We start from the raw sequence: 72,089 nt of genomic DNA, 5'->3' as shown, positions 1-72,089 counted from the left end.
TTTAAAGAAATGTTTCCATCTCAAAGACCTGAAAATACCAGTTCCTTCCTGCTCCTGTGTATCCTTCCTTGTCTACTGCCACATCTGCCTGAAATAAATCCCCTTATTCCATGAACACTATTCCTACCTAGAGAAAACAGGTTTCTAGCCAGATTATGTTAATCCAGATTCTGTCTAGAACACTGGGAATTTCTGAAATACTGGTCAAAAGAAAGCATAATCCAGTAATGAAATGACCTGGCTTAATTCAAATTTACTTCACTTCCTACACCCTTATTAGTTTTTCTAATTTAATTTTGCTAATTACTATTATTTTTAATCTCAATTAAATTTGCAACCTTTTCCCACCTGAACACCTACCAGATGAAATATGTCATTGAACACCAATGCAGTTACTTCTGCTGGAATGAATTCTGTCACTAAGCTGTTCACAAGAACCATACAATGTGACATTTGTATGCAAATTTAATAAAAAAATGGCCATAACTCAGTCAGGAGCTGAGTACTTGGACAGTGATAATTGCCTAATTAACAATGCTGGCAGAGGAAGATAACATTAAATATGTACAGTATTTTATATGAAAACTGACTAGTTGGTCCTAGACTCACACATATTTCACATTTCTTTTAATAGTTTCCTCTTTGTTAGTAGTATTTATCTGAGGTGGCATTGACATTACAGCTACATTTAAGAGTTCTTATGGAGCAAAAATTTGAGTCTGAATAAGTTACTCATTAGAACTTTTCAACCTTAGTCTGAAGTACTGTGTTATAACTTCATTTTACTTTTGTCAATCTGCAACAGTTGATTCATCTGATTGTTTTAAAATGAGAATACACTGTAAAACTGTTTTTTCTTCCACTTACAATAATTTGGGGATGGAGTGATACAGTGGATAAACATTGTATAGAATGGGATTTGTTCTCTACAGTTATGAACAGAGCTGTCATCCATGTTCAGATGAATGAAGTAATACCATGTGATGGACTTGGTCTTAACAGACACAATGAAATAGATGTGTGATTATAAGACATACATCTATTTGATAAAACACTATTTACACTTCACACAGTTTAAAAAAATCCAAAAAGTTCCTTCTGAACTTTTCAAAGAAGAAAACTTGAGAGGAAATGTGAAAAAGAGAAAACAATTCACAAAAGGAAGTCTGATGAAAAAACAAACACTTTTAATGAAATAAATATTGGTTGTTTTTTTCTTTTTATTTATTTATTTTTTTTAAATGGGAAAACCATTACACAGTCCTACTGCCCTAATCCTACTTAATCATATAATTAAATTTTGATTTTATTGCAGTGGGACTGTACTCTGAAGGAAAAAGTAAAATAAAATAAAATAAGCCAAACTTTTTCTTCAATGTCTGAACAATGCTGAGATTCTCTCTCTCTCTCTCTCTTTTTTTTTTTTTTTTTTTTTCCCCCATGGCAATGCTTTTTCATATCTGCCAATTTGAAGAAGCATTTTTGTGCATCATTACAGATTATAGTTTCTGTACATCGAACCCTTTATGTTTCATATGGCATGCCACCGTCTTATCAAAACTGATGAAGGGCATCAGAGAATCTAAAACCTTCTGCCATTCTCAACTCTTACTCTAAAACTGTTACTTGCAAGTCTGAAGAAAACAATGGTCCCAGTATCCCATTCCTGTTACAGAGGTTCTAGATAAACTAAATATTTTCTAGTGATATCCCATCCTACATATTATAAGGCAGTTGTTATTCCATACACTGAAACGAATTAAAATAAATGAAAAAAAATAGGAAAAAATGCACTTTATTACACAGATTTATGTAGTTATCATTTTAGTGTTTTTATCCTATCTGTTATAACACATATTATGCACTATGCAGTTGTCTTGACGTACACTGGAGTGGGCTCCAATCGTATTATTATCCACTTACGAGTCTGTACAATTTCTTCTAATTCCAATTTCTTTCTCTCCTAAATAAATAAATAAATAGATAAATAAATAAATTGGTATTTCAGATAGTTGATGACTAAAATTTCTCATTAGAGGCATTAGAATATACACACAATGAAGTATCCATATGTATGTAACAGAATGCCTGCTAGTCTAGCGTGCGTATTATTTGATGTTGACTTACTCCTGGTAAAGATGAGCTGTTCTCATTGACTTGACCGTCAATAAGAGTCAGGAATTTATAGCACAGCTGTTTCAGGTTGGCGACGGATAATAGAGGAAACAGAGGAAATAATGAGTTTACTCTTTAAAGAGAAATCGTGATAAAAAAAGGAAAAGGCTTTTAAGGAGACTAAGCAGGCATAGGAAATAGCTGCAAAGTCACTAAGAAAAAAAAAAAAAAAAAAGTTGGCAGTGGATTTGTCCAGTTTAGCATGATAAAAAACATGTTTATGAATATATTCAGTAAGGGGTTGATATAAAAACAAACAAACAAACAAACAAAACCAAAAAACATAATAATAAAAAATCCACGGAACTACTCATGCAGATTGTGTAAGAACAATTTTAAAATAAAGAGAGGGCCAAATGTTTCTCAAGTAATTCAAATAACTTGTTTGTTCCTAATAGTGTGAACTAGAGTTGTTTCTAAAAGATCCAAATCATAAAATCAAGACCAAAAACACTGTGAACTTCCAAGAATGGAGAGAAACTAAAATAAATAAATACAGCAAGTAAGCTTTAACAAAACCCATTTTCAAGGGCAACATTACAGAAAAAGAAATAGAGAAACTAAACACTTTTTTGGTCAAATCAAAATCATAATTAAACTTCATGGGTGAGTTACAGGTAATATTATTTTAAATAAGTAATAGATCAGATAATATAATGCAAACAAGTAATCAGAACACAAAATCAGAAGTTTGAAAAATTCAGTATTTCATCCAGTCCACTCCTCTTTTCAAGGACAGATTAACTACACCTCGTGTCACTCCTGACAGATGTTTTGCTTACATTCTCTTAAAGACATCCAGTACTGGAAAGCCCAGGAAATCCATTCCAATACTTGACTATACTTCATATTACAATATTTTCCATTCTTATCTAACCTAAATCTTTCTTACTGCAATATGCATCCATTCGTTTTTGTCCTATTCATAATGGTCATGGAAAACTGACCTCTTTCTTTCCTCTCTGCAGTAATTTTTTTTGTTTGTTTGTTTTTATAGGTTTGAAATCTATTATCTTATTTCCTGTTGTCTTCCCTTCTTTATGCTAAACAGCAGAAATTCATTCAGTTTTCTCTCATAGATCACATTTTCAAGACCTCTTGATTATTGATTGATTGATTCTCATTGCTCATCACTGCAAGCAATGTACATTCTTTTCTGAAATACTCTTTTTCCTTTGGCAAATAATGACTATTGCCTTGCACTAGGTGTTTTGTTGACCAAGCTTTTGTAATGGTATTGAAGAAGAAATTGTCAAATTTTGATGCTTTTTATTTATTTTATTTTATTTTATTTTATTTTATTTTATTTTATTTTATTTTATTTTATTTTATTTTACTATGTACAGTTGCATAACCTGTCTAGTTCACAGCTACCTGGTCAATCACTAGGCCTAAGATTATTTTCTGCAAAAGTCCTGGCTAATTGTTCTTTGCTTAACTACTATTTGTGATGAGGGTCATTGCATGTAACAGTATTGAATAGGTATTACAAAGATCATTTTTCTAATTCGTTAGAACAATATTGAATTCAGCAGACTTTTTCTATGACTTCTGTAGTACACCATTATTGGTATCAATAAATTACATAAGGTGTTCCTCTATTACATTTAATATATGACTAACCCCAAAACAAGAATAGACCTCTGAAGAATCTCTTACAGTAGATCTTCTATGGAACAGTTCTCCAAAGAGTTTGTATCCACCTTCTTATACTTTTACCTAGTTATATATGAGAATGTCATCTGAAAGTGTCAAAAAGCTTTATTATATTCAAGACATAGCTTGTCTCCTTTTCTCTTTATCCATAAGGCCTGCAACAGGAGGACGTCTGACTGGGTTGACATATCTGGTTCATAACAAATCCCTATTGGCTATTACTCACCTCCTCACTTTGTCCTAAGTATTTCCAAATAGTTTGATTTCTTTGCTCTCCAGCTGATATATAAAGAATCAGATTATTTAAGTACATTAGGAAACTGAAAGAAGCAGCTGTACTACTTCAGCACTTCTGTTGCCTAAAAACGTCTCTTTCAAGACAGCTAACCTTATGTGTGCAGCATATAAATCTCCATTTTGGTTTTAGACCTCAACCAAAACCCTTGTTTTGTTTTGTATTATTCAGCAGTAAGGAAATTATTTGATTTGCATCATAGTTAAAACAGAGAATTATTATTACTATTATTATCTATACTTCATTTAATCTCTCACAAATATGCAATATTATTTTGTAATAAAAGTAGTAACATCATAGTTAAATATTATTTGGTAGCAATACTATTTTATTATTTTCTGGAATTAATAAAATATAGAATTATGAATTGAGAACTGTGTTAATTATATATCAGGATTACTTAACCAACTTCAACCATGTTGTCTAACAACAGTCACATGCATTCAGTCTGGACACATTCTCAAAATAGCTCAGGAAAAATGAAAAAGTGGAGGGCCGGATATGATACAGGGAAATAAAATTTAAAATTCAGGTTAAAGTCAATTTATTTCATAGCCTCATTTGTTCTTTCTCATACTTACCCATAGATGTCCATTCTTTTTGTATAACTTCTAAAATCCTATGTAACTATGGATCATACAATTCCAGCTGTATATTGCTCTGACATTAGGCTAGAAATATTTGTAAGCAAATATAGTACTGAAAAGATAGCTGAGGTATTTGTAAGGATTTGTTTTAATTCTAATTTACTGAAATCCTGTGTAAAAGGTCGTAATCCCTTTAAGAAGTCAGTATTTGCATGTTTTTATTTTATTTTATTTTATTTTATTTTATTTTATTTTATTTTATTTTATTTTTTATTTATTTATTTTATTTTTAATTTATTATTATTAATAATATTATTTAATATTAAATGTTAAATTAAATTAAATAATAATAAATATTCTAATATTAATTTTATAATAATATTATATATTATTATATATTATTATATATTACATTATATATATTATATATTATTTTTATATATATTATATATTATTTTTACATATTTTTATATATTATTATAATAATATTTAATATTATAATATTAAATATTATATGAATATATTATTATTATTATTATTATTATTATTATTATTATTATTATTATTATTATTATTATTATTATTATTATTATTATTACAACCTCAAATCCATCAGTCACAGGAGAATATACTCCTGAAATTTTACAGTGCAGATAGAATGTTGCTGTTTAAAAAAAAAAAAAAAAATCATTTTTCTGTGGTGCTAGTCATTCCAAGTAAGGGGTTGTCTGTAATACGTAGGTAAATGGAATCTTGCCAGGTTCTCTGCAATAAAATATAGCTTTCTAACTATAAGCCTAGTTAGAAAACCCCAAATTAATATGAGTTAGAATAAGAGTTTTGTTGCAACAATTTACAAATTGCTACTCTCATTGGATGTGTTATATTAAAGGATTTCCTGATATTATCTTATAAATCCTTACTCTAAGCTTTGCAGTGTATATAATTCCATAATCCATCTACAGAAGAAAATATAAAATCGAGACAAAGGAAACACTTATATCTGTTAAATCTCTCCCTACCTCTCATTATGACTTGGTTTTCCTATCCATTTTTCCTGTTTGTTTCCTATCCATTTTGAGAGGAAATTTCAAGTAGATAAGCAACTAGCTTGGATCCCAAAATAGCTCTGCTAAAACTTATGAAATAGTATAAAATTTCCATATTTTTTAAAAAAATATGTAATTCCCTCTTTAGAGTTTACTCTGGTAAAATGTGGTCTGGGGTTAAATAGATTAGAGATTATGAAGTACTTCACAACTATGGTAATGGAGATCATAGAAACTGATATATATATATTATATATATAAAATTTAATATATACTTCTACCTTTTAACTAGTTTGGAGTAGCAGAAAAATAAGAAATACAACTCATAATGTTGAGGGTGAATATCTCCATCTTGCAAGCAGTATAGCATATATATTGATTCTTTAAGGGAGGAGAAGAATGGATCATGGAATAGATCCATAAAGAATTATAATGAAATATACACATAGCAGCAGCGTAGTGTGAGTTGTGATCTAGGGCCATGCTTTTAGGACCATGTGACTGTAGGGCCAATTTACAGTTCTATCCAGGTGGCTTGCTGAGTTGAAGTCATTCATGTCCACTCTGCTCTAGCTGCTCTTTAGTGCAGCAACATGCCACCTATAGTTTAAAGTGGCATTTTCATGGGCCTGGTGTAATTCAGATAGAAATGAACAATAAAAAAATAGTCACCTCAAATGTTTCCCCAGATATTAACTATTGCTGCCCTTCTTCCTTCAAGGGTCAATCTTTTCTCCCTCATGACATTCTTTTGCTACTGGGTGGGTAAATCAGCACTTTGCCTATCTGCACCAGTGGATTCTGTTTTAACATTTCGCATCCAGACCATGAAAACCATGATGTCAAGCAATTTTTTTCTGAATTACTCTGCAAACCTACACAAAGAAATGTAATATATATGTATAAATAATGTTATTTTAAGGTCATGTATTTAATGGAGTGTAGGTCCATATTTTTCAAATGTAGAGAATTGAAATTAGAAGAGCACCCTAACAGTCCACTCTGTACTGTAAATTGGAAGCAACTGTAGACATTTCAGAGTCCTACTATGACAGTTTTTCTTTCCATGTAATTTTTCATATAATTAATTTCATAAGATTCTAGAGGACTTTGTAAATTCCAATAACTTACAGAAGGAAAATTTATTCATTATTTAAAGTTATGACGAGTTATAATTTTAAGAGCAAGTGAAGGATCTCTACCCTAAGTAGACTACACCTACTGGTAATCATACCTGCAATATGCACTTCTTTCCAGGTACCACTATTTAAAACTGGGCAAGTCAGCTGCCATTGTGCAGTATGTAACTGTTGGCTGCTGCCTCTCTCCTCCTGCCCTCACACAGCTTCTTCTGCATGTTTCCACTCTTTCCCTGGCTTTAGTGGTCATCCCAACACAGATGTTTTTTCTCTAGATTAGGGATTTAAAACTTTAGGATGTTTTAGGATATACATATATATATATACTTTTTCATCAGAAAGAAGCAATTGTGGCCTAGTTTGAGTTAGGGAAATAGTTTGTTTTCTCAGAACTTTATTCAGAGAAATGATGCTGTTTCACACTGAAAGTTAGAAAGGAGGGATGGTGAGAGGAAATGTTCTTATAAACTGAAATGTACTAAGCTATCCTCTGTTTTGCTGACAGTTCAATGAATTCCCTCTGACATACAATTTCCTCCATTAAATGTTCAAGCCACCTTCATGCCGTTCATAATTTGTTAAATTATGATTCAGGCTCAAAACCAACTATTACTGTAATTCTCTAATTATTCAAATTGTAAAATATATCATTTTCTATTATAGAGAGTACCTTTATCTCTTATTATATAAAGCAGACAGAAAAAAAATAATCTATTTTACTATAGCTAAGAAAAGTATAAAATGCTCAGTAACACTCAGCAAGATGCTAATCAGAATCAGTTACTAATTTGTAATTGATCACTGGAGCCTGAAGCTTCACTAATCAAGCATTACAAGTTAAATAACTTCTCCTTTGCTTTTAATTTATACTGGCCACTTTCTTTAGAGTTAATTAGATTATACATGTGAAAATGATTTGTTGTTAATAACATTGCAGTACTTAATATGTACTAATGAAGAGAACCTGACATTCATGACAAAATACTTTACAACAAAGGCAATATAGTTTATGGCATAGAGTCTACATACATAGTGAGGGTGTTAAAATTGTAATAGAAATTAGTTTTGCTATGTGTCTTTCTGTTTTGCTCTCTTCCTCTGAGGTAAATTGTTAATGAGACTATTACAATTTAAGAATCTGTTGTTAAGCCAGAGTATGACAGCCATGCAAATGGTAGAGGCAAAGTTACCAGTATAATTTTGACTTGCTACAAGGCTTTAAATAGCAACCAGGCTGAGGCACATGTGAGGAGAGATGTAGGTTTAGGCAACCTTAAAAGAAAGTTATCTTACTATTGTCTAGAACTATCTAATAGAGAAGGGGAGAAGGAAGGGGCAGGCAGATGTGTATAGCAATGACAGAGACAAAATCTTCTTGTGGTGTGCAGTGAGAGGAAGTAAAAACTTAGACAATTAGAGACTAGGAAGCACTTCTTCATCGTGAGTTGGATAAATGTCATCACAGGTTTCCTAGAAAGGATCTGGAATCTCCATCCTAGCAGACATTCAAAATGGTGCTGCCCTGAGCAATCTGATCTCACTTGGTCAATCATGCTTTGAGCAGGTTGTTGGGCTACAGATCTCCAGAAGTTCCTTGCAACCTGACTGTTTCTACTGTTCAAGTAAAAGATGACCAGGACTGTGAAGCGCAAGTTATGATTTTGCCCTTTTTGGCAGTTGAGTCTATCTCTGTACAAGCAAAAGGTAACTTAACTTTCAGGCTAGAGAACTAATTGGGCCTTTCAGTGAAGGGATCAGGTACCAGCAGCCTGTAGCAAAGTATTGGGGTCCTGCAGCAATGCATGACCTTCAGAAGCTATCAAGTTGCTTTAGAATAGCCTTTCTGCACTTCCACTAAACTGATGCTTTTCTGTGAACACCCTACTGCAGAGACTCCTGCTCAATTAATCTTGTAGAGAGGAGATGAGTTTTCTAATTCCTTTAATCTATAGCCGTAACCATCACCCCAGGCAAATATGTTGTTTATCCTGCTCTCTTTTCCCTTCTAATTTAGGACTTTAAATAATGGCATAATTGTACAGAATTTTTTTAAGCCTTGACAATGAACTAATACTAGTATTGAGGAAACAATGCACCTATGCAACTGAATTAATTCAGTTTATCTTCCTAGTAGTAGAAAATAAGAATTTCTATCTATAAGGAGGACTATAACAATTCACTGCCAAAGGTATGGTCTGATGACAAAAGTAAATTAGAAGAGTGAAATCAGGAAGGAATAGCATTGAAGACATAGGAACGCACATTGACTCTTTTATTTTTATGTATGCATACATATTTATGCATGTGTGTGTATCTACTATTTACAGAGACAAAAATCTAGAAAAAAATCTGAAAAATTACATATAGAAGAAAATGTAGGTGCACCATGCTGAGAGGCAAAACATAGTGGGCAAAGAAGGGAAAACATGAACACTAAAAAGATTGTCACAGACAACAACAAACCTTAATTCCTAATTCAATATATTCCTTTATCTTCTTTAAAAAAAAAAAAAAAAAAGAAAAAAAAAAAAGAAAGTGTTAAAATTTTAGTTAGGCTAAGTTACTGGCTAAAATTAATGAAATGATAATCAGATTTTAAATTAGAAACTGTTCTCTCAAGAGAAGAAAAGTCCTGTTTGCAATGAATTTAGGTGTTAAGTGGGGAAAAATATTTTACTAGTGTTTGTGCCTTGTCCCCAGAGGACTCAGTAGCAGTCTCACTTTTTATTTACTTTAATGGCAGTAGGAGATGTTAAGTGCTTTGCTGGATTGTATTCTTTCAATATCACATGTACAAAACAAGTAGCTTTGATATAAACAAATTAATTCTAAATTATATAAATATTGAGAAAGTCCTAATATGCTTAAAGAAACCTGAAAATATTATAATGCAATGATACCTATAATCATTTATTAAGCCTAGCCTTTGGATATATATATATTTTAATTTAACAATCCCCTCTCCCCACCCCCCCAGGAGAATAGTTTGAAAAACTCTTTGAGTATTTGACTTCTGAGATTGATGCTTAGTTTTAGTTAATTATGTACCCTGAGGGTTAAGTTTATCAAGAAGTGGTAAATAACTACCACTGGTAGCTATTTCTCATTTAGTAATGTCTCCTGTAATGTTAAGAATTTTAATCAGAACTAATTGATTTGGGATGTCATTGATATATAAAGCTCTACAATTGCAGGATTTTCTTTCCTTTTTTTTTTTTTTTTTTTTTTTTTTTAATAAATATATATATATTTAATCTGGCCTTATAATTTTTGTGTATTTTTATTTTGTATATTTTATTAAGAGATTCCTTAAATTTAATCTGGGAAATGTCTCCTATATGATTTGAGGAGCAAAAAAGATTACCAGAAATCCTTATCAGCAGAGTTCTATCCATCTTTACGTCTTCATGTACAGCAATAGTGCCACTGAAAGGGAACAACTGAGTTTATTAATGTAATCATCCGGATTGCCCCAGTTTAGATAAGAATATCTAAGAATATCTCCTGTTTCTTCTAATGCTCATGCAGCAACACTGTTTCCTTGTGCCTGCCTTCAGACTGTGATTTTTTTTTTCCCTCTAAGCATTTTTCTGTTATCCAGGAGCAGAAACGTATGTTAACCAACCAACAAACAAAAAGTCAGGCTCATCTATATGATTTAGCCTCTTCCATTGGGGAAGCAGAATTAGGAATTTACTCTCCTCTTTGCAAAGCTCTATCCAGACTGGAGTCTGCACCAGCTTTCATAGCACTGCTCTTATTTAGGCAATGGTGAGTGTGACAGTGGTATCCACATAAGCAGTAACTATAGAGATGATATTCAGTAAGATTAAAAGCTTGATGTTAAAATGCCACAACAATACTGCTCAAAGGTTTTACAGTAGATATTTTATTTTCTTAAACATGGCACAAACACAGGATCTATTATAAATATTGACTACAATGTGGTACCTAGAATGGTAACTCTAAGAAAGCCTGCAATAAGAAACTGTAGAATAAGAAAAACAGAATGTGTTTTAATTCCAGTGAGATGATCAGAGCATTGTTGTATTCTCTAAAATATAGACTGGTGGAACAACTCCCTGCAGGGCCTCAAGGAGAGGTACCGGGGTGAGACACCCCAAATGGGGGTGGACCCCCTGCCCTGTTGTCGTCAGGCAGAGGGAGGGGATCTGGGAGTTGAGGAGGAATGGAAAAAGGTCCCTGCTCGACATCGCAGGCAATGCCCTCCCATTCCGGCCCCACCTTCCCAGGTGCCCTTACTCAACAGGTTTGAGGCCCTGGAGATTGAGAGACCGGTGGGTGAGGAAGAGGTAGCAAGTGTACCCAGGAGGATGACTAGGGCGAGGAGGTCGACTCCACGCCTCAGGACTTCCTCCACCAAGAAAGACAGAAGGGTGATTGTTGTGGGAGACTCTCTCCTCAGGGGAACAGAGGGCCCTATTTGTCGGCCTGACCCTACCCGTAGGGAAGTCTGCTGCCTCCCTGGGGCCAGGGTCAGGGACGTTGCCAGGAAGCTTCCCAACCTGGTTCACCCCTCTGACTATTATCCTCTTTTGATAGTCCAGGCAGGTAGTGATGACATTGAAGAGAGAAGCCTGAGGGCTATTAAACGAGACTTTAGGGGACTGGGACGGTTAGTGGATGGAGCGGGAGTGCAGGTGGTGTTTACGTCCATCCCTACAGTGGCAGGGAGGGGTACAGAGAGGACACGAAAAGCCCACCTGTTAAACACGTGGCTCAGGGGCTGGTGCCAAGACAGAAATCTTGTTTTTTTCGACCATGGGGCACTTTACTCGACACCCGGCCTAATGGCCGCAGACGGGTCCCTATCTTTTAGGGGAAAACGGATCCTGGGCCAGGAGCTGGCAGGGCTCATTGAGAGGGCTTTAAACTAGGTAAGAAGGGGGATGGGGCTGAAGCAAGGTTTGTTGGAGCTGTGCCAGGGGGAACAATAGCAAGGCCGGGGGATAAGGCAATGGCCCAGCTGAAGTGCATCTACACCAATGCATGCAGCATGGGTAACAAACAGGAGGAGCTGGAAGCCATCGTGCAGCAGGCAGGCTACGACTTGGTTGCCATCACGGAGACATGGTGGGACCACTCTCATGACTGGAGTGCTGCAATGACTGGCTATAAACTCTTCAGAAGGGACAGGCAGCACAGAAGGGGTGGTGGAGTGGCTCTCTATATTAGAGAGTCTTTTGATGTTGTAGAACTCGAGGCTGGGCATGACAAAGTCGAGTCCCTTTGGGTTAGGATTGGCGGGGCCAACAAGGCTAGCGTCCTGGTCGGGGTGTTACAGACTGCCGAACCAGGACGAGGAGACGGATGAGGAGTTCTACAGGCAGCTGACAGAAGCTGCGAAATCGTCAGCGCTGGTTCTCGTGGGGGACTTCAACTTCCCTGACATACCCTGGAAGCACAACACAGCCCAGAGAAAGCAGTCTAGGAGGTTTCTGGAGAGCGTGGAAGATAGCTTCCTGACACAGCTGGTTAGTGAGCCTACCAGGGGTGGCGCCCCGCTAGACCTTCTCTTCACAAACAGAGAAGGACTGGTGGTGGAGGATGTGCTTGTCGGGAGAAATGGTGTTCTCTATTCTTGGCGAGGCCAGGAAGGGGACCAGTAAAACCACTGTATTGGACTTTCGGAGGGCTGACTTTGTGCTGCTGAGGACACTGGTTGGTAGAGTCCCTTGGGAGGTGGTTCTGAAGGGCAGAGGAGTCCAGGAAGGCTGGGCGCTCTTCAAGAGGGAAATCTTAATGGCGCAGGAATGGTCTGTCCCCACGTGCCCAAAGACGAGCTGGGGGGAAGAAGACCAGCCTGGCTGAACAGGGAGGTGTGGCTTGAGCTTAGAAGAAAAAAGAGGGTTTATAATCTTTGAAAAAGTGGGCAGGCCACTAGGGAGGACTATAAGGATATCGCGAGGCTGTGCAGGGACAAAATTAGAAAAGCCAAAGCTCATCTGGAGCTCAATCTGGCTACTGCCGTTAAAGATAACAAAAAATGTTTTTATAAATACATCAACACAAAAAGGAGGACTGTACTGGGAGGGATTGAGTGCACCCTCAGCAAGTTTGCAGATGACACCAAGTTAGGTGCATGTGTCGACCTGCTCGAGGGTAGGAAGGCTCTGCAGGAGGATCTGGAGAGGCTGGACCGATGGGCCGAGGTCAACTGCATGAAGTTCAACAAGGCCAAGTGCCGGGTCCTGCACCTGGGGCGCAATAACCCCAAACAGAGCTACAGGCTGGGAGATAAGTGGCTGGAGAGCTGCCAGGCAGAGAAGGACCTGGGAGTGATGGTTGATAGTCGGCTGAATATGAGCCAGCAGGGTGCTCAGGTGGCCAAGAAGGCCAACAGCATCCTGGCCTGTATAAGAAACAGTGTGGCCAGCAGGGCTAGGGAGGTGATCGTCCCCCTGTACTCGGCTCTGGTGAGGCCACACCTCGAGTACTGTGTTCAGTTTTGGGCCCCTCGCTACAAGAAAGACATGGAGGTGCTCGAGCGAGTCCAGAGAAGGGCTATGAAGCTGGTGAGGGGCCTGGAGAACAAGTCTTATGAGGAGCGGCTGAGGGAGCTGGGCTTGTTCAGCCTGGACAAAAGGAGGCTCAGGGGTGGCCCTATCGCTCTCTACAGGTACCTGAAGGGAGGCTGTAGCGAGGTGGGGGTTGGTCTGTTCTCCCACGTGCCTGGTGACAGGACGAGGGGGAATGGGCTTAAGTTGCACCAGGGGAGGTTTAGGTTGGATGTTAGGAAGAACTTCTTTACCGAAAGGGTTGTTAGACATTGGAACAGGCTGCCCAGGGAAGTGGTGGAGTCACCATCCCTGGAGGTCTTTAAAAGACGTTTAGATGTAGAGCTTAGGGATATGGTTTAGTGGAAGATTTGTTAGCGTTAGGTCAGAGGTTGGACTCAGTGATCTTGGAGGTCTCTTCCAACCTAGAAATTCTGTGATTCTGTGTGATTCTGTAAAAATGTGCCAGAGTGCCACTTCAGAAGAAAATTAAAAGTAAGAATCCTTGAAAGACGTGTTAAGAAACACTATGCACGTACAAACAGCAACATTAGAGCTATAGAGACCTTAAGAGCTGTGAATGTCGTCATAAATACATGGGAGTGCTTTAGTTCCATTACTGCTGTTCTCCCCATTGATAGTCCACCACAAAGTTGAATCTTTTTTCAGATCATGAAAAAATAACAAAAATAAAATAAAAAAATGAGGGGAGAGAGGGAGAGAGGCTTTCATAAGTAGGAAAAAGGTTGATTGTGCACTTCATACAGAAGCCATTCATGAATAATTAAATACAAGTATTGTCATCAGCATTTACGTATGAAACCTTGACATATTTTGTACAAGTCCATGCTTGAAGAAAGACTGATTAGTATTAAAGAGTTAAGAGTCTTCTTTTCTTTAGAAATTGATAACAAAGAATCCTAGAGCAGAATAAAATTCACCATTGAATGTTGAGGTTTATCCTGAAGAAAACCGGCAATCCCTATCAGTGCCACAGTAGTAACTTTTATTAGATAAAACAATAAGTGTATGAGTGTATTTCAGTGTTGTTAAAAAAGAGCAATTCATAAAAATCAGGCAAGTTTTGACTCTCCAAAAGTCTGTGTAAGCCTCTAGAATGCTTCTCAAAGGATCTTGGTTGCATCCATATTCGATCCCAACAAACGTTCATAAAAATTCAGGATAAACTAAATCATTTTAAGACTGAAAGTAATAATTAATTTTCTTTGTTTATCGGTGCTGCAGGGTCACATAGAGATGAACAACACGTTGGTATAAATTTATCCCCATGGAATTTATAATTTCATGATTACCACATTTCTATGAAGGCTCTCTGTGTTTCTCTATTTTTCACTGTATGGTACATGCATTGCATTATTTTGCTACAAACTCTGTGCTTCTGAACGCTTATTGAACTTACATATTGTGAATATGTGTATATGTTATATTGAATACATACAGAATGAAAATATATATTAAATATATCACACATCAAAATGTAGAGAAGCATGGGGTTTGTAGTGAAAGAGTAAAGTTTGAAGAAACCAGTAGCTGTGGGAGTCAAGCACCACTTTCTCCAATAAATAAATTTCCTCATTACTATATAATAATAGGATTGAAAGAGTTTCCAAATTCTGTGATGGAAAAGTGTAGAAATCTTCATATATGTTTCTGAACAAACAGATACTGTTTTTATTTATTTATTTATTTTTCTGACTTTAAAATCTCAGTTGTAAACAAATGAACCAAAGATAGACCGAGAAGCAACAGTGTTAGAGATATTCCGGCTGATAAAAAGATTTCAATGGGAAGAGAGGGAAGATGCATCTGGAAGTGATGCAGCACAGCACTGGGGACAAAGCAGGGCTAATTTCAAGACAGTATCAAGTTTAGCACTCCAGGGGAGTTCTGAGACTTCAAAAAAAGGGTGATTCCATAATTTCTCTGGGCAAACTGTTCCTGTGAGTGTGTGTTGAACCATTCTGTCTTTGATGTGTTTCTTCCTTATACCCAATTAAATTTTCCCTTTTTGCAGACTGTGACTGTTCCTCCTGTCCTTTTGCTGTGTAGCTCTGCAAATAATCAGGCTCATCTCGTCTATAGCCCCTGTTTAGGTACTGCTAGGTTCACCTCCTCCCTTTTCCTTCTCCAGGCTGTAAAAGCCCAGGTTCTTTAGTTTCCCCTTGACTGTAATCTTTATTTTTATTTTATTTTATTTTATTTTATTTTATTTTACTTTATTTTATTTTATTTCTTTATTCATGTTCTAGTAATGATGAACTTCGAATACACAAGACCCTTACTTTTACCAAGGATAATACAGTGAAATGTAATAAAACTTGATTGCTCCATTTGAAGATGTACAATGAAAGTGTAGATAATGAAAACATTATATAGAGTTCAATTATTTTATTTTGAGTTCTGAGGATGTTATACACCTGTATTTTCCTATGTTTAATAGAATTGAGAGTTTTTAAAAATGAGATGACATCCACCCATTCATTCTGTAAAATGCATACAGGAGTAATTACTTTTAATTTTTGTTTTATGCTTTTCTTCCTTCCATTAGTTTTCTTCAATTCCATAAATTCATAAGGTCAGGTAGTCACTGCAATATTTTGTTTCCTTTTTATTTTAGTCAGCAATAAGCCATATCACTATCGAAATATGTATGGATTTTGTGAATTTTGCTTCTGTAGTTTTTGCTACTTTGGCAGTGTTGGCAGAAGAGCCTGCCCTACTAAATGCTGCACCTGTGCAAGCCATGCTAATACAGTTACACTACAGAAGTTCTGTATTATGGCCAATTTCTGTTGCAGTTGTTATGCTAGGCAATGAACATTTTTTTGGTCAACATTCTCTCATTCCACTAATACACTTCAGATCTGATCTTCAGGGATTAAATATTTGTTGAATTATGTTTATAATCTCCAACTTTTAGTTAAACATAATTTAAAAAATAAAATAATAACCTTTCCTTGTACTCACTTATTTCATAGCCCTGATAGTCCTGAAAATTCTGTTGCTCTGGCCCGGTTTTTCTCCGGTTTGCAAAGCAGGAAAATATTTGCATTTTCAGCAATGGTTTTATCTGTTTGTGACTACCAGCTAGGAGCTGAAGTCATGTTTTGTCTCAGTGAGACATATCTTCCTGAGTCCTAGTCTGAACACTACAGAAGATAGTCTCCAGGCTTGCTAAACAGCTCCTGGGCTTCACTTGCTTCACAAATAGTTCATTACTAGCACCTGTGTCACAGAACATACAGACTCTTATTGACCTTATCCTGAATGTTTTTCTGGTCCTAAAGTCTTATATATCAAAAAGAGTGCATGTTCAAAATAATAGCTTCATCATATTGTAACTGTGTTTCATGGCATTTTTTTCCCCCAAATGAAGCTCATTTTATTCTGTGTTTTTACTTGTAAAGTTTGAACTCCATTGAACTATAGTACTTCTTTTTCCTATGACTTTGATAATGTTGTTTGCACATGACATGGAATCTAGACACTGCTTATCTTTTGGTTTCTCTTTATTCTCTTAAAAGACTAGTTAAAAAACAGAATCATGCAAAACAAGCAATTTCTCAACTGCCCCTGCTTTATCATCATGAAAGATGCCTGAGCTGGGGAACACTATCAATACTCACATATCTTGAAACAGAATAAGTTTTGAATATATAACTGTGTCATTATCGATAAGCTTATGTCCTGGTTTCAGTTAGGATGGAGTTAATTTTCCTCCTAGTAGTTGGTAGGGTGCTGTTTTGGATTAGGATGAGAAGAGTGCTGATAACATGCTGATGTTTTAACTGTTGCAGAGCTGTGCTTACACCAAGCCAAGGACTTTTCAGCTCCTCGCTCTGTCCTGCCAGCAGGCAGGCTAGGGGTGCAGCAAGAACTGGGAGGGGACAGACCCAGGACAGCTGACCCAAACTGGCCAAAGGGGTATTCCATACCATCTGGTGTCATGCTAAGCATAGGGTTGGCTAGCCGCTGTGGAGGGTCCGGCTGCTCGGGGTTGGGCTGGGCATCGGTCAGTGGGTGGTGAGCAATTGCATTGTGCATCACTTGTTTCGTACATATTATTATTATTATTATTATTAGTAGTAGTAGTAGTAGTAGTAGCAGTATTTACATGTCTTAATAAACTGTCTATCTCAACTCATAGGCTTCACTTTCCCATTTCTCTCCCCAATCCCAGAGAGGGAGGGGGGAGGGTAAGTGAATGACTGTGTGGTGTTTAGCTGCCGACTGGGTTAAACCACAACAGCTAATCTTTAAGTTATTACAACAATTAGCAACAAAAGGTGTAAAGCACACATTCTATCAGAGGGATCACTACTGTATTCTGATTTCTGCAGTAGATAGAGTGTTATGCAGATATATTCACATGAAATTTATTGCAGCCAAAGTAACTAAATTTCAACTGAGCTGTTAAATATGAATTCAATATACAATTGCTTAGAACTATAAACATATTCTTGTGTGAGACACAGCACTCACAGTGTCTTCCCAGACCATGTTTAATTTCTCTAAGCTGGAAACCACTTGTTACCTTTAGTAGGAATATCAGTGAAGCAGCACAAAAACAAACAAATAACCCACAAACCTAACATGCCCCCCCCCCCCCCAAAAAAAAAAACCACCCACAAAACAACAAACAAAACAAACAGCAACAATAAACAAAACCCAAATCACCCTAAACTTTTAAGAAAATATTACATTCTCCTTGAGAGATGCTCTTCATCTGAGCCATCTTTTGCAGGAGTGGATTTTTGGTACTTATGTCCCTCTTGGATCATGAGTTATGACTTTAACTGACAGCTTAATTCTCACAGGTGAGAATGTTCCTTCAAGACTTTGAGTTTCTTGATGTCTCTGTTCCCATTTAGTAGTACTGAAAATGGAAATCCTTACTGCTTTCAGTCCCTCTACCATGCAGCAGCCACTGATGGGTGTTGAAAATTGTACTTGCTGCCTTTTATAGATCATTGTTCCTCAAAATAAAGTTGACTTGGGAAATCAATGATTTAAAGAGTACTTTATACAAGTCTCTGAGATTATTATTTTTTTTTTTTTAAAGAAAAAAAAAACACAACACCAAACAACTGCTTTTATATTTGACAAATAGTCTTGTTACTGCTTTTTATTTTTATAGACATAGTTATTATTTATGAGCCCCAGTGATGGAGTGTCACTCAACTGTGTGATGCTATGCGAACACAGAATAAAAGATGGCCCCTTCCTAAAATACTAAGAAAGAAAAAGTTACATTTGACTGTCACTTCAGCCTGGGTGTAAGTACTTGCAAAATAAGCATTTTGTGTTAATGGAGGACTCAGGCAGATATGTCTCACTGAGACAATGGTAAGCATGGCCTCAGTTCCCAGCTGATAGTCATAAACAGATAAAACCATTTGCTGAGCATTGAAATATTCACTTGTTTAGTTCTCTGCTTTTAAGATAGGTAAAGTGACTGTTTTAAGCCTGTTCATGCTATTCTTATTCCACTGAAATACACTGTGCAGTTGTAATGATACATATGAGAGATGGTGAAAAGAATGATGATCTGAGCCTTATTGCTACTGCTTTGGGTATAATATGCATATTCTTATTCCTGCTTCCTCACATGTCCCAGAGTAATATTGAATGGAACAGTCTAAATACTATTTTAGAAACCAAAAGGAAAATTTAGAATTTAGATGTCTAAATCCAGACAAGCAAACCAGAAACCACGTTCTATTAGTTGCAAAATAAGATGCCTGAATTTTGGATGTGGAACTCTGAATTATTTAAAGTGCTTTTATACAGGACAAAAGCTAACAAATTCTGTTCTCAGATTTAAGGCAGAAATGAACCTCACCTGCACTTAAGTCCTAGAGGCATCTCAACTTCAGTAATCAAAAGTTCTGGGAACTAGGCAGGAATAATTGTCTCATTTGAAATCATGGCTAGTGAATCTCTCTCATATAACAGTTATAAATGAATATTTTAAATTTCCTACAGTTGTCCCTAGTCAACGTGATTACATGGGGGGACTGGCATGTTGGTTATGCCACTTAAGTTTTGCAGCCAAGAAAATAAGAGTTACTTGTCAAAAGAAGGAAACCAAGTAAGAACCATTCAGTGATCAGGTTTTCCAGTAAGGGAGGCAGGAATAAAGATTGTACTCCTTTGTTTATTTCTACTATTTTTATCCAGATTATAGATTCTTAAAAGAGGACACACACACAAAAGAAGCATAAACTTGAGTGGAGTATGTTCAATATATCACTAATTATCAACGAAAATCTGTGAAAGCCTTGGTGGTAATATTTGTCTGTAACAGGAGTTTACCCTGACATTAACCTGGGTGTTGCTGGGACTCCAATGAGATGTAACGCCATCTTTATTTGAGTGAGATTATAATTTATGAAGTCTAGTTATTTTATGGCAAATACTCACTGCTGAAAATCTTTTAAACTTTTAAGAGGAAACAGGCAGTAAAAGTTGGAAATGTGAAATAACTTTTTAACATTTGATTTTTTTTTTTTTTTTTCCATTCGGATAGAATAAAGTAAATCCTAGTGTTTCACAAAGTTTTTGTATCATAGTAAAGATGTTCTAAGAAAAGGAAAAAAAAAAAGAAAATCCAGTTAAAAAAAAAAAAAAAAAAACAAAAAACACACACAGATATCCAGCAGGAGAGAGAAGATACTTTTATTTTATTTTATTTTAAATCTCACTACTGAGAGGCAAACCAAACAGTATTACTGACCACTCAATATATATCAAAATGGTTTCAATGTTGATTTGTTTCAAATAGCTGATTTTTTTTCAGTCACAAATTCACTGTAACATTGTAGAAGAGACGTTTTCGCACAGTTAAGGCTGACATTTTAAACAGAGGGGAGAAGAGCAAGCTAAAGAAAAACAACCACAACTGCCAAAAGAAAGAGACAATGGACAAGGGACATTATCAGGTGCCAGGTACATTTCACCAGGAACTCTCTAACTATGTATTCTGAAGAATAGAAAACAGGATATAAATCTTCCCAGGACAATTATACATCCTTTTTCTCCTCAGTCTTTTCTTTCTTGAGGACAATTCTTGGTATAAGAACATGAGTTCTTAACTATGGTAGAGAGTCCCAGAGAACTCCTGCAAATGTTTGCTCTATTGCGCCCATCCATTCCACTGAAGCTTTTACTAGAGGAGAAATTCTTTCTCACCCTAAGATGTCTCACTATTCTATTTTGTTCATCAGTTAAACCTGTGTCTGATGCAATCATTTTGGTAACTTCATTTGTGGCCTGTATTACAGGTACTGAGCTTGATTTTTTTTTTTTTTATGCATCTTTGATGGTATTAAAAAATCTTTTCATTTTGATTAATTCTATTTTTCAGTCTGTGGTGTTTGCTAAGTTTGAAGTTGGCAATCTTTGTGGTGGCATGTGGAATTCTTTTACTACCTGGCACAAACCAGGGTTCAGACTTCCACAGAGCAGCCCCTTGCCAATGCTTCTTGTTGGAAAGGCAATGAAAAGAAACACCCTCTAAATTATGGGAATGATCACTTAGAAGAGACTGGAGAGTAGTGAAGAAAGTTTGAAGACTTCTGCAATCATGTAAGTGCTATAGGAAAGCAGATTTAGCTGAGGTGATTATGCAAAAACTGTGATGCAATCTGTAATTGAATCATACATTGGGATCCAGAGAGAGAGAGAACATTCAAGGAGAAGGGAGGAAACAGGTGCAGAAAAGGAAAAAAAAAAAAAAAAAAAAAAAAAAAAAAAAAAAAAAGGATATTCAAAATGTTATCCTTTGTCCTCGGAGTTTCCATTTAAGAAGAAAAATAAAAAGAAAAAAAAAATCATCCACAGAGTTGGAAGATCTTCTTATATATAGTTCTGCTTATGAGTCTGTCCTGCACTGTAATACTATGTCACTTTGTTTTTTATATTTATTTTTATTAACCTCTTCTCCTTTTTCAGTACAATATGGAGAATTTTGCAAGGGGAGAAAAAATAAAGAGTACCTGTTGCTTCTGGGTAAGTAGCAAAGAACTGTTGGGAACAGAAAGAATGAATCATTAGCAGGTGAGTGGTTGTTCTTTTGTATCTTTGCAGTAGTCTTTCCTCTGTTTTGTAGGTTGGGGGAAAAATAAATGTAATAACAAGGCTGTGCTCTGCTTGCATACACTCACTGAAGCAGGCTTCCTAAGGAAGTGTTCACAGCACTGAGACTGCCAGAGTTCAAGAAGCATTTGGACAACACTCTCAGAAATATGGTCTGATTTTTGGGTAGTCCTGTGTGGAGCCAGGAGCTGGACTTGATGATTCTTGTGCATCCATTCCAGCTCAGGGTATTCTATGACTCTACTTCAGCAGCGTGACAGTTTGTATTGAACTAAGTACTGTTCTTAGTAGTCTATTACTTTCTTCTTTGATTGCCATATCACTGTTGGTGCTTTTATTATTATTATTTATTTATTATTTATTCCTGGCTTGATCACACATCCTCTTTGCTGAAATCATGTTTCATAAGTTTCTTAAATGCTTAGCATCTTCTAGGAGCCCAAATCATCTGAGCCTTGCCTTTTTCCCCCTTATTTAAATATATGTTTAGAATTCTATTGTTGCATTCTTTAGTTTTTCATTCATCCCAGTATTAACGCTATTTAAAGTCAAAATTCTTCACATCAGTTCAGATTTTCTTTGTTAGGGGATATAAGCTGTATTCTTTGCTGTATTTTCTCTAGGAGTTTTTAGACCTTTGAAGCAGGAGTTCAGAATTAGATTATCAGGTATCTACTGCTTTGGGATGCAGAAGCTCTATCCCATCCATACTTATGGCATCTGAGTAGTCTGCTGCTCCATGGCCACTGCATCAGGTGATGCTGTCTCTGAATGCTAATAGCCTAATTTAATTATTTGAAGTTATTGTTGCTGGGCCCTTTGTGCTGGGTACAACAAAGAGGATGAACTTTGTGATGGTAATTAATGTATGTGCACTATCCAAATGACTCATGGTCAGGTCAAAGCATCATAAGAGCTGCTCCAGTTTGTACTAACTGAAACTTTCAGAGTGACCATAACTGAATCCACTTAAGACTGTTAATCCTCTTATGTACTCTTCCCTACCTCCATAGAAGAGAGTGTGTGCTGGAAACCAGCTGTGCCAGTGTTACAGCTACTTCAGTGACTTAGATTTGTTTTTTGTTTCTGCCAACATTTTTCTGTGGGACTGGGAAAAAATTAATTAATCTCTCCCTATTTTGTCTTTTTGGAAGTAGTACTGCAGAACAATATTAGAGAATCAAATGTAGAACAGAAATTATTCTGTTCATTACTTATTTATTAGTTGTGTACATGGAAACCCTGCTGTGCTGCATACATGGAAACCCTGCTGTGAATATCAGTCCAATAGTGACAGCCTTTTAATCTGCTTGTTTGTATATTGAACACTAAAAGCCTTTGGCCTGGCTTTTAGAAGCAATTTTGTCACTTGAACAAGCAAACAGCCATAAAAAAATACACCAGGTAGGCAACAGTAACGTATTCAGAGCTGGCACTAATCTCCCTAGATGCCTGAGCTCCCTAAGGCATCTGTGTTTCTACAGCTGGCATTTTCAAAGAAACCTAACTGTTGCTGCCAACAAATGAGCTGATGAGAGCCCTAGCACAAGTGGAAACCCTGGGGGCCATGGAAATAAGATTTGTAATGTAGGCAGGAGAATTTCTATCTTGCCATTAATGTCTGATTTCCTAAGTGTTCTCTGAGGGTCCTGAAGATGTGTTACTTGTCATGAGTGGAACAGAAAAATAAGGTAGACTGGCCAGAAACCTCCTGCTGTCTTGGCATGTAAACTATATGCCTGAGGTCTTGCATCTCCTTGCTGCATGTCCACGAGGAGAAGCAGATTACTTGTGCCAGGGTTATGCTGCTACTGTGGAAAATGTTAGTGATGCAACATCTTTTTTCTGTGTCCTGCCAATTCCTCTCTTCTGCTTGCACTCTTGGTGCACATACTAGCCTGCCATAGCATGTCTGTGAAATTTGGGCACTATGTAACAGCTGGATATGTTGATAAGAGAGTTATAGCCTGAAGGCAAAAGTGAGGATTATGCTTACTATATGAGCTTTGCTGGGCTTCTGGTGGCCTATAAAGTCTATGAAGTTTCTAATAAGTATTAGAAATCCATTGTTGCCTTTTCTCTTCCACAAATAATGTATTTGAATGGTGGAAAGCAGTCCTATGCCTAAAGTAGGGAAGTGTGCCATCATATTGCTTTCTTGCTTGATTTCTATTGTAGAAGCATCTAGCTTCTGACCTATGCAAACCGTTGTTTTGGGACAGTGTGAAAGCATCTGTTCTGTAGCAACATGGGAACTGGAAACAGCATCTGTGCAGTGGTTCCTGTCTAGTACTTAGGAATTACTGCCTTGCATATAGCAACATGTCCCTTTGCTGTTCTTATGTTGTGTTTTAACCCAGCATGCACCACATAGCTGTTCATGCACTCAACCATACCTACCCCAGGAGTTGAATGAGGGACAAAATCAGGAAAAAAAAAGGCAAAACTCATGGTTTGAGATAAAGACAGTTTAACAGGACCAAGAAAGGAAGGGGAAATATAATAATTATGAAAGAATATACAAAATAAATGATACACAATGTAATTGTGCAGCACCTGCTAACTGTTGCCCAGCCAGTCTCTGAGCAGAATGTTGTAGATACTCTTATTTTCTCTATGTGAAGATAATTTTTTCAACTTTTTTTTTTTTTTTTTGAGAATTTTTCGTCTTCAAAGCTGTCACTGGACACCATTTTTGCTGGTGACTATGCAGCAGCAGTAAAAGGGGATATTGTTATTGCAGGGGCTTCTATCAGAGGTATAAAATATACATAAAATTAGTTTGCAAAGATAACCCTTAATGTTATTTAAATGGTATTTTCAGTCCATGAATAAAATATTAAGTCTCATCATGTAAAAATAAATATTTTAATACTTTTAAAAAAGTAGATATTGATACAAGGGCAACAATTCCCACAAAGATGTACATTTTTAATTTGTAAATTATTGACTTAAAGTTTCATTTTAAAACTTACTATACAATTATTATTATTTTTTAAAAAAGTTTACCATTGCAGATCTGATATAAAAACAAGCAATGTTTTCCCATGTCTGTACTTAAAACAATAAAACAAAGAAACCCCTATTAAAATCTGGTAGCTGGAATGCCAAGTTGGAGCCTGGGGTACTTTTCATAATTGATTTATAAACTTCTGAATTTCACCTGCAAAAGGAGGTGAAAAAAAGTCTGAGATATTCTGGTTGACAGCAAGTTGAATATGAGCCAGCAGTGTGCCCTGGCAGCCAGGAAGGCCAAGCGTATCCCAGGGTGCATCAAGCACGGCATCACTAGTAGGGCAAGTGAAGTGATCGTCCCGCTCTACTCTGCGCTGGTGCGGCCTCACCTTGAGTACTGTGTGCAGTTCTGGGCACCACAGTACAAAAAGGACATTCAACTGTTGGAGAGTGTCCAGAGGAGGGTGACGAAGATGGTGAATGGCCTAGAGGGGAAGACCTATGAGGAGCGGCTGAGGTCACTGTGCCTGTTCAGCCTGGAGAAGAGGAGGCTGAGGGGGGACCTCATTGTGGTCTACAACTTCCTCGCAAGGGGCAGTGGAGAGGCAGGTGACCTAATCTCCATAAACACCAGTGATAGGACCCATGGGAATGGGGTGAAGCTGAGTCAGGGCAAGTTCAGACTAGATATCAGGAGGAGATTTTTCACTGAGAGGGTGGTTGCTCACTGGAACAGGCTCCCCAGTGAAGTAGTCACTGCACCAAGCCGGTATGAATTTAAGAAATGTTTGGTCTGTGCACTAAGTCACATGGTCTAAACTTTTGGGTAGACCTGTGCAGTGCAAGAAGTTGGACTTTATGGGTCCCTTCCAACTTGGGATATTCTATGATTCTATGATTCTTCCCCTTTCCTCTTTTTCTTCCTCCCACTTCCTCTGAATTATTTTGTATTCATTTTAGAATCTTTCTCAGCAGGGGATTTCACATACAAATTTCTCACTGCTTTAAAACCTTTCCTCCGATGCATATTTCATGATTTTCTTATTCTCAAAACCCCAAGCCTTCCTCACACAAAGTCCTGAGCACAAGCTACAACCCACTGTGGTATACCTATCAAGCATAAGATAATGACTTTCCAAAAAATTGCCCATGTTTTTAATGAGTGATCTGGTAAGCAAAAATAAAATTAAAAACATTTTTTTTTTTTTCAACACACACACAAAATCATATATAATAATTATCAGAAAGTTACAAAATATGGTTTTATGACAGCTACAGTTGGGGATATTTAAGACTTCCACAGTTTCTTGACAAGGTCATTTCTCTTCCTAAACCATCATTTGGAGTCTGTCTAATTAATTCAGCATTCCCTTAATCACACAAAGAAGGTGAATATTGATCATTTCTAATGACAGAAGTTCTAATGTTAGGGCGCTGAACTTGGGTTTGAAAAAAGCCAAGTTTGGTGCTGTTTCCACACCAATCTTCCAATTGAATGTGGACAAGTCACTATAATATATATATATACACTTACATACAAATATCTTTACAGGGATTTTGGTGTCTAATTTCTACTAAGGTCTAGAATCTTTGCTTCCAAATATAACCAGCAACTGGTAATTACTGCATTTTTATTCCTCAAAAAGTGTTAGAGGATTGATGAATTAAAATTTGATAACTGACCAACTAATTCTTAAAAATGATTCTTTAAAAAAAATTATTATAATTATAAATATTTTATGTATATATATTAGAAGAAAGAATCAGCACCTATCTGGAAATTTAATAATACTAGGCCAGTAATGAATGCATATCTGATTCAAGCATAAATGATGATGAGTTCACAAGTCTAAGCCTTAGGTCTTGGAAGCTAGTGATTGTCTACTGATTTCAAAATACTGCTTTAGAGTTTCAAAGCCTTTGCTCAGAAGTATCACAGAATTAAGCAGGCTAGTTGACTTGTCAGCTTGATTTAAGTCAAAGCCAAACCAAAGGAACACTATCCCTCTTCCTCACATGCTGTCCTACCTCTAAGTTCCATATGGCATAATGCATAACTAGGGAAGAGACTAAAAAGGCTGTTGTGAGCCAAAATTTAAGGTATTCCTACTTTGAACAATAACACTATTCCATATACATTGTGTTACGACAACTTCCGTATCAAATTTACAAATCTGACATAAATGATGATTGACCCCAACACCAGATCCTGTAAAGTTAGTCAAGAATGTAAAATTCAGTCTGCTCTTTCTCTTTGTCTATAGAGAAAATATAATATAGCAAAATATGGCTGACAAATGTTGCCTTCCTTCACACTGATCAGAATTTATTGTACTGAGTGATATTGCACAGGTATTACTAAGGGAAGAATTTGAACACAGTAGAATTGAATTTAGGTATATGTTTAGCTCTTCTGTAAGATCAGAACCCTGGGCAGATCGGTCTTCTGTTTTTCAGTCCAAATTGTGTTAGGTTTAAGGAAAAGCTGTATGCAAAATACATAGGAATAAATAGCTAAACAACAATTTCTATTTCCTGGCAACCAGTTATGTCACTCAAGGCTTAAGCCTTGAGTTTCTATCCCTACTCTAGAAGGACAGAATTATACAGAAAATAAGAATGCAGCAGACACTGCCAGAAGATAAATTAATCTGTTGAGCTTCACCCTGGATAGGAAGAACCCCCTGAGTCAGGTATATCCATTACCACCATGAGCTGCTATTTGTCACTGTCACTGATGAGAATTTCTGAGTGCTTATCCTATCTTACAGTAGAAAATCAAACAGGCTTGCTTAAACCAGTGTGGGTTAGTTTCACAAGTCTGACTGCACCACTGCTGACTAAAGCATTCACAGAATTAAGCACTTTGTGCCTGGACTAAGTACAACCAGTAAATGGTAAGTCCGTAAACTGTTTCACATCTGTATAGACTGGGTGACCCCAAAGGCATAATCAAACAGATTAAACAGCTACTAGAGCTTTTGTGAGCTCACTTGCTTGGCTTTGCACCAAAATGAACTAAGAGGGATCACATGTTCACTCAAATGGTTTTGATTTGCACTTTCTTTTCTCAGTCCAAGCTATATGCACCTTATTCCTTAGTGTAGTGGGTTTATGTGGCAAGGTTTTGGTAGCAGGGGGCCATAGGGGTGGCTTCTTTGAGAAGGATCTAGAAGCTGCCCCATGTTTGGTAAGGGCCCCACTGCTGACCAGAGCTGAGCCAATAAGTGATGTTGTTTGCGCCTCTGTGAGAGCATATTTAAGACAGGAAAAAAAACGCTGTGCCACACAGCAGCTGGGAGAGTGAGAGGAGTGAGGAACAGCCTTGCAGGCACCAAGGTCAGTGAAGAAGGAGGGGGAGAGGTGCTCCAGGTGCCGGAGCAGAAGTCCCCTGCGGCCTGTGGTGAGGACCATGGTGAAGCAGGCTGTCCCCCTGCAGCCCATGGAGTACCATGGAGGAGCAGGGTTCCACGCTGCAGCCCGTGGAGGAGACCACGGTGGAGCAGGTGGACCTGCACCGATGGAGACTGTGGCCTGTGGAAGACGCCTGCTGGAGCAGATTCCAGGGCGGACCTGCAGCCCGTGGAGAGGAGACCATGCAGGAGCAGGTGACCTGGCAAGAGCTGCTGCCCGTGGGGGACCCAGGTTGGAGCAGTTTGCTCCCGAGGGATGGACCCCGTGGTACGGACCCATATCTGGAGCAGTTCTTGGAGAGCTGCTGCCTGTGGGAAGCCCACGCTGGATCAGTTCAGCAAGGACTTCATCCCGTGGGTGGGACCCCACAGCACAGGGGACGAGAGTGACTGAGAAGGAGCGGCAGAGAAGAACTTCTATAGACTGACCATAACCCCCATTCCCCCGTTCCCCTGCGCCGCTTGGGGGGAGGAGGTGGAAGAGAGTGGATGGGGGGCGAAGGTGCTTTTGGTTTCTTTCCTTTGTTTCTGACTTCTCTAGCTTGTTAGTAATAGGCAATAAATCTTACTATCTCCCTATGCTGAGTCTGTTTTGCCCATCACAATAATTACTGCGTGATCTCCTTGTCCTTATCTCAACCCTTGAGCCCCTTTCATCGTATTTTCTCCCTGTTCCTCTTTGAGGAGGGGGAGTGAGAGAGCAGTTGTGGTGGAGCTCGGTCGCCCACCCGAGCAAAACCATCACACTGAATATCTGAACTTCTCAAGGAGCAATATAAGGTTGAGGTGCACCCTTTTGGAATACCCTAATGTTGTGGAGAATAATTAATTAAATCACATTTTCTCCTTATTTATACAGAAGGCTGGATTCTAAACACAGGAGGTGATGAGAAGGTCTAAGCCTCAGAGCACAGTGTATAAATAGAAATGAAATCTTAGTTAAGTTGTGAAAACAGAAAATCCTGTCTGCCTAACAAGCTCAGTACTTTCCAGACAGAACTTTCTTCTATCTTTGTAGCCTTTCTGCCTTTTTATATTTCATTATTTCCCCCACTAAGTGGACCATCAGCAGTAACAAAACCCAGTCTTCTGCCTAACTTCTGGAGTTCTTTACAGAAAATAAAGAACCCCCACATATAATTTTAGTAAAATTGCACATCACATATATTCCTAGCACCACAGACTCAACTGTGTATCTCACACATTTTTTGTTAGTGCCACTTGAATGAATAGAGTTTCTCTTTTTACATTGGCATAAAGTGGGAAGAGAAATGGTTGGTTAAAATCTGTAGTAGTATAAATTGAAGTTTATGAAAAGTTTGTGGAACTGCTAAAAAAAGTTATATTTAAAGATAAAACAAAACAAAACAAAAACAACAACAACAACTCACTTGTCACAGATTTTGTTTGAATTAGGAATACTTTTATGAACTAAAATGAAAGACTAACACTCCCCTAAAGCCCACATCCATTTGTTAGTGACTATTCTTTGGTGTAGTTCTCCTTTTTTTCTAAAAGTTGTCAGGAAAAGACTTCTCTTTACAGGACATCTGAACATTCTGAACATCTTTACAGGACATTCTGAACATCTTTACAGGATGTTCAGGAGCTGTTTTCATATAGGAAAATGACTTTCTTCTCTTTTCTTATATTGTGGATGAAGGCATAGTAATTCCTACTATTTTGTATTGAGGTTTCAGTTCTCTTGGGTTGTCAGTAAGAAAGACACAGACACTCCAAGATGTTTAACTAATTTACTGAGTGGAAATTGGAAATTACAGAAAAGGTGACAGCAATCTGATGTCCTTTCTGGTGTTGGGAATGCTGGCTGTTGCAGTTGTGAGAAACTATATGTGTCCAATAACACAGGCTCAGGTGAGGATCTCAGTGAAGTAACTTTTTTATTTGTGATTGCAATGGTGGGCATCCTGCAATCATGAGCGTACAGCAGAAGTGTTTCATAACCTTATATCCCCTATTTCACAACGCTTGATTCTTCCACTGTGTGATAAATGATTAAGTCCCAAATAGGATTTATGTGATTTATTAAGCGAATAGAGGCAAGCAAACAGCGCTGGGTGCACCGGGAGTCTCTGCTCTACCAGGACGCACACCTGTTACATCAGGTGTCTGATTTTTATGCTCCTAGACTAATACATATTCATCACTATTCCTAGAAAAGGCGGGGTTATTATAATTAGTTCCTGGAATCCAAACCCTCTCTGGACGCATGCGTAGCAGTCTCTGGTGGTCTTTCTGGGGGACTCTTGTGCTGAAGGCTCGTAGACTTCTTCCCAGGCTTTGTCCTTCGGTCGTCCTTCAACTCCCCCTTTCTCCTTATTTGGTGGATCTCTTTGCTGGTTATCAGAGGCTTGCGCAGCGTCCCATGCAAAAGTCTGGAGTTTCCTAAAAAAACTCCTTGGTCCTCTTATCTCCCAGACTAGAGTCTCAATGTTCGCCCTTCAAACCCTCTATTTACACAAATTGCTGGATCATTCCTTTGCATGATACAAGAACTATGTACACTAATCACTCTGTTTTTCTTAAATAGGAGCTTATATTTCATCATGCGGCCCTAGCATTGTTCCATACTGACACGAATCAAATAAACACATTTCACAACTGTTTCCTCATTGGCTGAGTACCACAGGTTCACAGCCTACTCAGTGCTTCTTACTATACCGTATATGTACAATTTTGTTTGACCAACCTTTACTTTCTCCTTTTCCACCCTTTTCCCCTCCTCTCCCCCTGCCACCCCACCCCCACCCCCTTTTCCCCTTGTTTTTGCTGATTCCGCAGCAGCTTGTCTTGTTTTTCTTAGCCATCCTCCTTATTTTGGGACAGTGGGACGTTCCACTCTCCTCTTACCTGCTTAACATATCCCCTACTGTTATGACTGCACAATAATTTTTGAGTATGCAAGGTTAGTGGAATTTGAAGAGTCCCTTGAACAATTTGTTTCAATACACTTGCCTCAATAAAGATATAGTTCCCAAACAGGTACAAATAATATTTCAGGTCTAAGACACAATGCACTATACTTATGATTGAATACATGTTAAATACACGTATATTGATTATGTATTCATGATTAATTAATTGATTAATTCTATTATATGGAATATTTACATTATGCTATGGAGGCATACAGCTTTGAAGTCATGGATACTCTTCCATAGCTGGTTGGTAAGTGGTCACAGGCTATTCAAAGTGCACCTGTATACATGAGAAGGAAGTAAACATGCCGATCATTGACTCCTTGTACAATAGTCTTCTGGCTGTAACTCTGCACCCACCAAATTATTACCAATGACAATATATAAAGGCAAATGAGAAATAGAGTTTTCAGAAAGAACAACTAAAATTGCAGAGGTGGAATGGAGATGTTGGCACAAGAATACCAACAGTGTAAGTTGATCTTGATATATATTTGGTGCTCTATTAATATATATATCGACACCATTTAAAATATTTATCAGTGACTGGTGCTATTTAATATCTTTAACCTATTTTTTGGAGACATGGAAAGTGGGACTGAGTGTAGCCTCAGCAAGTTTGCCAATGACACCAAGCTGCATGGTGCAGTCAATACACTGGAGGGAAGATATGCCACCCAGAGCGACCTGGCCAGGCTTGAGAGGCGGGTCTGTACGAACATCATGAAATTCAACAAGACCAAGTGCAAGGTCCTGACTGGGTCAGGGCAATCCCAAGCTCAAATAGAGGATGGGTAGAGAACAAATGGAGAGCAGGCCTGAAAGAAGGACTTAGGGATGTTTGCTGAGGAGAAGCTCAACATGAGTTAGCAATGTGTGTTTGCAGTCCAGAAAGCCAACCATATCCTGACTGCATCAAAAGAAGCGTGGCCAGCAGGTTGAGGAAGGTGTTTATCTCCCTCTACTCTGCTCTCATGAGACATTACCTGGAGTACTGCGTTCAGCTCTAGGGCCCTCAACACAAGGACATGGACCTGTTGGAGCAGGTCCAAAGGAGGGGCACAACAGGGCTGGAGCCCCCTCTTATGAAGACAATCTGAGAGAGCTGTTTTATTTTTATTTTTATTTTTCAGCTTGGAAAAGAGAAAGCACAAGGGAGACTGTATGCTGGCCTTCCACTACTTAAGGGGGGCATACAAGAATTACAGTTTCACATAATAATTTAGGTTGGAAAAGATTTCTAAGATCGTTAAGTCCAAACATTAACATAGCACTTCCAAGTCTACCACTAAGTGATTTTTTACATTAGACTAAGTAAGCATAAGCAGATAAGCATCCCTTCTAAACCAAACTATTATATGATTCTCTGTTATTTAACTAATAGAAAATATCAGAACTGTAAGAAAAATCACTATGATCTTTGGGGATAGTGACTGAGCAATACATAGGCACTCTATAGATTTGTAGAGGCATTCACATTCAATACATCTGTCTAACCAGGAAGGAGAAAAGAAAAATGGGTAATGTTTGTTGGGTGATAAATCCATCTTTGATAACTTTGACTTAAGAAGGAATACAAAACCATGTGGTCAAGAAGGAGGAAAGACAGATATTGCCAAAATAATTGCTGAAACCTCATGGTGTAAGGACGAGTAGAGGTTAGATGCAAACATTAAGCACAGATGCAGTCTGACAGAAAGCCTCTTTCTAAGTATTAAAGATAAAAAAGGAAAAGTGATAGTTCAGTTCAAACACTGTTGGATAATAACTGAAATTATTCTGAAGATGGCTGGGAAGTAAAAGAACATTTTTTCAACAATATCTACTGTGAATGCATTCAAATACCCTGTTTTAGAAGATATACTGTGTGGAAAATGACTGGTACTAGAATATATGACCACTGAGTTCCTTGACTGGTGAAAGTAAAAGGCAGAAACTCACACATTCAAAGAGTGCAGAATTAGGTCATCCTACTTTCCTCAGTGTAGTTTGCTAACTACTACTGGAAGGCTTCCTCTGAGGTATTAATATAGAGAACAGGCTTAATTACCACCTTTGACAAATAACCACATTTGAGAAAGGAGATGAATCTGTGTATAAAATGAAAAGGTGATACTATGCAACCAGGAATTTTTTGGATATTTTTTATATCCACGGTTAAGATATCCATGGATATTTTTTTGCTCTGGTGGCTAGTTGGACAAATAGTGCTACAAAACTAATTTATGTCTGAGGGTATCTGGTCATTTCTTTACTGGATATTGTAAGAATGACAAGTTTTTGTCCTCATATGAACAGAATAATCTTATTTGCACCTAGCCAGTGCTTCAGCCAGTTGCTTTTCATCCAGATGTTATTTTCAGCTAGTTGTTGAGGTTAGGTGTTGTTTTATGCTCCTTATAAAATAAATTTTGTGTTATCATTGTCTATTCAGCATTTCAGTTGGTGCTGCCTCAAAATGCATATAAGGACTTTTAGACAGGTGTTAAACAAGATAAGAATAAAGCTTGCAGGACTCTATAGTTGAGGTGCTGCATGAAAGAACCATTCAGACAATCATACTCTGAGCTAACTTAGAGAAGAAATTGTGACATGATTCTTCTCTTGCTTTCTTGCAGCTTTAGAAGTGGGGCCAAAATATATGAGAACAATTATTATGGAACACAAGGGAAGGTCCAACAGAATGAGAACCACAAAATTTACCCACTGGTTCCTGCAATGGAAAATCTTATTACACCCTCATAAATCTTTAGGCACTTATACCTCTGCAATCACCCTCCCACATTGTATGAAATCCACAGTAGAGTTCTCAAACATTGTTATAAAATCTAAGAGGATCATTAGACATTAACAAAGCTATGGAGCTTTCAAAACATTTAGAGTAACTAGCCCACAGATTTGGAAAATACACTTACATGCAAGAACATAGAATCATAGAATGGTTTGGTTTGGAAGGCACCTTAAAAATCACCTACTTTTAAAGGCACCTGCCGTGGGCAGGGACACCTTCCACTAGACCAGATTACTCAAAGCCCTGTACAATCTGGCCTTGAGCACTTCCAGGGATTTGGCATCCACAGATGATATGGGCAACCTGTTCCAGAACCTCACCACCCAGCCAGAACTTCTAGTAAAATAACTTCTCGTAAAGAACTTCTTAATATCTAACCTAAATCTACCCTTTTTTAGCTTAAAGCTCCTTTCCCTATCACCAAACTCCCTAATAAATAGTCCCTCCTCAGCTTTCTTGTAGCTCCCCTTTAGGTACTGGAAGACTGCTATAAGGTCTCCCTTATAGCCTTCTCTTCTCCATGCTGAAAAAAAAAATAAATAAAAAATCAGCTCTCTCAGCCTGTCTTCATAGGAGAGGAGTTCCAGATCCTTGATCACCTTTTCAGCCCTCCTCTGGACTTGCTCTAGTACTGCTATGTCCTTCTTTTACTGGGGGACCCAGAGCTAAATGCAGCACTCCAGATGGGGTCTCATGAGAAAAGAGCAGAGGGGGAGAGTCACTTACCTCAACCTGCTGGCCACGCTTCTTTTGATGCAGCCCTGCATGCATGTATATTTTTGTTGAAAATAAGATACATATTTTACATTTTAATGAACTGTGAAATGTTTTTCTCTGCATTTATAAAAGCTAAACAATTATTTCTTGATCAGATATAGTACATGCATGTATTTTTGAAAACATTCTGTACCACAAGGAACACTTTATACTAAATATTTGTATATGAAAGAAATCATGAGTAGCTTAAAATTAAGGAAAATTATAAAATCTATTAGAATAATAATAATTGTTTTCTATGTGTCCTAATGGAGGATCAAATCGTTAATCCATAATAGAAACACATATAAATTACAATTACTTTCGGTACATCTCATGATTTCACCGGTAGATGGCACTGAGGGAATGGTGATGGCTGTTTGGATGAAGACTGGCGTTAAGTACCTCATATTCCACCAAACAGACTACAAACAATTTTTGTCTCCCACTGGTTTCACCAGTTTAATCCTGTCATACTATGAGTCAGATTTTCCAGTCATACTTACTACTGCCAATGAAGGATATACTGAAACTGCTGACACCAAGTACCTCATGTAGGTTACGTTATAGAAATAATAATCTCTTATATTAAATTACTTGCTTGCAGAAGATGCCTTTTTTTCCAGCAAGTTTTCAGTCATAATATTTACCTAAATACCATCAGCTCACATGTTTACTTCTTGGATGAGCTGTCTAACTGAGATAACAGTCACTAGAGTATTGAACAGTATTCACAGTGAAATTCAAGTCAGCCCTTCATCTCCCAGACTGTCACTGAAACTAGTTGTATTTTAAAAGGGTCTTCTTCTGCCCAGGTAACACATTTATTTCCACAGTGCAGCAGCTTTTCTGAAGAGTGAAATGAGCTTTTTCTGAGTGCCAGTCTTTGAAACTCATTTTGGGCTCCAGGAGCCAGGTAGGGTTCTTTCCAGATAACATACCAGTAACAAAGTTTCTGAGGGCCAAATTATGCCCTTAGTGGTACCTGTGCAATTGTTTTGCCTGCAAGGCATTTGAACAGGTGTAGCTATTGGGATGTAGTGAGCAATTCTGCCAATGATGCTCAAGATGGAATAGTATCCAGCTGTCTCAAATAGTTATGTTACTTCTGCAGGGCTAAGAGAAATAAAAAAGCAGTAAGTGTTTATTTTTGTCACTAAAGTCAGTAGATATAAGTCTAAAGACACATGAGATTAATCTACTCAGGAAAATGATGCCATCATTACCTTAGTCTTTTTCCACAGAAAAATTAATCTTCACAATTATTTTGTGATAGCTGAAATTTGTAGCATACTATATGCATCCTCTGATGGCCTCTGACACACTCTGACCATCATATATCTCCTTACAATTGTCAAATATATTCTTACATAAAGTTTTCAAATTCAAAGATTGTAAATATATCTACTACCCACTTAAAGGGTAGCCCACAAAAATGTTAATCTTGATTGGGAATTCGTTCCAGGCAATATTGTATCAGAGGAATGGGAAGTCGAGCATCAGAGGTTTACTTCATTGAGTACATATACTGGAAAATAAATATTTTCCTTTAACACATTACTAACATTGGCTACAAAGTACTGTCCAAGCATGTACTGAAAGAAGGGGGTTTGTGAGCTAGAGTCTGTCAACTTGAAAAGTAAACCAGCCAGTGGTACTGGATTAACAGTCTAAATGGCAGAGTGAAACCTAATTGGGCCCTGCAGCACTTCTACTGATGGATGGCAGAACTAACCTGCCTTCATAGGCAGAGGTCAAAGATCTGTCTGAGCCCAAACGGTTCACTGGTTTAATTGGTTCAGGCATACCAGCTTTTCTAGCCAGCAAAAAGCAAGCGAGTGATAAGGCCAGCAGCATAATTGACTGCCTTTGGCTCCACAGAATAAGCAATCAGGCACCCATTTATGGCTGGGTCAAATGATGACAGACTTCAGGAAGAATTTGGAAGGACTTTCAATCAAGTAGACTGTATCTGCAAAAGGATGCTGTAATGACCATCATGCAGATGCTATATCCCTTGTGATATTGCAGTCATATCTGTAGTCCTTTAGCCACAGTTTTCCCGCTTCCTTTGGCCAGGTCAAAGATCTTTCATTTGGGGACTCAACTTACACAAGTCTCCATCTGTTAATAGATATCAGAAGAGTAATGATACTGAAGAAGACTATAAAGCAACCAGCACCAGCCACTGTCTCAGTGCTGTGGCATTTTCTGTTTCCAACAGAGATTCTGGATTTTGTTCTATGCTACCGCTAAATACCCTTCCCCTCTGAAGCATGGGATGTGAACTAGTGCATATTATTTCTTTTATTTATTTATTTATTTATTTTTTTCATGGATCAGGCCATAAATCACATATTTTGGATTCAATATAATTTCATAAATTGTTTTATTTTGCTTGATAAAAAAACAAAAAATAATCTCTCATTGACAGAAAGGGAAATCTTCTAGACAATCCAAAGTTTTATTAAATACTCCAAAAATTAATTACTTTTACTATTCATTAAATACATTCAGAGCATAATGAAATTTACAAATAAAATATACTTATACTTAAATTATAAAATAAGAGTTACATTGTTTCAAAATTAGCAGTTACTATTACTGATCTTTTTACTCCTTATTTCTATGTTAAATATCATCATAAAACACTACTTCACTACTTTCTTTGACAGGACAAGAGGTAAAGGGTCCAAACACACTTTTTTTTTTTTTTTTTTTTTTTTTTTTTCACTGTGTGGGTGATGCGACACTCACATAGGTTGTCCAGAGAGGTTGTGGAGTGTCCATTCTTGAAGATATTCAAAAGCCATCCGGACATGGTCCCAGCAAGCAGCTGGGACATGCTGGGCAACCAGCTCTAAGTGACTCTTGAGCAGGTGACTTGGACCAGGTGACCTCCAGATGTGTCTTCCAGCACCATCATTCTGTAATCACTGAACAGTCATGTACTGGCAAACTTCAGTGTGAGCCAGAGAGGCCCTTTAATTCTATCTGCTTTGCTGACTTTCACTCTCTTTAAGGATTTTGCGTCTTTCTAGCTAATATTTGCCTGATCAGTTTTGGATCACTAGTATATGCAGTGTTTTCCATCAAATGACTAGTATAATAACAGTTTTTTTTTTCCATTGCACCTTCAAGACCTTTTTTTTTTTTTTTTTTTTTTTTTTTTGCCTGTTAATAATGTAAAATGTTTCAACTCCTTCCATTTCAATCACCCGAAACACTGAAGTGTACATTTTCCCAAAAAGTATCAACAATTTTAGACTTGTTATTTCCACTTCTGGAGTGAATTTATTTCTCCTTATATTTAGAGATCACAGATCACAGAATCACAAGATCACAGAATGGTTGCAATCAGAGGGGATTTCTGGGTGCCATGTGATCCAACTCCCCTGCTCAGTAGGGCTACCAGAGCAAGAAAGATATTCACAACTGAACTAAAGAATTATGAAAGTTAAATTGAGTCTTATACTAAAAAAGAAATCCACAATATTTAATTACTAGATAATTTTTAGACTAACTTATTGAGGATCCTTGTCTACTTGAAACATGACTTCACAGTATTGAATCAGCTACAGGGTTTATCTAGTTTAGTATCCATAGAGAACACCTTTTCCTCATTCATTCTTAACATTTTTGTTTTTCTAAGTGCAGTTATACATCAAGACTCTTTTCACATTAAAATTTTGCAATAGTGGTTAGATAATTTGCTTAATTGTCTCGATGATCCAATAATGAATTTTGAATCTTGCTAAATATTCATGCAGGTCTTTTCCTTCCTTCAAAGATAGTTTCTATGTATCGATATTCAATACAAAAAGCATTGTTGTTTTTTCTTGTGTGTGTGTGTTTCTGTTGTTTGTTTGTTTATTTTTGTCAATTTGCCCATCCACCTAGCTTCTCTATGTCCCTCTGATGAAGCTGACAGTACAGCATGGACTTGTCCATCCTATGCATCTTTCTGCCATCTGCAAATGTTGCTTCTCACTACTCATCCTCTTTCCAGATCATTAAGCATCATGACACCTACTCTTGAGCCTTGAGGCCCCTACTATTAACCTTTTGATAAGACTGAAAATTGACTATTTAATCCCACTTTCTACTCTCTGTCCCCAAGCTAAGTTTTGATCCATGTTACAAATTTGGGCTATGACACATCCCAGTGAAGTGAATGGAGGTGCTATAAAGCTTGAAGCTAGGTACGTGCTCAAGCTTCCTGTTGAACTCCAGCAGACAGAAGTCCTAACTTATAACCGATAAAAATGGTTTTCAAGTTATGAGAATAAATATTTCCAAAGCAGAGTTTCCAAAGCAGTCTGAAAAACTTTTTTTTTTTTTTTTTTTTTTTTTACTTTTTTCTTGATACAACTGCCTGCATGTAACTGGAGCAGCTACTAGCTGCTAATATTCTGTTAGTGAGAAAATCATGAAAAATTTAAAAGAAAGTGAGAAAACAATGCAAAATCTTAAAGATTCCCTTATATAAACCTGAAGCTCACTATTTTTTTATTACTTGATGAAAAAGAAAGAAGAAAACATGCTCATTTTTGATAGTTTCCCAAAGCTTGAGTTAGCTGGGTTTACATATAGAATCTTTTTTCACTTCATGGCTGCACTCCATGGCAAATAAAGTTGTGTTCCTCAGAATCAGGAACCAGCAATTCTGAAAATAATTAGGTCAGTGATGTAGAACTACAGTCTGTATTATATTGGACCAGAAACAAGCTTTGGTGGGATTTTTATTTTTATTATATTATTTTTTATTGGAGAGCACTTTCTTCCTGATAAAGAAATGTAAATAAAGTAAAAAGTAAATACATCTATGACAGCCTAACATTTCTGAACTGTAGAGTCAGTCTTATAACAGGGATGGTTCTTTATTCCAGTACATTAACAGGACTTAAGTCACATAGTCTTAGCATGTTGGCTCCAGACCTCTCTGTTAGAGTCCACTTACAATAAAACATTTTATGCAAGATCTTTTTCTGTGTCTGACTTTTCAGTGCTAGTACACAAACAGAAACATTGTCTCTTTCTTGTGCAGTTTCTGTATGTATTTTTTCTTTCATTTCCTCATAATATTTTTGTTGTTTTCTGTGTAACAGCATTTGTTTTCTTTTTCTTTTTTTTTTTTTCCTTTACTTCTCAATATTTCAGCACCTTAATTTCCTGTAGTAAGACATCTTGTACAAGTCAATACAGTTGTGACTTTCTGTATAAAAAGATCTAGTTAAATCTGAAATAATATATCTCACGTGTCTTTTGACAGAATTGAATGCTCTATAAATGCAGAAGAATGTGTATTCTTAACTCATGCTGGTTATCCCTTGAAAACTACCAAAGTGGAAAAGCTTCAGGAAAGACAATGAAATTTTAAAAAAGTTGTTAACCTGATAAAAAATTTCATATCTCCCATAATTGCCAGCTCAGTTAGTTTTACGATTATTAAATTGACAAAATCCATTATCTTAGAAATTATATTTTCCCTATTATAAATAAGACTACATGTTTTAAGATCATATTTAAGATCAAATGTTTTTCCCTAGAGAAGCTGTATCAGTAAAGGACTTTGCAGAGTATCAGTAAGCTACAATTATTTTAACCTTCTTATTAACAGTGGACACCAAACCCTCAGAAATGAGAAAGATCTTATAGGGGTAGCTTTTCAAGTCACCAACCAAGTATCAGATGATGTTCTCATAAACCTCTGCTAGATAGATTTTTCATCAGTCCAAGGGGAAAAAAATAAAAATCAAGCCCCTTAGACTTCAAATTTGGGGCTTCAAACATATAAACTGTTGATCTTTATGGCAATTATGCTCAGAAACTCAGCAAATACAGAGATTCATAGAGCCAGGCATATGCAAACTAAGAAGGGCAGAGGCCACTAGGACAGGCAGTCATGGACCTCATTTGACTTGGTTACATTTCCATAACTCAGGAGGAAAGCTTATCAGACGATGCTTGAAGGAAAGCATAAGGTGAGACTGGATATGTCTGTGGGCTGATTATTTTAAAAGCCCTTTGCCTGCTGTTTTGTTCCAATTGCTGAACAAACAAGCTCACAAACCCTCTAACAACTTTGTTTTAATAGCTGCTGATCAGCAATGTGACGCTGGGATTTCAGAAAGTGGTTATGAGAGACAATCACTGGGGTAAGAATTTACATAAACAGAAAAAAAAAAAAAAAAAAAGGGAGGGGGGGGGGGTTGGGGGGGTGAGGGCAAAAAGCCCTATATCTGTTTTGAGGAATGGGCACAGTATTCGGGATGCAGTCTCTCATTCACAGAGACTGCTAAAGCCAGGACTGTAAAAGCTAGGAGACTGCTAAAACCAGGAAGGGACTATGTCACTTGTTACATGCCCAATTTCTTATAGTCTTTCCCTACCCTGGGCACAGGATACTAGAATACATATGTTGCTATGACTAGATGTGTCAGTATTTTATATTCAGTCTGAGTGAAGAATGTTTAAATTCTACCCAAAGACAAATAAAGACCAAAAATTTCAGGAATTTAGTCAGAGATACTGAAAAGACAAAGGTGCAGCTAGCTCAGTAACAGTGGCAAAAGGGCAAAATATTGTTTTGACATTTTCTTTTGATGCATGCTGGTACATATGTTTTCACTTCGCAACATGCTGCCTCTGCTATTTTAGTTAGAAAGCTGAAACTGCCTCATCAGTCATAGCCATTCCCTTAATAGCCCTATAATTCCTTATTTAACACTTTTATTTTTTATTTTTTCCCCTGAGTGCTCTGCATTATGCTTAACTAAAGTCTCATCTTTCTGTCTCGTTATTCCTCAAAATAGAAATGGAAGAAGGATAGTATAATCTAGTATTAATGACCAGATCAATAAAAACAGTCATACCATAGGAGTGAAAATGAAATCCTGCCCATTTTCCTCCCCACCAGAGAGAGAACCAGTTCTTCAAACAGATAGCCAGAGTAGAATAACTAGGAGTATTAGGAAGCTAACCATGGGGAGATGAAAAAATGTAGCTTTATCACATCTCCAGCCACCTGCACTTAGAACCTGCATCCTACTCATAATTTATAAACTATTATTGGCTTTTATCCTTTTCATCTAGAACTGTCATGTATTAAAGCTGATGGTGGAGAAAAAAAAAAAAAAAAGTATTACTGAAATTCCTAAAAGTGGAAACATAAGAAAATACAGATTCAACTGAAGATTTTCTCAAAGTCAAGGGCTCCTTTTATATTACTCAAATAAATGTGAAAAAAAGTGGCTTTCTGTGTTCAGAGGAAAGGACTGGGGCATCCACATTTTAACTTGGCTGGACTCAGCTACAATATAAAACCACTACTTCTATGTTCAAAGCTTTTTATCCACAGAAAATCTGCAGCAATTTGAGAAGATGATGGTACAGGCTTATTCCAAAGGAGAGGAACTGACCAAAATGACAACTAAAGAACAAAGACAAAACAACTTCTTAGAACATGAAAGGGGAGGGGACTGTAGCACAGCAAAAAAAAAAAAAAAAAAAAAAAAAAAAAAAAAAAAAAAGGAAGTATTACTAAGGCAAGGACCTATTTTTGCAAGTTTGAACATGGTCTTTTCACTGCAATGAAACAATTTTTGGAGGAATTTTGAATCTTAAAAAAACTATATTGTTATTGTTTTGTATTGTTCATTGTTACACTACAGTACTCAATGCTATTTCTTATCCATTACTGCTTTCTAGCTGTAATGAATGACATTACACAAACTTCACTGTGTAAAACAAGGAAGCAGTTTTTGGTAAACAAACAAACAAACAAAAAACATACATGTGCAAATTAGAGACAAGAACAAGATGAGATCCAAAAGGTAATTATATTCTTAAATCCAATAATGCAACAAACCTATGTTTGAGTGTTCACTCAATAAAAAATTCCGAGGTTAAAGTTCTGTTAGGGATCATCAACTTAATTCAGTGGAGTAGGTCAGCTTCCACCTTTATTCCTTCAGCTGCTTGGGACTCATAAAATATTTGGGTGCTCAAATCTTGTGAGGGTGTCCAATGATTGTGAAGTTATGTTCCGTTAAAATCTGAGATAAACTAACAGGCTTGCATTTTACACAGAGCAGTGCAGCTGGATTCTTTACTCTTTCAGTGATGACAGTTGCTGCAGTGGCAATCTTTCACATAACAATCTGGGGACCAAAATATTCAACCAGAATGTCAGGGGCCTGGACTGGAGTTGCAGCTGTCCTTGTCTCAGGCAGCAAGCTATAGTGGAAGTAGCTGTTCCACCTCCAGGTTTCTTTTAGTAACATCTCAACTCAGCAGTGCGGATGATAATAAAAGAAGGAGAAAACCAGACAAATACACCTTTGTAATTTGAAGTTGAGATCCTTTCATATACTACTCTTTCTTTCCAATGATATTTATGCATTTTCAATAGTAATACTTTTAATAAAAAGTATGCATTTAATCCCAAGGTCTGGGACCACATTCACAGAATCACAGAATCATCTAGGTTGGAAGAGACCTCCAAGATCATCTAGTCCAACCTCTGACCTAACACTAACAAGTTCTCCACTAAACCATATCCCTAAGCTCTACATCTAAATGTCTTTTAAAGACCTCCAGGGATAGTGACTCAACCCATTCCAATTCCAATCCCAATTCCAATTCCAATTCCATCCCAATTCCTGGACAGCCCATTCCAATGCCTAACAACCCTTTCAGTAAAGAAGTTCTTCCTAATATCCAACCTAACACTGGAATAGGCTGCCCAGGGAAGTGGTTGAGTCACCATCCCTGGAGGTCTTTAAAAGACATTTAGATGTAGAGCTTAGGGATATGGTTTAGTGGAGAACTTGTTAGTGTTAGGTCAGAGGTTGGACTAGATGATCTTGGAGGTCTCTTCCAACCTAGATGATTCTGTGATTCTGTGATTGTGTGATTCTAAACCTCCTACTTTCCCTGTCACATGCAGAGAAGTGTCTGTAGTCTAATATTTAGTACACTCACATAGGAAACAGAAGATGTGAGGTTAAATTTGATCATGCTGAGCAGAAAAATGACCTTGGGTCTTTAGTTTTCTGAGCAAGTGCCCTGATCAAGGGACTAAAATACCAGAGGTCAGCAGGAGAACTACAGTTTCTTCATTTTGAGGAAAGTGGAAACTGCACCTTCAGTCTTTGTACAGCCTGTGTGTGCTACAAAAGCACTGAGTATGTATAGCTGGATTAGGGGCTTTATAGGATATTGGCAGTCTATCTCCCATATCCTGACTTGATTAACTGAGCCCAGTGGTCTGGGGGTGTTGTACACGTGCATTGATGCAGAAGTCATGGTGCTTTCAGGATCTTTCAAGTCAGAAAGGGACATGTCTGTGGCACTGACATGCTTCTAGGACACTATTCAGCAGCTGAGCACTTTCTTGTTTTGATTTTTTAGTTATTTTCTGTACAACCCAAAAAGCCATTTTAATGCCCTGTTGAGTTCTTGCCCCTTACTGTTTACAGATCTTTTCTCCAAGCTTCTGTAATGAAGGATGGATAGAAATTGGGCAAGTCCTTGCCACGCATAAAGTAACTAGACTAGATAGTTCTTCATCTTTCTATCTTCCCTCCCACCCCCCTCCCCTTCCCCTTTCCCCCAACTTCCCATTTTCCACTTTCGGCTGTTTAGGTGGTATTGATATGAATAGATATTTAAGGTCATTTGCACAGTAACCTGGAGACTGGACAAAGATAGCAATACTTGTTGCTTTTTTATTCAGTTAGCAGGATTGTGTTTTCCACTTGGTTTTGTGGAGTGCAACTTTTCAGTGAAGCATCTCTTAGTACGATTATGATCTTTTCATCTGCAGAATAACCTCTGCAATCAAAAATCAATACTCATGCAATGGGCAAATCAGACTGTTCCTGCCCACAAGTATCTGCAGCATTATGTTTTAAGCAGTTGTTGATTTGCTTTGATTTGGAAAAATGGCTTGTCTGCAGAACTTTGTATGTATTTATGCACATGGTAGTTTAAGCTGTAGTAAAAAATGTCAGAGCTTTAAAACTATAATCTAAAACGAGGGACAGGACAGATTTCTAGTTTCCAAATGACAAATGACATTTCCACTCTTAGTCTCAGAAAAGAATACTTCTATCTTGTCTCACAGTGGAGACATTTTGATAGAGGCTGTTTTAAAGGCTTTTATGGAACTGTCTTTGTCTTAGCTAATTGAATTCCTGGTAAATATTGCACCTGGCTCTACAGACAAACAGCTATTAAGGACAGTGCTGCTATCACTGGTATCACCACCGATAAAAATAAAAAATAAAAAGAATCCCAATTCCTATTTCTGTAACACTACAGAATGGATAAGCACACAGATATTGTTTCCCATAAAGTTTATATTGATTGTCATCTGGGATAGCCAGGATATATTTTACATTAATACATGTAATGATAATCTCTAATTCATGTAGAATTCAACATAAAATCATCATCTGGATTCACTCTTGCTTCACATTTTAAAAAAGAAACAAATCCACTAATGTGGATAAATGGATGCATTCATGACTCACACCTGAAAAGCAAGCCTGACGCAGACTTGGATCAACACCATATTAGCATTAAGTGTACATAAATAGCTGCACATATGGAAGCAATCTGCAGAACAGAAAGAGAAAAACAGAAGTTTATTAATCTTTAACAATGCAGGAGCTATTTACGGATGTCATCTTTTGTGACAGTTATTAGGTAATATATGCACATATGTATATACAATGGACAGAGTGAGGCAGTGGACAATGTTTATGTACTTCAGACATGCATTTTGAGTTTTTCAGTCTTGCAGAGGCTTTATATGGTGATATTTGAACTTCCAGACATTATTTGTACATATCATTTCACTTCTGGGTATGCATACTAATAACTGCACATAAGAAGCATAGTAATTATTTAAAACTCAAAAAGTTTTACACACAGAAATACCTTAAAACAGACCTAATGTAACTGATGTAAGCATCCAGTAAGCTTCTTATTCTGATTTTACTCAGAGTTACAGAGTTCATATGTTGGATTTCTACATCTACAGTACTGCTACTACTGTCTTAAAGTGCCATTGTCAGCCTAGCCTCACTGGCATCAATTTTGGAAGCAGTGAAAGACATTTGATTTAATAAACACTTTTTTTTTTTTTTTTTTTTTTTTCCTGTGGTTGTTGGATTTTTGTGTAAATACTGAGAACTGGTGGGAGACAATCGTTCAGGTAAAATGGTGTCCAGTAACTAGCACAGCTGGCATCAACAGGACCAAAGGAAGGCAAAGACAGATGGCAGTTTAAAGGACAAGCCAGACTCACTGCCAATTGATAGCAGAGTATCACCACTTGTAGCAAAAGCATATCTAGCATCTAAGGGAATGAAAAGAAAAATGACAGATACACCTCAGTGTAAGAAAGAGACTGAAATCTCAGTCTGGAAGGAAGTAGACAGAGCAATATACTGCTGTAGAAATCTGTTTCAGATCTCCTGCTATAAATCACAGGAATAACAATATACCTGGAGGCTGAATTCAGACTGAGGTGCTGTTGGGTACAGGACAAGATGTTCAAAAAGAAAAATCAGCATTGCTCACAGGAGTTGTTAGCATTGTGTAATGTTAGTGCATTTTTAATCAATCAAAGAGGTGCTTTGGAAGAGACAAAGCTGGACATTCTCTGAAGACTGTTTTCCATCCACCTTGTGTTCACAGTTCAGGATAGACTTGATCTTACAGATGCTGAGCATTCTTGTGGGGAGTTATGTGTGATCAAGTCCCTCTGTTTCCATGGCAGTTAAGAGCACACAACACATGGTGGGAGGACTCTGCACCTTGCAAGATCAGGCCCCTGGGGCCTCATTTTTGTGAAGCAAGCTTCAGCTGGAAGTGGCACGAATAAGCTCTATCTACAACAGTTCAAAATGTTGTTAATATCATGACACAGCCTCAATTCTGCTGGCACCATATACTAGTCTTTAATTAAAAATGTCTTCACATTTTTCACATCTCTGCAAGAATGGGTCTTTTACTACAGCCCTCTTAATAAGGATTATTTGTCTGGAATGATGCATCTTACAGCCTGGAGGCAATTTGCTGCTGCTGCTTCTGTTTTCTTTAGCAGTGGAAGCTGGCAGCAATACACCCCACTGTGCAAGGGAGGAGGTCTGCCAAGCTCTGCGGCCAGGAATAGTGTGGTAGGAGCAGAGGCTCAGCCTTTCTCCAGGGGCATCTACTTCATAGCTTGTCAGGCAGTGATGGGGCTTTTGATCCTGCAGCCTGCTTGATACCAGAGTCGATGTTTTGCTTTCGATATACAAGAAGCAAGCATATATTACCAGTCTAAAAGGCTTTAATTTTAGATTAAAGGTAGCAGCCAAACAAGGAAGAATAAAAGAGCCATCTCCTGGAGACACAATTCTTTTATGTCTGTAAATGACCTAGCACACTTCTGGGTGTTGTGTATGAGCAGTACAAAATGAAATATGTTTTTACCATGTACTGCAGATGTGGGACAGTAAAGCAAGTCAATAGGAAACAATGTTATTAATTTCTACATGCAAATATTTCAAGTTTTGCTTTGCTGCTGCTTTACATAATGCTATTTATAACTTGTGCTAAATTAAACTTCTTGTCAAGTTAGTCTATTTAATAAACTATTGCATTAATAGCACATACAATACGTGCAGTAATTCAGGGAAGAATGAATTTCCATTTACTTGAAACTATTTGTATGAAAGAAAACTTTCTCTGTAGATATTATCAGAAAACCATAAGCTTTGATACACATTTTAAATCATGTCATGTAATTTTATAAAATGTATATCCCAAATGTAGATCTGAGGAATTCATTGACGTGCAGAAAATATCTTCCTATGACATCTGTACAATTACATTGCAGCAAGAATTTGAGAGGGTGACATCTATCTATTGCATAGGCCCTATTTCTGTGTACAGACTTGATTTTTTCCTTAGAGTAGATTTATTAACTGTGCAGACCTAACACTCCAGTGTTGCATATGATTCATAAGGACTACTACAAATAGATACCATTTGACAGAACTTATTAGAAGAATTTGGAATGGTTTATCTAACTACAGATGCAGCATATTTTGAACAATATTTACCATGAAGTTTTCCATTACATTTCCTCTATAAACCACCTGTGCCTTAATATATCATTATTTACACGTTTTTGATCGTATATTAGATCTGGACAATTAAAAGTTATACAGCAGGTTTTATTTTCACTAGAGTATTCTTGTCTATGCCCTTACTTAGGTTTCTATAAACTTTAAATCTATTTATAAAGAAATAACTGGACTGCTGTTGTGGTTTAACCTGGCTCAGCACCACACAGATGTTCATTCACTCTCCCCAACATCAGTGGAACTGGGGAGAGAATCAGGAAAAAAATGAAAGCTTGTGGGTTGAGATAAAGACAGTTTATTAGGACAGGAAAGAAATGAAATAATAATAACAATAATAATAATAATAATACCAATAATAATGTGTGCAAAACAAGTGATGCACAATGCTATTGCCACCTGCTGACCGATGCCCTGCCAATCCCTGGGAAGCTGCCCCCCCGGGCCCAGCTACCCAGCATGACATCAGATGGTATGGAGAACCCCTTTGGCCAGATTGGGTCAGCTGTCCTGGGCCTGTCCTCTCCCAGCTCCTGCTGCACCCCCAGCCTGCCCGCTGGCAGGACAGAGCGAGGAGCTGAAAAGTCCTTGGCTTAGTGTAAGCATTGCTCTACAGCAATTAAAACATCAGCGAGGTATCAACATTATTCTCATCCTAAATCCAAAACACACCACCATAACATGTACTAGGAGGAAAATTAACTCTATCCTAGCCAAAATCAGGACAACTGCACAGTCCTCTGGTGGCAGTATGAGATATAAAATCACTTTGTGCTGATTAACACAGTTAACGTCATTATATATATTCTTCACCCAGAGGGTGGTGAGAAACTGGAAGAGGTTACCAGCTCTGGAAGCTGTGGATGCCCTGCCCCTGCTCAAGGCCAGGTTGGATGGGGCCCTGACAACCTGGTCCAGTGGGTGGCATCCCTGCCCATGGCAGGGGGCTTGGAACTAGGTGATATTTATGGTCCTTTCCAGCCCAAGACATTCCATGATTCTATGGAGCTGCTCTTTATTCTTTATTTAATCATGTACCAACTTATATAATATGTAGTTATGTCCAATTTCTGTGATAATTTTCCAATAAGATTCCACATTTTAAAATCAATCTCTGATTCTTCCTATTAATATACTGAAAACAGTATGCTTATTTTCATTCTTAGTTTTTAACATTCAAGTATAGACTCAGAAACGTAACATGGTAACAGACTTTCTGACTTTACTTATGTATTTCTTTTTGTTCAGTTAGTACAAGCTACAAGCTTGATATTATAATTTGATATAATTATATATCTCATTAGTTCAGGAGTATTCACATCTCTGCTTTTTTCCTGCTCCTTATTTTAATAATGTTATTTATATGCAATGCTATTCACCTGCTCTGTGAATGGGTCCATTCTGTTACAAAGTACTCCCATTTTTCTTATGATTTATTTATTTATTTGTTTGTTTATTTATTTTCAGAGTGTGATAAAATGAAGTTTTCTGAATTTGGCCTTTGCACATTGCTAATAATATCCAGATAATTGGATCATCTGATCCTTGTTATCACCAATTATTATTACTTTAATGTACTTTAATTTGCATTTCTTAGCACTTTAACTTTGTCTAGAAAAATACTCTTACTTAAAAAAAAAAAAGTTCTATAAGTGATGTAGAAATAAATTTGTGTTTAGTTACCTCCTATTTTATTTGTTGTATGTATTGATCTTGGTATGTCTTTGTTGTATGTATTGATCATATAATGTTATTTCATTAAAGTTGTATATTTTAATTGTAAATGAAAATTGTATATGGCCACACTATTTTGTTATGCTGCTATGCTGACACCTATGCATGCCATAATCTGCTGGATTTTTCTATATTACTGAAAGAGTAATCAATGTAATCTTCAGCAAGATTATTTCTGTTGATGTGTGATGATTTCTCCCTGATTGTATCTGAATTATTTCCAGGCTATTTTTCCCAAGTGAGCAGTATTTGAATAAACCTGATTTATTATATATATATATTTTTTTGACACATTATAAGTCTTTGTTGAATAACACCAAAAATTTGATCATGCCAATGACTTAATTTCAAAAAGGGGGTTAATTTGATTGCCTATCATCATCATTATAGGCCTGTGAATAATACTATAGCAAAGTTGCACATAAAATCTAACAAAGTACACACAGATGTGTCTAGGTGTTTTAAGTTCAGAGTATTCATAAGTTCTTCACTGTGTTAGCAGCTAAGTCATCAAAATAATGCTTTCCCGACATTTAAGTAGGCTATAAACTTTCTGCAAGTTATTTATGCTGGATGATTTTCCCTGAATAAGCACAGTCATCAGTTCATAAACAAGTATCCCTATGCCTCACATTATTAAGTCACAACCAACAGGATATAGTTTCAAGTTAAGCCCTTATTATTAGCTTGAGAAATATAGTACAAATTTCTAATGATCAAAAGGGTATGTTTTTATTATGACTCTCATAATATAAAAAATACATAATCATAAAAATATTGTGATAAAACACATGACAGAAGAACAGTTTTATTGGAAGATAGGCTAGCTATCATATATTGTGTTAACCCCGTAAACAATAGCCTAGGGATTTTATTCAGCTGTGACATAGATTTTTCTGATCTTAAATTAAATGTAACTAATATCTGTAAGTATTTTTAGTGATTTGGGAAGGTGTTGTTTTTAGGTTATTCTGGCTTCACTAGCACTTTGATCTGTTAATCTGAGCTGAAGAGGGTTTTAAATATAAGCACATTGAAAAAGTGAGAATCCCAGAAATGAGTTTCCCATGATGTGGTGAGAACAATGAGATTCTGTTAATAGGTAACACCCAAGGATGGCTCATAAAGCAATGACAGCACATCTGCCCATCAAGAGTCAGACTCTAACACTTGCCATTGATTATATAAGAAAACAGTAGAAACTAATTACCGGGAAGCTCCATCCAGAAAGGATTCACCCTCTTTTGAACATAGCTTTCAATGTAGTTCTGTTAGAAAATAAGGGATGAGGCAAGAATGCTCTCAGTATTTGAGTATTTGCTTATATAGTTTAGTTAGGTTCTTCCAGTCAATAATTAAAGTGCCACAATTATTTGGGAAGAAATCATTCAATGATCACTTAACATTATATGACAGTGAGCATCTATCTACAACTTGTTCGGCTAACACCTCAAAACAATCTTTTTTTTTGCAGTCCCACAGTCATCACAGCTCTCTCTTTCTTTTACTCATTTTACCCTTCCTCCCATTACCTTTCTCTATTCCTGCGCCTGACACTGGGATTCATCTCACCTAGTTTTAGACGTCTGCATCCAGAACAGCCAGTCTAGACTCTTTCTAGTTAATTAAAAGCTCTTTAAAAACAAAGTGTTATAATCTGTAACGAACAACATAAATATAACTGATCTGATCTTGAATCAGGGAACAGAGTAAGTAACCTCTGTAATTTCTCTCTGCTCCTATTATGTGATTCAGTAACAGTGTAGGGTGCTCAGACTTATCAGTTCTTGATTTTGTATAACAGCAGAATCTGGGGTATTTACAGAGAAAAAAAATAACACAAGTTCTCAGGTGAGGCAAGTATTTGATAGATTATTTTATTGGATTTAAGCACTTTACTGTTCAATAGCATAGACATCTACATCGCAGAAGGAAGGTTGTTCAATAACTTTATTTATATAATGGACTGTTATGGAATTCATAGTAACAGTAGTTGTAAGTGTGGTAAGAAAAGGTTGAATAGACCTCTAACTTGTGGTGTAGATTCAGGCCTCAGGAAAGTTCTGTAAAAAAATATTGTAAACATGATGATAAACTAATGATGTATCCAATCCTTTTTCACTAGTCTGTGGCTAATTTTCTCTAAGCTAGGATTTATTTATTTATTTATTTATTTATTGGCCCAGGATAACATACTGTACGATTAAAGCTGGTTTATGTACTCAAACAAAAATTGGTTTTCTACAAATGAATAATAAAATAAAAATAAAAATGCCAAGACGCTAAGCAGGAAAAAAGCCCTTCATATTTAAAAATAAAATTACTGTGCAGTTCTTTTTTTTTTTTTTTTTTTTTTTATATGATTTCAGTTTGTTATAAGCTTGCCTTTCTGTCTTGCTATCTCTTTCTATGTTTTACTTTAAGATGTAATCTATTGGGCAGTGCAAAACTTAATCATTCTTCAAGTGGACAACATAGGTCTTCTCCAAGTAATATTAAATCTCATAATAGATGTCATGGCACTCAACAGAAAGAGTAATTGTATACTCTAGAAAATATTTCCTTGGGTTAGTAAATAAATGTCAGCTGTTTGGTGACCCATTTTTTTTCACAGATTTTTTTTTTCTTTTTTTTTTCTTTTTTTTTTATTTTCTAATATTGTCTATCACACACAGATAAAGGGCTTTGTAGTATCTGGGAGATTTTGACTGGTATAATATCATTATATATTTTTTTCTCTCCTGACATTATTTTTCAGTTTGAAGGTGGCAGAAGTGTCCTCTTAGATCATAACTTCAAACACATTTTTATTCAAACAGTGAGTCAAATAACAACCAAAAGGTCTAGTTCAGAACATTGTTCATTATCATCTTGTTCTGTACTGTAAATTACAAGAATTCAATCTGTCAAAATAACCTATGCTTATGTCAAAATGTTAACCCTACATGGCATTTGCAGCATTCGTATACAACAGAAAGGAAAGGAGAAATGTGGAATGATGATAATTATTGTTAACAGAATTGATAGCAATGTGAGGCAAGTAAGAAAAATAAGATTTTACAGGTAGGGAACAATTACAACATCACGTGGAAAAAATATGGGTTGTGGAAGCCAAAAGTGGGTTATCAATTTTTTTATCATGCTGTGGATATGATACTGAATGCATACCATTATAGGAATAGACATCTTTCAGAAAACAACATTAATCAAACTGACGAATGCCATGAAGAAAATGACAGTGTTTTGACCTCACTCATGAGACCTCACTGTATAGCAAACTTTATTAGACCAAAAAACCTTGTTTATATGCATCAAGCAAATAGATGTAAAACCATACAAGAAGAATATAAATAATACTTTGAAAGAAGTATTAACATTTTTAGGAGTAGGTATAGATAGTCTACCAGCTGAACAGCTAAATGTAGTTTAGCTATGTAAATACTGTACTGAAGACCTGGCAGTTAAAGTATAAATGAAAACAGATTTTCTTCAAGCTCTTTCTAAATTCTGTTACTCTTTTTTTTTTTTTTTTTTTTATTTTTTCTTTCCAAAACCTGTGTAATTCCATCCCCTTACCTCTCAAGATCCTGTTGAATAATAGGGAAATGACATAGAATAGAAAAAAAAAAAAAAAAAAAAAAAAAGGAAGAGGAGAAAATAAATATATGACACCTGTTAGTGGCATTGCTTAATGCCTTACTGAAAGCTTTTTGAAAACTTTAGTGTAAAATTTAGATAAGGAATTATAATTACATAACATAGGAAAAGATACATAAAACACAAAGGGAAGCCAAAGAAAAACAGTATTTATAGCAAAACTGGGCATCGCTATCACATATGAACAGTCCATGAAACCTCTAAATTATAAATTATAAGATTGTTCAGTAAATGGTGATAGATGCTTTCTTAGTATGTGAGGAAACTGTGACAAAGTCATGGTCATCTGGAGAGGTCCCAGATGACTGGAGACTTGCTAATGTGACACACATCTATAAGAAGGGTGATGAGGAGGACCCAGGGAACTACAGGCCTGTCAGCATGATGTCGGTGCCAGGAAAGGTGATAGAACAGGTCATCTTGAATGCAATCACACAATATATGCGGGACAACCAGGGGATCAGGCCCATGCAGCATGGGTTCATGAAAGGCAAGTCCTGCCTGACCAACCTCATCTCCTTCTATGACTGAGTGAAGTGGATGAGGGAAAGGCTGTTGATGTAGTCTATTTAGATTTCAGCAAGGCCTTTGACATGGTCTCCTACAGTATTCTCATGGAGAAGCTTGGCTTGGACAGGTACACTCTTTGTTGGGTTAAAAACTGGCTGACCGGCTGAGCCCAGAGAGTGGTGCTGAACAGAGAGAAACCCAGCTGGTGACCAGTCACCAGTGGTTGTTCCCCAGGGGTTGGTGTTGGGGCCCATCTTCTTTAATATCTTTATTAATGATTTGGAGGGAATTGAGGGTTCCCTCAGTAAGTTTGCGGACAACAGCAAGTTGTGGGGTAGTGTCAGTCTGCTGGAGGGTAGGAAGGCCCTGCAGAGGAACAGGATGGGTCAATGATTCTGGTCATGGCACTGAGTTTATCATAGTTCAAGAAGCATTTGGACACCTCTCAGACATAGGGTCTGTTTTTGGTGTGGTCTTATGTGGATTCAGGAGTTGGGCTCAATGATCCTTGTGGGTCCTTTCCAACTTGGAATGTTCTGTGATTCTGTGAATGGGCAGAGTCCAATGAGGTGAGGTTCAACATGGCTAAGTGCTGGGTCCTGCACTTTGGCCACAACAGCCCCACACAGCGCTACAAGTTTGGGGCAGAGTGGCTCGAAAGCTGTGCAGTAGAAAAGGATCTGTGGGTGCTGATTGATTTTCACCTGAACATGAACAGGCAGTGTGCCCAGGTCACCAATGGCATCCTGGCTTGTATTAGGAATAGTGTAGCCAGCAGGACCAGGGAGATGATTTTCCCCTTGTACTCTACTCTGGTGAGGCCTAACCTCAAGTACTGTGTTCAGCTTTGGGCCCCTCACAACAAGAAGAACGTTGAGGCCTTGGAACATGTCCAGAGAAGGGCTACAAAGCTGGTGAAGGGCCTGGAACACAAGTCCTATGAAGAGTGAGGTGATGGAGTCACTGTCTCTTGGGGTGTTCAAGGAAAGGTTGGACCTAGTACTTGGCGACATAGTTTAGTGGGTGACATTGGTAGTAGGTTGATGGTTGGACAAGATGATCTCAAAGGTATCCTCCAACCTTAATGATTCTATGATTCTCCAACAGAGGGTCATATTTAAGCTTACGTGCAGGATCTGGCTTCCTAGGTTAGAGTCCCAAGAACCAAACTTCTAGTATAATGAGGCAAAATGGAACACCTGTCCATGGACACTGCTAAACTCAGTCTATGAAGTGGAACAAGAGAGGGATAGGCTGTGTCAGGAAAAGCTTTGTGTGCATACAGGTGCATACACTCAAGTGAGTGCAGTGTTGGATTTAGCCAAGACCCACCACCCTAGCACCAGTTTGGTGGGTCAGTACAACTCTGCCTGAGGAAATGGGGTGATTGCCCCAGTTGGACTCGGTGTTGGGCTCTGGCAGTGGCTTGGCCCTGATGTGTTCTCTGCTCACACGCAGTGTATAAGGTCCTCATAGCAACATTTCCCACATTCTCTATCCATGGGGAGTAGGGGATTGTGGCCAGATGTTAGCAAGGGACATCAGTCAAGTCAGTCCATGGTGATATCACAACACACTTTTCATGTGATGTTTTCCAAGCACTTGGTCCAGAGAATCTACCAAAGTTCTTGCATTGTTCTGTCTGCTGTTTCTGATGATGTTCAATCCTCAGATCTTTGTCAAAGCAAGGTTGTGATGCTGCCATGACATCTGTCATTTGCCTGATTGGGAATCAAGCACTGTTGTTTTATCTGCCTGCTCCCTTCTACTTCAGGGCAAGAAGAGAGACAAATATTGACTATCCAGGCAAAAATTCTGGATCTAGAAAACTCTTGATGACAGATGATTGAAGCCCAAAAACTGATGTTCAGATTGCAATTACTGAGAATGATAGCAACGATCTGAACCTGTTGGAAGGATCCCAACAGGTTCTGAGCTAAATTCAAATCCTTAAGTCTTATTATTAAATCAGTACTAAAATGAACACATTTGTATGGATATCAGATAACAACTAGTACAAAACGGGCAATTTAGATTCAACTTCCTAGGCAACTGCAGACACAGTCATTCTCTCTCACACACCCAGACAGTCGTTTTCATCAGAGATGTGTCAACTAAAGATGAAGTCATAAGAGACTACCACCATTTGCAAACTATTTTTTTCCCCTCTTCTGCAGACAGAAGGTGGCTCTGGGTTTGCCTGGGAGAAATTCTATATTTTCTTTAGAACCAAGTTTCTTGCCTTAATACTTAGTCCACTGTAATCTAGTGCAAAAGTCTTTTTTGATTAGGCAAATTATGATTCTTTTAGTAAAAAATGAAAATTCCCCTTTGATTACTAGAATTACAAGGGTCATTTTGCATTCCCTACTATGTAATAATAATAAAAAAATGTGTTTCAGGTTTCATTCCTGCAATATGTAAAGCAAAGATCAATAGTCTCAGTGTATCTAAAGCCGTGCAAACCGTGTCATTTTAAAGTAAGAAATCATTGTCACAGTGTCTGTTGCACAGAATACCTGTACACTGCATGCAAAGAATTAGTCTCAAAAATTGTGCATTTAAAAATATTCATGATATATTATGAAAACCAGAAGTCTTTCTATTGTGGATTTATAGATAAGTTATTTTAATTTGATATTGTTTATAGATCATAGGAATTGGGTGCATGGACTGTAATTGTAGAGGGGTGCTATTGATTTTCTCTGTTTTAGTAGTTCTGGTACATTTGAATTAATTACTGTTGTATCCTGAGAGACAGACTTTTGTCTGAAATTCTGTATTTATTTTCTTTTGGAAATTTGTGTTCTAAAAATAACCCAACTTTAAAAACTGCTGAGACAATCACATTTAAATGAATGCATTTTCCTCACACCGATCTGAAATTCTGCTCTCGTTGGGGAAATAAAAGGTGGCCTATCTTGTTAAATATGGAACATGACATTATAGGGCTGTTTGTTTAGTGTTTCCAAATGCCTTATGAGACTTTCAGCTCTAGATGTTTTTAGGGTAGTGAAATTAACACCTTTGTATGGGATGAAATTCCATTTCCATTATGTCAAAGCAGGCTAAACAGCTTAGTGAGACTTCCTGATAAATAGCAAAATAGTTTGGATTCTCTGGAATAGGATTCTTCCCCACTGTCTTTGTTGCCAACTGCTATTAATATCCACTTAAAATGCATGGGCAAAACATCAGCTGGAATGCTGTGACTAATCTAAGCTACTGCGAAAGCATCCACAGAAGATCAATGGGAAGAACTGGAATGCTGCAAAACCTGACAAGTAAGAAAATATCTGAAATAAATAAAATATCTGAAATAAATAAATAAAATAAAATATCTGAAAATAAAATATCTGTAAATAAAATATCTGTAAATAAAATATCTGAAATTTATTCATTGAGAGAAGGGAATGATGTTCAAAAAGTGATAGCAATTTTTAAGTACATAAAAGGTTGCTGTAAAAAAAAAAAAAAAAAAAAAGAAATAATCTATTATCTAATTGAAAAAAGAAGCAGAAGTTTTTATTCCAATAATGAAAATTCATGTTATATATTAGGAAAGAAACCACATCTAAATAAGAGTGATAATGAAGTGCTGAACAGGTTGCCAGAAATTGTGAGGCCTGTAAGTACAGACTTTCAAGAGCAAACTAAGCAAACTTCACTGAAGAATGAGAAGGAATGAAAGACAACCTCCTTTGTGGCAGCAATATAAATTTAATTAGCTTGTGAACATTTTTGAAGCCTTATTTTATCTATTTTATTATAAATCATTTGTCTTCAAAAGCATCTGGTTTTAAAAAAAAAAAAAAAAAAAGATGGAATAAATAATGGATTCCTGGATAGGAGAGAATTACCTACTAAACATTACCTTTTTCTTTACATCTTTGTTGTTTATGTAGACATGACAGCATTTAATACACTGGTTAAAGCTCAGGCTCTGTGCTTTTGGCAGTTGTTAGGTCTGAGATGTTTGAGCATTTTCCAAAGGTGGAGTAAGGTACTTTACTGATGAAAATTAAGTTTCTAAGTCTTGTCTTCAAGGGTTGACAGCAGCACTGAAGAACATCAAAAGAATCAAATTTTCGTCATTGATTCCTGAAGTAATTGTCAGGTGTTTAACCCCTACAGGTATTTTGGGACCTTATTTTTTTTTATTTTTTATTTTTTTTTCAATAGATAATAATCCTTTTCACCTTTAAAATAGATATTGAGCTTTGAATTGTTTAAAAGTTGAGGTGAAGGAGTCTGTGGGTTGTTGATTTTTGCATACCTAATTAGGCAAGCCCTGCCTTGGTTTCAGTGGGATTTTGCCTAAATACGGAAAACAAGATCAGGACCTCAGAGGCCCATGGAAATTCTCAGGCTAGTCCGACATGACACACAACATGTCATGTCAGAGCCAGAACACATCTCACATTGCTTCCTGCTGTGACATACTCAATAACTGCCAGCTCTCAGCTCCCTAGGTAGCACATTTTGCAGGACAGAGGCTCATTTGTTAGACATCAATTGTGAGAAAAAAAAAATCATTAGAAAAGTTTAGGGTATATAAAGTATTCTGCAGTAGTTATATTGCTCCATTTGTGTGGCAGCTGTCAGGGGTTACTTTTGAGTCTGAGGAGACTTATATGGTTCCAAAAGAAGGTGTACAGTGGGGAAAATAGTTTATATGGAAAAGTCTATCTGAGAAGCTTTTTGGTGTTAACTGCTATCTTACTATCTTCCATGTGAAAGTGTGGCTGTGTTCTTTATCTCTTCACTGAAGCAGGAAGGGAGGAAGAACTTTAAAGAGAAGGAAAATGTCCTTTTAAAGTAAACATTGTTTACCAACTAAATATCGTCTCACTAGCAAGCAGGAATTCTGATGACACTGTGATGGGTACAGGTAGGCCGGATAAGATAAACAAACAGCCTCTTGAGGCCCTTCAGTATATAAAGGTAACTTTAACATTTTTTAGGTTAGCTTTGTTCCTCACTTTAAAGCTATATTTACATTAAAAAGAGACTTTGGTCTTTCTGAAGTGTTACTGAGCTGAGGCAGCCTGCAGACAAGAGACACTTCATGTAATCAATCTTTCTGTACAGAGTTCAGCAATTTTGTTAGCAATGTTTCCTTCTCAAAAGTATGTGTAGTGCATTTTAGAAATAGTGTGTTTTGTAAAGCAAAAACCATCACCACCACCACCAACAAAAAACCCACTGTAAAACATATTGTGATAAGATTCTTGGAGTGATGGGAACTTCTTGTGCTCTTGACTCTGATCACATTTTAGAAAGGAAGTTTTACAAGAGGAGTTAATAGACATCTAACCACACTTTCGATTCTCACTTGGTGACCATCAAGGCCTTTTTTGACTGTTTGAAAGAAAAAAATTGCCGATGTTTTAAATGTCATATCTTTGCTCAGAAATCACCTCTTAATGTGAGTCACAGCCAGAAAAAAGACAGACTAGAATCAATCTAAACTGCATCTTCAAATTTGAATCCAATTATTCTGACATAAAAAAGCAACTTAATTCACGCAACCATTTGTTTCACAGCCCTTCATCAGAATTAGAATAGCAAACACATAAATAGCATAGAAATAGTTTTTAAATACCAATAATTAATGAAATTAACTTGTTACAGTGACATTGCCAGCCATACAATTTCAGAAATGTTTTGGTAAACATTTGTATTTGAGGTCCTATACTAGAGATATATGCAACACATTCAAACTCCTATTTTTCTTATTGTTAATTTCAATTTTCTTAGTTTGGTAAGGTAATGATTTTGCTTCTAAATCACATCTTTCACTTGCACTTCAGAAAAAGAGGCAGATAGTGTATAAAAAGGAAGTAAGCAAGAGGGACCTATCTCATTAGATGGCAGAATCTGGAGGTGCTAGTTCTTTTCATATCCCAACAAGAAAGGCACAAACACTTTCAAGACAGGTAGCCATTTTTGATATAGTCATAGAAAAAGTGACAGCAAGTTATAAAATCTCACATCCTCTCTGATACCAGGAATCCTGAGGTATTACAGCATCTGATGAACCTCTGGTATAGGCATGGCATGCTGTGCAATTCCTGTCCATGATGAGGTTCAGCAGCTCTAAGGGCACCTGTATTCTCTCAATGGCTTGCTTACACTACCAGTCTGTCAGACCCTGATAGCAATCAAGCCCGGAAGGTGGATAAACCAAGCCATTACATGAACATTGATTAATTATACATTGATTATGTATACAGCAGTTTTATTATTGATTAGATACACCTTTTGGTCATGTGGTACTAATGATATAAAGTCTAGTTTGATCATTATGTCTATCACCAGCTCCTTGTACTTCCAAGCTAATCACTACAAGTAGGAATGAGTAACTCTTTTTGCTGATTAGCCTGATATTTATAGTCTTCGTAGCTTGTGATTCTGTGAGGACATTTTCTTGTGTTAATACAGGTCTTTGTATGTGCAAAGTAGAACAGAAAATAACTGTATAATGGAACTCCCAAGCAATGCAAGACTTTTTTTTTTTTTTTTTTTTTTTTTTTTTTTTTTTTTGTCCTGGCTAGTCCTAGTTTCAGTAGGACCAGTTATGTCAAAGTATGGTCAGATTGAGCTTTACCACTTTCACAGTCTTAGGACTACTGCTTTGTTAGACATGAAAAGTTAATGTGGCATCAGAACTTTCTGTTACATGAACCTACATATAGTCAATTTCCTTCCGTATACCAAGTGATATATGTATATATGTTAGATGTCTAACACAGAAGTGGAAGGAAAACTAAATGTGACTGAATCTGCTGCATTTATTAAAATATTCTTCATTATCAAAACTATATCTAAAATAATTTACATTACACAATGACTAATGCATCCTGCTTCCATCACTGCGTAATGGCAGGATGTGAGGCAGAACATGTGCTACTTACTTAATGAGAATTATGAAGAGATTCATTTAAAAACATATCAGCTTGCTACCACAAACTTTTGTATCACATCAAATTAAATCAGTCAGCCAGCAAGCTCTGCTGTTGGATGTGCCCTTCAATGCAGACATTGGTTCCTCTCTACCCTGCTTGATGCATCTCTCATACTGTAATTTAGAAAATGATACCTGGGAATGTTTTACGTCTGAGGACTCAGTTCAGACAAGCTTTTGTCTAACAACAGTGTGGCCACACAAAGCATGATATTAGAAATGTCATCTTATATTAGTAAAGGGTCAGCTCAGAATAAAGCTATTGTCATCACTGCTAATCAAACTCAAAAGTGGAACTGGAGTAACGCTGAAAATATTGTCAGATTTTTTTCATAAAATGATTTGCTTTGACTCTGCTTATGTCCCTATTATATTCTCTCTTCACAGCTGCTGACAAGAATACAAATAGAGATTGTGTATCTCCAGAGAAAACAGACTTAGAAACCTCTGCTAAAACAGAATTGAGTAAACACATCTTCATTTGATCATGGCAGCATTATAATGATACACAAAGTCAGGAAAAGTAATTCTACTGTTTCACAAAGACATCAAAACATAATAAGATATGGTAATGCAGACTTAAGATGACCAAACAATGTAAACTCTACTTGTAGTGACCTCATATAATATCCATACCTTTGAATTGTACTGTATTAATTTAAAATTATAGCCATCCTCTGCACCAAGGCATCACAAAAGCTTCAGAATGATAGTTGTTTTCAAATATAGAAAAATGTTTGTGATTGGTTTATTTAGGTTTCTTTACTTACATAAGAGTTACTGATGTGTTGAAATGAGCTTTTCTTTACCATATCTAAACATTAAATTTAATCAGTAATAACCACTGGATTTACTTACTTTTTTTTTTTTTTTCTCACATAAAAATCTGTGAATAAGATAATTATATGAGTGAACTAATTTGAATGTACTTATTATTGAAATAATTAAATTATTATTGAAATAATTAACAAGAAAGAGCACATTGTAGGGACTATACTATTTACATGGAAGTATTTGACCCTTCCAAAATTTCTAACTAATTTAAAATGGAACAACTGAGAAAACTGTAATTTCTCATGAACTGCATGGAAGTCCAGAAGCAGAAAGGTGCAATTTTGACAGGGATGCATTATATTCTTTTGTATATAACAAAGAAGTGAAACCCTTTCTTCATCTATAAATAAGATCATGACGTGTCCTATTGGGACTAGAGTAATGCCTTAACAATGTATTTGCATAGTATCTACATATGAAAATCTAAAAGTTCTTATCAAATTACACTTGGAAGTTTCAACATGTCTATTGGCCAATCAAATAACATTTACTCTTTGATACTGAAGGTGGAGTTCCTCTGATCTTACATATCTAATTAAATTCTTTCATTTATATAGACATAAGACAAGGGAGCTAGGAGGAGATCACTCATGTTGTTCTTTAACAGGTATTTAAAACAGGTGAGATCAATCATCTTCTTGAGCTTCTTCTTGAGGTGGATGATGCATATGACATAAATATGCTCAGTATTAAACTTTCCAAATTATGATGAAAGCATTATGATTACCTAAGGCACTTGTGATTTTGGCTAAACTTCCATTTGCATATAATATCACAACAGAAATTAGAAGGTGAAAAAAAAAAGACTATCTGGTCAATTTTCTAACAGGATTTTTTTTTTTTTTTTTTTTTTTTCCAGTGACACATTTAGGAAAAAGTTGTATTTATCTATCACTAATGAAAACTATATCATATAGCAGACTGGTGAAAATTTCTAATAGAAATGAATCCATTCTGGAAAGTTTTAAGAAATAGAAAAAAAACAAAACAAAAACAAACAAACAAAAAAAACAACCAACCAACCAACCAACCAAACAACAACAACAACAAAAAAAAACAGAAAGAATTATATTACAGACCCAGCTATCTATGATCAATCATAGGTTTTCCTACAATTAAAATTGTCACAGTATCTAGAACACAATGATGTTTAAAGTTATTTTTCTTTAAACCTGGGCATCATCAGACTCTAAAGCCTCAATCTATAAAGAGATCATAGTACAGGGGAGCCCAGACCTGGATACAGTACTCCAGGTGAGGCCTGACCAGGGCAGAGTAGAGGGGGAGGATCACCTCCCTTGACCTGCTAACCACAGTCCTTTTAATGCACGCCAGGATCCCATTGCCCCCCTTGGCCACCAAGGCACACTGCTGGCTCATGGTCAACCTGTCATCCACCAGGACCCCAGGTCCTTCTCCGCAGAGCTCCTCTCCAGCAGGTTGTCCCCCAGCCTGTACTGATACTTCCGGTTGTTCCTTCCCTGGTGCAAGACTCTACACTTGCTCTTGTTAAACTTCATTTGGTTTCTTCCTGCCCAGCTCTCCAGCCTGTCTAGGTCTCACTGAATGGCAGCACAGCGTTCTGGAATGTCAGCTCCTTGTCCTAGCTTTGTATCATCAGTGTACTTACTGAGGGTGGACACCATTCCCTCAAAGACTGTTGATGAAGATGTTGAACAAGACCAGACCCAGCACCGACCCCTGGGGAACACCCCTAGTCACCCCTCTTAACGGGACACCTCCCTCATTCAGCAGGGGACCCACATATAACCTTCCTTTTACTGTTTACACACTTTAAAACAAACAAACGAACAAACAAAAAACAACAAACAAACAAAAAACCCTTCTTGTTATCCCTCATCTCCTTTGCTATCTTCATCTCCAGGTGGGCTTTAGCCTTCCTTGTTACATCCCTGTAGGCTCTGACAACATTGCTATACTCCACCCAAGGGCACAGGCCCTTCCAGTGTTTAATCACCCTCAAAGTAAATAAATTTCTCCTAATGTCCAGTCTGAGCCTTCCCAGACACAGTTTTATGCCATTCTCTCTCATCCTGACATTGGTTACCAGAGAGAACATACTGGCACCTCCCTCTCTGCTTCTTCCCTCAGGAAGGTCACCTCTCAGCCTTCTCTTCTCCAGACTGGACAAACTAAGTGTCCTCAGGCTCTCCTCATAGGACATGCCTTCCAGATCTGTTAACAGCTTTGTTGCCCTCCTCTGGATGCTTCCAAGGACCTTATCATCCTTTTCACATTGTGGAGCCCAGAACTGCATGCAGTACCGAAGGTGAGGTTGCACCAATGCTATATTTATGTATCAGGAGAATCACCTCTTTTGACTGGCTATGCTGTGTTTAATGCACCTCAAGATGCAGTTTGCTCTCATGGCTGCCAGGGCACACTGCTGACTCATGTTGAGCCTGCTGTAGACCAGCACCCCCAGAACCCTTTCTGCTGAGCTGCTCTCCAGCCACTCATCTCCGGGTCTGTACCTGTGTCCAGTAATACTCCATCCCAGTGTGGTGGTTTTACCATGCTAGGCAGCTTAAACCACAACCGCTTTCTCACTCCCGCTCCTCAGATGAGGAGGGGAAGAAGTAAAGGAAAGAACAACTCACAGGTTGAGATATGGATAATTTAATTAAAGGGGAAAATATAAGGAAATATTATTATTAACTAAACAATTTAACTAAAGGGAAAAAAAGGGAAAGGGGAAAAGGGAGGGGGAAAGGGAAAAAATAAAGCAAAGCAAGCAAAGGCTATGTGGAAATGCAGAGGAAATAAATTACTCTTTACTTCTCACAAATGATCAATGCTTGACCAGGTCCTTGAAGCAGGACCTCAATGCTTGTAGCCGGTGTTCGGGAGAAGCACAGACGTTTTCGCAACGAGAGCCCACCCCTCCCCTCTTCTTCCTTTTCCCACCTTTTATTGCTGAGTGTGACATCATATGGTATGGAATATCCCTTTGGTTGGTTTAGGTCAGCTGCCCTGGTGGTGTTTCTCTCTCACTTTTTTGCCCACCCCTAGGAGGGTCAGAGAGAGTCCTGATGCTGTGCCAGCACTTCTCAGCAGCTGACACAAGACTGGTGTGATACCACTGCTGTTCTAGCTACAAGTGCAGAGCTCAGCACTGTATGGGCTGCTGCAGGGAAAGTTAACATCCCAGCCAGACCCAGTACACCCAGGTACAGATCTTAGTATCTTCTTTTGTTGATCTTCATGTCGTTGCTAATGGCCCAGTGTTCCCATCTGTCTAGATCCCTCTGCAAGACCATTTGTCCCCTGCAGGGAGTAAACAGCACCTCCCTATTTAGTATCATCAGCAAACTTGCTGAGGATGAATTCCAGTCTTGAATCCAGATCATTGATAAAAATGTTGAACAGTTGATTAAAATGTTGAACAGTTTATTTTCATACTTTTTTTTTTTTTTTTTTTTTTTAACACAGTCTCTGTATGTGATCTTCCTTTCTCTTGGTTCGCAATTACTCAGTTTTCTGTTCTTGCTTTTCTATCTAAACTGCTTTAACAGGATATTATTCCTACAGTGATCACAGTGATCTCAGGGCCACTGAGATTTGTGATTACAGTCTGGAATCTCTTGTGGAATTCTGTCTTTACACTTCTACTAAATCACACAGAGAAGTCAGTCTACAATAAACAAAAACTACCCACACCATATGCCATATGTAACGTAGACCAAATGTGTCTGCTTAGGCAATTGTTATCACAGGTAAAACAAGAACAAATTTACATATGTCAGGACAAGCCTAAACAAATCCTGAGACAATACTCTGCCAGGTCAATACAGACTGTGGCCTTTTACTAGCAATGAGAAAATATTCTATTTCTTGGGCTACAGACATGGTTTTAGAGAAGACCCAGGCTTTCCTCTGATCATCTTAGAAGTGAGAATGCTTTTCCTAGATTTTTATCTGTAGGGCTTGCTGAAGTTCATAGGGCATGGTGAACAGAATATCCCAAATAACTGTCCAATATCCTAAACAGCAGGCCTGCCTTGCATGTGAGCACTTTTACATTTTAAGAATGAAAGGCAACAAACCCTGCTGTAGTTTAATCTGTTTAATTCTTAAATGTTATGCATAAATGTTTGTTTTCCAATGCAGTAATCCTCTGAAAAGATGATTACTTATCTTCAACAAGGCAAATACAATATGAATTCTGCTTTACACTTTTAATTAAGAATATTACAAATTATAATGACAGACATCTACTTGATTTATAACTCCCTCAGTGACGTGCAAATAAGAAACATATGGAAAATATAGTTTAAATTCCCTCTACTAGGTGTGCACACCCCTGTCACCTGTCAAGAAGCAGCAAAAATGGATGACCCAATATGGACGGTAAATTCTGCTGAGCTAACAACAATAACTCATGCTCTGTCTATCTTGCGGGATGCAGGAAGAGCAACAGTGAGTAGCAGTTAGGTGGAAAAGAGTCTGCTCTGAAATTATGTGCTTTGAGAGATCTTTCACATGTAAGCTTTCACCTTGAATAAACAAATGGACATATTACTGTATTGTTATAGACAGAGATTGCTGTATGCTTAGTCTTTTTTTCCAGGAGTCTGAACCATAAAGTATTTTGAACTGCCTTGAATCAAAGGAAGAAAAAACAAACAACAACAACCAATAGCACTGCTGAATGAATGATGTATTGAATACAACATAAGAATGAAATTGGCTATTTTTGTCCTTGGGTATGGATATGAAACTGAGATATCTTCAGGATGAAAAGGGTGTGGGCTTATGTCAAGTACGATTCATTTAACTGAACTACGGTGATTATATCTCATCCACAATGATTCTTCCTGATGCTCCCATTACTGTCAATAAAAAGTAATAGACACCTTAGGAAGGCAGTTTATCTCATGTTAAAGTGCATGTCTAAAATAAGCTGAGTCATGGCATATGAAGTTTGACTCTCAGCATGAAAAAGGGAAAACTTCTTTGCAGTTGAGATGAAAATGGATAAAAAGCTGGCAACTACAATACACTAACACCCTGCAAATTCTCAGCCTCCCCTTCTTGGCGGGAACCGTCTGAATTCTCAGACTTCAACTTGCTGCCTTTCCAATGCATGCTCTCACACACATTAATACAGCAGGATTTTTCAGAAGGTGCCTCAATCTCAATGAGGAAATTGGGTTAAACTCACTCCCTGAGCATATGAGGAAGAAGAATAGAGGTCACAAGCTATTGCTGTGGGATACTAAAAAATTACAAAATAATCCTGCTGTCTTATGTGAAGTGGAAAGGCATGGAGGAGATGAGTGACATGGGGGAAGGGGGTAGGAAATTATTAGAATGAGGTTTTAAACAATTCATGGAGATGAGGAAAATAGCATTGAAGATTCTGAAGTGGGATTTCTCCATTTATTTTGCTTATGGTGTAGTTTTAATTGTTTGCTTCCTTTCTTCTTCCTCCCTCTCTTCCTGACTGCCTTCTCTCCCCCCTTCTCCATGATGATACTCTTTATATTTTATTTATTTTTTTTAACTGGGCTAACAATCTTGCCAGGAAAACACCTACTTCCAGCTCCTGCAGGAAAGGCCTAGTCTTATTGCTTTCCTTTCCATGCTATGGAGAACATGCCATTACAACTGCTTAACAGCTACATTGGGATATCACCAGCGATATCAAGAAGCATGCTTTTGCTCACAGTGGTACTTCCATCCAGTGCTTTCCTAGCCTGAGCAAACTATTCTAACAAGCTAGCTGTATGCTCATGCTTTGTGCTTCCTTCAACACCTTTCCAGTGTTGAAGGAAGCGTTAACCTAGTTTATTAAGAAAACAACAGAACACAGTGAGAAACCCTATCAAATGGATTTTACTGTGGAGTGCATATTCATAAAATCATAGACTGGCTCTGGTTGGAAGGGACCTTAAAGATCACCTAGTTTCAATCCTCCTGCCATGGGCAGTGATGCCACCCACCAGATCAGGTTGCTCAGGGCCTCATTCAACCTGGCCTTGAGCACCTCCAGGGATGGGGCATCCACAACATCTCTGGGCAACCTGTTCCAGTGCCTCACCATCCTCTGAGTGAATAATTTCCTCCTAACCTCTAATCTAAATCTCCACAATTTTAGTTTAAAACCATTCCTTCTTGTTTTGTCATTACTTGATTGAGCAAAGAGTTGCTCTCCATCTTTTTATAAAGTTTAATTAAGAAGTACTTAAGTACTTCTTTAAGTACTGAAAGGCAGTGATGAGGTCACCCCAGAAGATGATGGCTAACAGAGCCTTCAGAACATTAACTGAAAAAGAAAGGTACTCTTTAATTGATGAATAATGTATAGGGGTGTCAAGCAGGGGATTATTAAACTGCTCACACCAGTTCACAGCCAGCTTGCTACTCATTGTTGTAGATTTAAGACAGGTATTAATAGTTAACATCACTAAAATAGCATGGATGTGACAGTTATTGTGTCACATAATAAGAGCTATTATTTAGACCTTGGTCTCCACCGTGTAATATGCAACTGTGCTTACTTAACTCTAAAACTCTTCTTAATTTATTTGAATTCTTTACCTCTGCAATTTCTGCTTTTTCCATGGAAAGTAGACATATCAAGGGTATTAGAACTATGTGATATTTCTGTTGTTTAATCTCCGACTGCTGGGTTTTATTCACAGTGAAGTATCAGAATATCAGCATACAACTTAACAAAAACATCATACAATGGGTGATCAGTTGGCTGATGGGCAGGGCTTAAAGGGTTGTGGTAAATGGGGCCACATCAGGCTGGTGGATGGTCACTAGTGGGGTCCCTCAAGGCTCCATTTTAGGGCCAGTCCTCTTCAATGTTTTTATAAAGGATTTGGATGTAGGACTAGAAGGTGTTTTGAGCAAATTTGCCAACGACACCAAACTTGAAGGAGTTGTGGACTGAGATGAGGGTGGAAAGGCCTTGCAGAGAGATCTGGACAGGTTGGAGAGCTGGCGATCACCAACCACATGAAGTTTAACAAAAGCAAGTGCCAGGTCCTGCACCTGGGACGAGGCAACCCTGGCTGTACTTACAGACTGGGCGACGAGACGCTGGAGAGCAGCCTAGAAGAGAGGGATCTGGGGGTCGTGGTTGACAGCAAGTTGAATATGAGCCAGCAGTGTGGCCTGGCAGCCAGGAGGGCCAACCATATCCTGGGGTGTATCAAGCACAGCATTGCTAGTCGGTCGAGGGAAATAATCGTCCTGCTCTACTCTGCGCTGGTGTGGTCTCACCTCGAGTACTGTGTGCAGTTCTGGGCACCACAGTACAGAAAGGACATTAAACTGTTGGAGAGTGTCCAGAGGAGGGCGACAAAGGTGGTGAAGGGCCTGGAGAGGAAAACATATGAGGAGCGGCTGTGCACATATGAGTCACTGTGCCTGTTCAACCTGGGGAAGAGGAGGTTGAGGGGAGACCTCCTCGCAGTCTACAACTTCCTCGTGAGGGGAAGTGGAGAGGTGGGTGACCTAATCTCCATAAACACCAGTGATAGGACCTGCGGGAGAGGGGTGAAGCTGAGGCAGGGGAAGTTTAGACTAGTGTGGTGGTTTTACTGTGCTAGGCAGCTGAAAACCACAACCACTCTCTCACTCCCCCTCCTCATCTGAGGAGGGGAAGAAGTAAAGGAAAGAACAACTCACGGGTTGAGATAAGGATAACTTAATTAAAGGGGAAATATATGTATATATATATTATTAAGGAAATATTATTATTAATTAAACAACTAAAGGGAAAAAAGGGAAAGGGAAAGAGGGAGGGGGAAAAGGAATAACAAAACAAAGCAAGTAAAGGCTATGTGGAAATGCAGAGGAAATAAATTACTCTCTACTTCCCACACATGAGCGATGCTTGACCACGTCCTTGAAGCAGGTCCTCAATGCATGTAGCCGGTGTTCGGGAGAAGCACAGACGTTTTCGCAACGAGAGCCCACCCCTCCCCTCTTCTTCCTTTTCCCACCTTTTATTGCTGAGTGTGACATCACTCACATGATATCATTCCATGGTATGGAATATCCTTTTGGTTGGTTTAGGTCAGCAGCCCTGGTGGTGTTTCTCTCTCACTTTTTTTGCCCACCCCTAGAAGGGTTAGAGAGAGTCCTAATGCTGTGCCAGCACTTTTCAGCAGCAGACACAACACCGGTGTGATACCACTGCTGTTCTAGCTACAAGTGCAGAGTGCAGCACTGTTTGGGCTGCTGCAGGGAAAGTTAACATCCCAGCCAGACCCAGTACAACTAAACATCAGGAGGAGGTTTTTCACCGAGAGGGTGGTTGTGCACTGGAACAGGCTCCCCAGTGAAGTAGTCACTGCACCAAGCCTGTCTGAATTTAAGAAGAGATTGGACTGTGCACTTCGTCACATGGCCTAAACTTTTGGGTAGACCTGTGTGGTGCAAGGAGTTGGACTTGATGATCCTTATGGGTCCCTTCCAACTCAGGATATTCTATGATTCTATGATTCTATGAATATATAAATGCAATGCAGAAAGTCACTGATCTGAGATGACCACAATAATGTACAAGTTAGACATCTGAATGTTATCTCTGCTTGATTATGTAGCTTTTGGCTGATGTCTCCAGCATAAAATACAAAATCAATGCTTCATATTCTAGCTGTCATGCCATATCATGTTGCTTAATAGTTGTTGCATAATAGTGTCCTACAATAAAGCACAACAAAATATGCTTTATAAGCTATTACAGTTATTTCTTATTAATTCCTAATATTTGTGACAGGAAATGTTAATGAAGCATTACTGCATTACTGCTCTTGCATTTGTCTGAGTTTTGTACAGCTGGTATATTGTTCTTTTATCTGTGTCCTTTAGCAGCAATTATAATAGCCAACAGATTTTTGTAGGTTATGGAACACATGAATTACATACACTGATGTCAAAGGAATATTGTTCCAGTAGCTAACCTAACTAATACAAAGTAATAAATTTAGTTTTTTTCTTTATTATTTCTCTACATCCATGTTATTTAAATGCAGAAAAATTAATTTGTATTGTCTCAATGTTGCTATAAATACAGTACAGAAAGTCTGTGAAAACTTCAGTTTAGAAATAGTGTCTCAACTGCAGAAACATTATACCACATCTGCTGAAAATGACAGTGAGAAGTACATTCAAATGAAGTCTCCAGTTAATGGTTATCTTGCTGTGTGCTCATCTGAATCAAGCAAAACTGCAACACCTGCCATGAAAATCTGTCTGGAAAAAAGTTTGCATCTGTCAAAACAGTGAATGAGTGTCCCCCATTACAATGTACAGTGTTAAAGTAAGCCCAAAGGCAAATATAGTAAGAAGTTACAAATTTGTAGTTAAATTGCTTGTTGTACCATCTGGATTTCAGCTGCCACAATTCTCTGTATTTTGCAGAAACCTGAAAGGCATTCTGTCTGTTGACATGTAGACACCTAAAGTGGAATAAAGATTCTGTGTTTAAATCCTTAAAAATATTAATCCCAAAGTATTTTTGATTGATGAAGTTGAAACTCAGTAACTTTCAGAGATGAGTAGGTATTACAGGATAGCATGAAGATACTCCTTAGCGGGTATATTTATAAATCAGTTTCCCATTTTCAACTGCCAGACAGATGAAGTCTTTTATTTAAAATAATTACTTAAGAAGATCATTCTAAAGATCATGCATCTGTTTGAAGACTTAAGGGTTCACTTCCTGACTTGCAAAAAAGTCAGACAATCTTTTGTGCCTAGACTTTTAAGTTGAATCATAAAGCAACACCACACACCTTACCTTTATTGCTGCATTTCACTTGTGGTTCTTAGCCTACAAGGTCCTGAACTTTTTGTATGCCTCTTCAGTCCTGGTTGCTCTACTCAGATCAGCAAAAAACAAAGTGCGTGTTTGTGTGGATAAATATTGGCATATCCACAAGTACATGTGCAAACACATTCTGTCAGTCTGTGTCATATGCAAACTACAAAATATTAGCATTACGTGGGTATCAAAGTGTGCCACCCATTTTGTAGATATGCTTTATGATACAGTCAAGTTTCATTAATACATAAAGGGATTTGTGAATAATAAACAATTCACAATATAATACGAATAATACAAATCTGCAGAGAGTTAGGACACATTTTTAAATAAACAAATCTCTATATAGTTACACTATTTTTCTGGATTTACTCAATCTATATTTTCCAGTAGTTGTAGTCCAGTAGTACGAAGTAAAAACTCATTTAACATTCCTAAGTTGAAGCACACTTCTGAATATTGACCAGGAATGGTAAGAACTTGAAGTTCTTACAAACTAACAGAAGCTCTCAGAGAACTACCTTTTTCTTTGTTAAGTCACTTCCTGACTGAGTAATTGCTTATTATGTCATGGCTTGAATTTGCTTTATAATAGCACTAATACTTGAAAGAGGAAATATTGATACATTTTTCTAATCTAGTTTCTGAGATCAACCAATTCTGAATTCTCTTATGATAACATCTTTCATGAAAACCAAAAAAAACAACGACATTAAAAATCCTAGTTTGCAAACTAAAACCCTTGCCACAAAGAAATGCTTAGGAATATTTTACCAGCATAGAAAACAAAAGAAAAGAGAAGTAGAAACATTCCCTTGTCAGTTATACTTAGAGTGTCAGGAATTCCATAGCCATTGTCTGTGCTTGACAAGTCTGTGCTGAGTTGTAACCTATCTAACAATATTTGTGTACTGTTATGTAGTGTCCCCATTACGTGCTATATGGGGACAGATATACTCTTAACATGGAATGCTACTGTTCTGTGGCAAAAGTCACATAGATTTATTCTGTTTAATATTGAACTTGTGAAAGGTGTATCAAATGTG

The 72,089-nt window shown here is 37.4% G+C and overlaps 1 long non-coding RNA gene across 1 annotated transcript; it reads right to left on the bottom strand.

The window, feature by feature from the left end:
- Positions 1 to 21,608: 21,608 nt before the first annotated feature.
- Positions 21,609 to 45,357, bottom strand: LOC118163466. Its single transcript, XR_004749070.1, has 3 exons — positions 45,347 to 45,357; positions 45,154 to 45,165; positions 21,609 to 21,775 (listed from the first exon to the last, which is right to left on the bottom strand). It is a non-coding gene; the product is annotated as an uncharacterized LOC118163466 (long non-coding RNA).
- Positions 45,358 to 72,089: the final 26,732 nt, after the last annotated feature.

The sequence above is a fragment of the Oxyura jamaicensis genome, chromosome 3, assembly GCF_011077185.1.
Source record: "Oxyura jamaicensis isolate SHBP4307 breed ruddy duck chromosome 3, BPBGC_Ojam_1.0, whole genome shotgun sequence".
In the NCBI taxonomy this organism is placed as follows: domain Eukaryota; kingdom Metazoa; phylum Chordata; class Aves; order Anseriformes; family Anatidae; genus Oxyura; species Oxyura jamaicensis.
This window is presented reverse-complemented; position numbering and strand designations above follow the sequence as displayed.